At 37.8% G+C, this 71,508-nt stretch overlaps 6 protein-coding genes and 1 pseudogene across 8 annotated transcripts; 2 read left to right on the top strand and 5 right to left on the bottom strand.

Annotated features, from left to right (window-relative positions):
* Positions 1-26,811: 26,811 nt before the first annotated feature.
* Positions 26,812-33,677, top strand: LOC112190017 (homeobox-leucine zipper protein HDG2). Of its 3 annotated transcripts, none has more exons than XM_024329430.2 (13): positions 26,812-27,218; positions 27,396-27,940; positions 28,467-28,702; positions 28,808-28,925; positions 29,091-29,279; positions 29,569-30,027; positions 30,811-30,912; positions 31,002-31,208; positions 31,304-31,478; positions 31,619-31,890; positions 32,631-32,720; positions 32,820-33,224; positions 33,310-33,677. In XM_024329430.2, exons 2-12 carry the CDS (start codon positions 27,836-27,838, stop codon positions 33,180-33,182), a joined length of 2,316 nt encoding a protein of 771 aa, XP_024185198.1. In that variant the 5' UTR covers positions 26,812-27,218; positions 27,396-27,835; the 3' UTR covers positions 33,183-33,224; positions 33,310-33,677. The 3 variants fall into 3 exon arrangements, with proteins under 3 accessions (XP_024185198.1, XP_024185197.1, XP_024185199.1); XM_024329429.2 differs by having other exon boundaries at positions 32,631-32,726; XM_024329431.2 differs by having other exon boundaries at positions 28,402-28,702; positions 32,631-32,726.
* A 1,382-nt stretch (positions 33,678-35,059) lies between these two features.
* LOC112188481 (sigma intracellular receptor 2) lies at positions 35,060-36,543 on the bottom strand. The gene is made up of 2 exons (XM_024327603.2): positions 36,062-36,543; positions 35,060-35,409 (listed from the first exon to the last, which is right to left on the bottom strand). Exons 1-2 carry the CDS (start codon positions 36,539-36,541, stop codon positions 35,230-35,232), a joined length of 660 nt encoding a protein of 219 aa, XP_024183371.2. The 5' UTR covers positions 36,542-36,543; the 3' UTR covers positions 35,060-35,229.
* A 529-nt stretch (positions 36,544-37,072) lies between these two features.
* On the bottom strand, positions 37,073-38,191 carry LOC112185019 (annotated as a pseudogene).
* Positions 38,192-56,558: 18,367 nt separating this feature from the next.
* LOC112185017 (dirigent protein 1) lies at positions 56,559-57,101 on the bottom strand. Its single transcript, XM_024323232.1, has one exon. The coding sequence runs from the start codon at positions 57,099-57,101 to the stop codon at positions 56,559-56,561; it is 543 nt and encodes a 180-aa protein (XP_024179000.1).
* Positions 57,102-58,855: 1,754 nt separating this feature from the next.
* On the bottom strand, positions 58,856-61,058 carry LOC112185016 (sigma intracellular receptor 2). Its single transcript, XM_024323231.2, has 2 exons — positions 60,635-61,058; positions 58,856-59,299 (listed from the first exon to the last, which is right to left on the bottom strand). Exons 1-2 carry the CDS (start codon positions 60,956-60,958, stop codon positions 59,111-59,113), a joined length of 513 nt encoding a protein of 170 aa, XP_024178999.1. The 5' UTR covers positions 60,959-61,058; the 3' UTR covers positions 58,856-59,110.
* An 850-nt stretch (positions 61,059-61,908) lies between these two features.
* LOC112187852 lies at positions 61,909-63,619 on the top strand. The gene is made up of 3 exons (XM_024326804.2): positions 61,909-62,090; positions 63,034-63,113; positions 63,386-63,619. Exons 1-3 carry the CDS (start codon positions 61,977-61,979, stop codon positions 63,453-63,455), a joined length of 264 nt encoding a protein of 87 aa, XP_024182572.1. The 5' UTR covers positions 61,909-61,976; the 3' UTR covers positions 63,456-63,619.
* A 217-nt stretch (positions 63,620-63,836) lies between these two features.
* Positions 63,837-66,139, bottom strand: LOC112187851 (septum-promoting GTP-binding protein 1). Its single transcript, XM_024326803.2, has 6 exons — positions 65,649-66,139; positions 65,434-65,554; positions 65,154-65,250; positions 65,003-65,042; positions 64,787-64,870; positions 63,837-64,238 (listed from the first exon to the last, which is right to left on the bottom strand). Exons 1-6 carry the CDS (start codon positions 65,952-65,954, stop codon positions 64,074-64,076), a joined length of 813 nt encoding a protein of 270 aa, XP_024182571.1. The 5' UTR covers positions 65,955-66,139; the 3' UTR covers positions 63,837-64,073.
* Between the last annotated feature and the right edge of the window lie 5,369 nt (positions 66,140-71,508).

Genomic DNA, 71,508 nt, shown 5'->3' with positions numbered 1-71,508 from the left:
TCATTATTCAAGGGATCCCAGTGTTCCATGTTGTTTCTAAAAGATCCAGCTTCTACAAAGCGCTCAAAGCTGTGGGGGGTGGGGGTGGGCTCTTCCAAAGTTGGCTGCGTATTTCAAGATGCTGAGTTCTTGGTTTGGTTTCCTATTGAAGTAGTCAAAAGCAACTGATAGCTAGGTATGGCTAGGAGTTATAGTTTTTGTTACACAAAACTGTCTTTGGACCACCCATTTCAGAATTTTTTTTTTTTTTTTTTTTTTTTTTTTGAAAAGCGAGAGAGGGACTAACTCCTCGTCCCCTCTCGAAAGTTTATTAAAGTAAAAAGGAGAATACAAACTAGCTGGAGGACAAGACCAAAGCCAGCCATGGAACAATACACAAAGTTACTAACCAACAACAATGACCATCAAAAAATTTCATCCCATGCAACAAAGAGAAAGAAAGCAAAGGAAGCAGTAAAACAAGGACATCAGAGCAAACTCCAGAAAAAGGAAAACAAGGACTGAACAAATAGTCAACAAGCAAATCTATAGGCCGGCCATGAGACAAAGTCTCGACCAAAGGCAGAAGACAAGAACTGGGGTAACGAATCCCATCTGTGAGTACCTTCATGTGATGCACCATAGTTAGCTAGCACATCGGCCACAACATTCCCTTCCCGAAAGATGTGAGTGACACGTAACTGCAATTGTCTTGCTAGAACCATACCGTTTAGCCACTCAATGCGCAGCCTCCAAGGGACAAGAGATGGGGATGCAAAATATCTGACCACTACCGCTGAGTCCGTCTCAATCCACAAATGGCGCCAATTGCGTGACCTAGCCACCCCAATTGCTTCCAGGAAAGCAAGAACCTCAGCATCAAGGGCACTAGGAACTCTTACCCTAGAAGCAAAAGCATGGACAAAAGCACCTTCAGCATCACGAGCTATACCACCATACCCCGCATTGTCCGCATCCCGGAAAGAGCCATCAGTGTTAACCTTGACCCAAGGGGGAGTGGGAGGCGTCCAGGTCACTTTTATGAAACGAGGAGCGGTTGCTCTCAAAGATGAAAGTGATAAGATATTAAAAATAGGATAAGTTGAGGTTGGGGGAGAATGGACAAAAGCCATACCTGCAGACTCTTTCAATGACAATAAGAAAAAGCGCATGAATCTGATGAGGTTGAAAGTGCCACCCTCATGTCTCAACCAATTCCTTTCTGACCAAAAGCACCAAAGAAGATTGCAAAGAGTGATGCGCCAAAGCAATTTCACTGAGGGAGAGAGAGAAGAGATGAAGGATGATGAAAGGAGTTGATGTATAGAGTGTCGTTGCATGGAAGGGAACTTGAACATGCTAAAACACCACCTCCAAATCTCCCTCGAAACGATGCAGCTCCAAAAAAGATGCTCCCATGATTCCCCAGCCGAGCCACAAAAGCTGCATTTAGATGGAAGGGCCACACCCCTCCTTTGTAGCCGCTCATCAGTAAGAATCCTCCTGTGAAGAATCTTCCAGGTGCAAATGCTCTTCCGTGGTTGTATTGCCTTATGCCAAATCAGCGAACCCCAATGTAACTTGGGAAGCGGATGGGACAGGGTGCCATACGCATCCTTAGCCATTGGAACACCCGATGAAGTATCGGACCAAACAACCTGGTCCCTCATAGGCTCGAAAGGAAGGGTATAAGAGGTGAGTGCAGCTGCAACATCAGGAAAGGCCTGGAGGAAAATATCTGGCAAATCCCATCTTCCATGAACAATGAAGTCACTGATCTTATTGTCAAGTTGCCCCAAAGTTTGGGAATCAAAATGAAAAGCCTCACCTAATATGTCCCCCATCCAATTATCTTTCCACAACCTAATCGAATTGCCATCTCCAATTATCCAACGAAGCTTGGAGAGTAGAACTCGCCAAACTCTTTTTAGACCTAGCCAAACTGAGGATTTTTTATAGTAAGAACAAGGTTGAAACCCATTCGAAAGAAAACGAGCATGAAGAAACTTCGCAGAAGGTGAAACGTTAGAAACAACCTCCCACCCACGTTTAAGAAGCAAGGCTTGGTTTAACACAAAAAGGTTCTTTAGGTTCAACCCACCCCTATCCTTACGTTGACATACTTGATCCCAAGAAACCAAAGCTCCTCCATCTTTCAATGGGTCCCCATTCCAAAAGAAGTTACAAATCCACCTTTGAACCACTTTGAGGAGAGAACGGGGCCAGGCATAGATATGAAAGCTATAGATGAGTAAGCTTTGAATTACAGAGTCAATAAGTTGTAATCTAGCCGCTTGAGATAACAACTTACCCTTCCAGGAGCTGAGTTTACAACGGACCTTATCCGCTATCGGTCGTAGAAAGGCATTAGTAGGACAGCCTTGAAAGATGGGGACTCCAAGATAGCTGAAAGGAAGAGTGCCTAACTGTATGCCCAATGATTGAATAATGATACTCTGTCTTGGACGAGCTGAGGCCCCTAAGAACAACAATGACTTGTTTTTATTCACAACCTGGCCAGAATTAACTGCATATTCCTCTATAAACTCGGTAATGGCCTTAAGGCCAAGGGGGCTAGCCTGCATAAAAACCATTATGTCATCTGCAAATAGCACATGTGAAGGAGGATTGCAAGCACCAGGAGTAGCAATACAATCAATCTCTCTTTGAGAAACAAGGAAGGACAAACCCCTGCTTAACACCTCTTCCGCAAGGCAAAAAAGGATTGGTGATAAAGGATCACCTTGGCGCACTCCTCTTGAGCAAGTGAAAAACCCACAAGACTGGCCATTGACTAGGATGGATAGATGTGCTGACTGAAGAATGCAATGAACCCACCTCACAAATACCGAGTCAAACCCAAAGGTACTAAGAACTCTTAATAGAAAATGCCAATCAATTGTGTCAAATGCCTTTGCTATATCAAATTTAATGGCAATATTCCCATACTTACACCGATGGTCAAGGAGATTCATGCATTCAGAGGTAAGGATAATAGGGTCCGCAATTGATCTTCCCTTGATGAAAGCACTCTGATTCTTGGAGACAATCCTTGAAGCAATTGGACGTAAACGATCAGCAATAATTTTGGTAATGATTTTGAAAGAGAAATTTGCCAGAGCAATCGGACGATAGTCACTAATGTCTTCTGCTTCAAGAACTTTCGAAACCAAAATTATAAGGTTGGAGTTAAAATGGGGAAGAATGAACCCAGTTGCAAAGAAGCTTCTAACAGCATCAATCACATCCTTGGAAATTATATCCCAACAGAATTTAAAGAAGCCACCTCCAAACCCATCAGGGCCAGGGGAGCTACTACCATCCATACACTGAACTGCTAACATAATCTCCTCATCTGTAGGGATTGCAGTAAGAATCTCATTGTCCGCTGCAGTAACTAGATGAGGAATGGTTCTTTCGACAAGGCCCGTATCAGTGATGCTCCGGTCTCTAGTAAACATATTTGTATAGTGTTGAACAATATAACTGGCAATGGAATCATGATCTTGCAAAATGGCATTCCCATCAAAAAGAGAGGTGATGGATTTATTTGAGCGACGAATCCTTACCAAGTTATGCAGAAATGCAGTATTACGATCACCATCCTTGAGCCACCTCACCCGAGATTTATCTCGGAGCATGGTGTGCTGCAAAGAAAGCTCCGCTTGAAAGAGTGCCTGTGCATCATCTTCGCGGCTGAACCTTTCATCAGAGGGACCCAGATTACAAATTTCAGATTGGACACCATCCAGAGCCTGCCTGGCAGCCTCCACCCTTGCATTAATGTTACCAAAATGCACTTTATTCCAGCATTTAAGCATTATCTTCAAGGCCCGTAGCTTAGAGCTTAAGATAAACATCGGGCAACCATGGAATTGTAGCGTGGTCCAAAACTCCCGGATTAACTGGAGGAAGTTCGGGTGAAGCAACCACATATTCTGAAACCTAAAAGGAGAATGACAAGGGATAGCAAATCTTTGGAAGGAGAGCGAAATTGGACAGTGATCAGATGTGGACTTTGTTAATGTGCAACACTCCATAACTTGCCAAGCTTCCAACCACTCCAGATTCCCCAAAGCTCTATCCAACTTCACATCAATACGACGGTTAGACCAAGTGTAGGCAAGACCCTTGGTCGGAATATCAATTAAGCCACAAACAGTACACATCTGCTGGAAGTCCATGCAAGAAGTTAAGTTAGGAGGACCACCACCCCGCTTCTCATGCGCACCAAGAATGCAGTTAAAATCCCCAAAAACCACCCAAGGGCGACCATAAAGGTGGGAAGTATTAATCATAGAAAGATCCTGCCAAAGCATTCTTCTCCCAACAATAGTAGTCTTAGCATAGACCGCAGTCATCACACAAAGTAAACCATCCAGTGAACAAGAAAAGGTGATCTGTTGGTCAGTGGAAGATAATACAATAGGTTGGAGTGCTTCTTGACCCAAAACCCACAAATTTGGTGCTTGAAGTCCACGGTTATTAGTTGTTATAGGAACAAGGCCAAGAGATCTCCAAAAAGACCGGTTGATACTATCCAGCAGAATAAACGGTTCAGAAATACAAACAAAAAGAGGACGATGAATACGTACCATATCCAAGAGAGCCCGCTGAGTGTCATCATTAGCGATTCCCCGGGCATTCCAGTATAGGAGCTTCATTAAAAAAGCTTATGTTTTGCTCCCTTAAGCATGAGAGCACGCCCTGCGACAGACTTTCTACCTTGCACTGACTTTCTACCTTGCGCTCTAGCAGTAGGTTTATCAAGCTTCCTAAGTTGTTTTTTAGTTTTTTTTGACACTACTGGTGTGAACTCACCCTCCTCTATAATGTTGGAAGTTTCACCAATTAAAAGAGAGGTTGGGTCAGCCGCATAACAAGAAGGCTCTAAGCATGTTTTACCAACCTCACAATCCCCCGGAGGGGTGACACCACCATTAGAAGTCATGCCTACTTCAGAGCCAGTTGGCTCCAATCTCTGAAACCCTGGAGGAACACTATCAAAAGATGAGGCCTGATCTGAAATTTGTTGACAACCCTGGTCCGAATTCACCTTGTTGGCCTGCATCACTTGCTCGTGTGGAACAAGGTCAACCGGAGCAACCACACTCTCCAGAACTGTCTGCCTTCCCACTGTGCCATTCTCAATCTTCTGTCCATTTCAGAATGAAGGCAAGGGAAGTCACAACGTTGTACAATCGTGATTCTTACTAAAAGTTTGTTCAGTAGTCAAATTAGTTATTAAACCTTCAACGTGAAGACCCTAAATATAGCCCAGCTCTCTGTTGAATCAAGTCTTTTTCTTCATTGTCGAAAAAAAACAAAAACTTGGAAGAATCCCTATAAGTGGATCAGCAAATAAGCAAATGACTTCCACAAGTCTGCATGTATAACATTTATTCACCATATTCCTTTCAAATTTGACAAGTAACAATTTTATTTCCTCTTTCCCCCGGTTAGGCCCAAAACCTCTCGAATTAAGGCCATCGAGAACACCCCGTACTAAGTGGATTCCCGATTGGGTTTTGGGTCTTTCACCCTAGGGAGGCACAATCCCTACTTAATTATCCGTTCGATTTCACGAGCCCCAATCGGGTTTAGGGTCTTTCACTCAAGGGAACTCGATCCCTCCTTAATTATATCCCGGGCCTAACCGGATTCAACTCATTAAACAATTAACTTGCTGCCTTTCATTCATTTCACATTCTGTCATCTTTGATTTCCTTTCAATAAAGTCACCATGACTTGAAGAAAACATAGATAGACCATGTTAGTTAATTAATTGTGTAAGTGAAAAGAAGTTGGCTAATACATGTTAGTTGATCATGTATGCAAACACAGAAGTCCCAACAAGGGTATATGGATAGAATTTAAGAATCAAAATGAAAAGAAAAAAAGGAGGTACTCGGGATCTTTCCCTAAGTCCGCTCTCCTTCTTGGTTCGCTGGCACATGATGTCTCAGTGTCACCATACCATTGATTTGGTGGCTTGACGATGGATCCAGCTAGGGTTGTGACATGATTCCCCGTTTCTGCTCCTTTCTTGTCCTTGCAACCCCCGGTAGTCATCAATCGAAGATAGTGGTAAGATCGAAATATCGAACTAGGTATCGATCTTGTAGATTGTGCTTTTGTTTCAGTTTCAATAAATGGAAGGCTTTGAGTTAGACTAAATTGTTTTTTTTAATTAAATTGACTCTTTCGATTAATCCGGGTTTGGGTTGTTACAAATATCATTTGTGTTTAACGCTAAAGTAAGGGATGTTCCTTAAATCATATTAATGTATGAATATATAGATAGGTGGTAGGAAATGGGCACATAAATCAGATTAAATTTTTAACATATGATGCCCAGCAGATTAATGATAATTTGTGTTAAGAGTATAAGTCAAATGATGATAGTCAAAGTCAACAATCAACAGAAAAAAGGTCAACAGTATAGTATAAATAGGATTAATATTATCAGTGTTAGTAGGTTAGCAGTTAACCTTTGTAACAAAAACAAGAGAAATATCAGAAGCTTTCTTTGTTTTCTTGCTTCTTCGTCTTCTACCTTTCACCATCTTCATCAAAAACTTAACAAAATGAACATATACATGCATAGTACTCAATATTCAATCTTCCGAAGTTATTAATAATCAATAAGTTGTACCTGAATTTATTATGAGAGATTATTCAGAGTTTCCAATTTATTATCATACCAGTTCCTTATGGTACGCAACACTAATGAAGCAAATATTTTTTGACAAGACCCTTTGAGACAAAAGTCGGAGATCGATGAACAAAGCTAGGGGCCCAATATATTAACCCTTCAATTTATTAGGCTGATCCAACAAGAAAATCTGGTTTGGTCTCTACTTCTCAATTAATAGTTTCTCTGCAGCTTCAATTCTACAAATGAAATAGGTATTTAAGTTTGACCTAGCTGATCACCACTTAATTAATTAGGCGGCTTTACCATTTATTAAAGGTAGCTGTGTACCAAGATCCTAGAAGACAGCAATAAAAGAGAGAAGAAAGCTTCAACTGCGCTGATGGACTGCTATAGAATAGTAATGGCTGACTTATTAGACTCTGGAAAAAGAAGCCTAAAGACTATGGTAGACTCACTAGACTGGTAGAAGCTTTCTTCTTTGACCTTATCAATATTCTGTGCATAAGAAAGGTTCTTCCAGTGGAGCTAGCTAAGGGCAAGTCCACCCGTTGAGGTTGGCTGGTCAAGACTATTCACTGCTTTTTACCTTTCATTTCCACATTTTTTCTTAACCAGTCAGATATTGTTCACAAAAAGTCACTATGGGTCACTTTCTGGGTCAATTTCTTGACATGCCAACTGATATTTGGTGACTTTTGTTAGCAATATCTGACTGGTCAAGAAAAATGGTGGAAATGAAAGGCAAAAAACAATGAATAGTTTTGACTAACCAACTTCAACAGGTGAACTTTCTCTCACTAGATTACCATATACCGGCCGATATTCAAGAACGGTGAACATAAAAAAAAGCCAGCTTGTCTTTGCCCCCACTCTCGGTACATGAAAGCTACAGGGGAGGACACCAGTATTGCAATTCTGCAAGGACCATTATGTATGGCCCTGATGATATCAGCAGCTAGATAACTAACATGGCCTATGAGCAATAATAATGGACGTGGTTTTCTGGCAGCGGCATTTGCTCTACGTGTGACTGGATAAATGGGGCATCATGATAGGCACAACACGAAGTTTGTGAATCAGGATTCGTATTTGCTTCATAATTGCAACGTGCTTTTGTGTTGTTACCATGCGCAGTTCTCCATGGTGAACTTGGAAATGAACTTTAGCCGTGACGTCCCATTTAGTTTTTTTTTTTTGGTATTACGTCCCATTTAGTTTGCGGATTAAAAGCTTGCGAAAGTGTAATCCTGTGTTTGGCAAAGGAAAACTATATTGCAAAACGATGCCTACAATATTTGAACGGAGAGGATTCCATGTACCGTCGGGTCATTTTTTTTGAGTTTCAATTCTTAACGGCGCTAGTGTGGATGTTAGTGTCACATGAACGGCTGGATTAAATGAATGGTTGAGATTGCATATTAACTGTCGGTTCACTTGCACCGTCGGTGCGCTGAATAGTTCTCGTATAAATCATTCGATGCATTTTGGATTTGTTTTTCACTTTTACTTGGGGTGTTGGTTTTTTTTCTTTCGAGAAAGACCCTAATTTCCACACAAAAGAAATCTGCTGTAATGATACGATGACTTGATTTGCTACTGGCTAGTTATTCAGTAAGAGATTGTTATTCGATCTTTTCTTCTTTCCGAAGAGATTCTAATTGCTAATTGCTTCTTCTTTTTTTTGTTTTAATAAGAGAAGAAATTCTAATAATCCAAGAGATTACAACAATGAGATAATTCTATAAAATCTCAACTGCTCAAACTAGAGAATATGATCTACTCATACCCTAATGTAGAACCGGCGGTTACAGATACCATGAGCCGATAGTAGGGCTGGACTCGGGTCGGTTCTGCAATTTCAAGGACTGAACCCGGAACCGAAACCGACAACTAATTATCGGTTCGGGTTTGCTGTTTTTTTGTATCAAGAACCGATATAGAACCGAACCGACCATGCTTGGGTCGGTTCCTCGGTTTTTCGGTTCCAAACTCAGATCGGTTCCAAACTCGGTTCCTCTGTTTTTCCATATAGAAACACTACTTTTAAGCCGTTTCTAGTTTCCAGTTTTCAGTTTTCCTGATTTCCATACATACATTCAAATGATTCAATATTTCACAATCTATTCACTCATTCAAACTCAAAACAGTATCAACAATCTACATATTCAACAATCAACATCAACATAGCAAATTATCAATTTTCTGCAAACTTCCAAACTGTCAAAGCATGAAAGTGATGAAAGCATTAAACTATCAAACAATCAAAACTCTCAAACTGTCAAACACAAACACTCAAGCACTTTCCAGCAATACAACTACAAACTCAAAGTCTGCAAACTGCAGAACTGCAATAATACACATTCCCAACAATACAACTACAAACTCACAACTCAAAGTCTGCAATAATACACATTTCCAGCAATACAACTACAAACTCAAAGTTTCACATGCATAAACTGCAAACTCAAAGTCTCACATGCAGCAAATAAAAATAAACAATAAACTGTCCAATTTGAACAATGCAGTTGCATCAATTTGCAGAAAACTAATATACTGAAAGTCTGAAACTGAGCAATTCAAAGTCTCAAACTGAAACAAATAACCTAAAATTGAAATAGTCCACGAATATTTCATCCAAGTGCACAACTGCAAACATATTTCCAGCAAAGCTTCCTCTTCCTCAATGCAACAGCTTCCTCTTCCTCAATGCAATAAGGAGTGTTACATTGAAACGGCGTAAATTGAAATTGCTTCCATCTCAAAACAACCAAAACCAGAAGTTTCGCTTTGCCAAAAATGTGCTATAGTACTAACCTGTGCAATTTTGGATGCAGTAGTAACCTCAATACATAGTTTCCCTGCAGATTAATCGATCAGGTGAGATATTAAAAATAGCTTATAAATAAGTTTGTGTTCAACAAAAGATAATTTGATTCAATAATTGCATGAGTATCCAATAATTCGAAACAGCAGCCTTATGCATACCAGTCCTAATAAATGAAACTATGAAAGCAAAGATGAAGCTACACTAGCACCACACACACATAGAGAATAAACTGAGTCCAATACAAATTCAAGAGATTTGAAGAAACCCACAACAGAAAAGTAAAAGTAAAAAGATTCCTCCTTTAATTCCAAAGTCCAGATTTTTCAAATGAATTCAATTCAAGCTTCAAGAAGAAGTATTGCATATTCGATTATTACCTCAGGCCAGCGCAAGCAATGATGCAATAGTAAAGGAAAGTAAAACACTCTGAATGAACAACAGTTTATTATTTAACAATAATCCAAGCAGTTCTGAATGCAGAAATGGAATACTAAAACATGCAGATTGATCAATCAACAATATTCATGGATTTTGGAGCTTACCAGTTTCAATCGAAGTGCTCACGAGAAGAAATCGCAGGCTGAAATCGCTGAACTACACTCAGTCACTCACTGCAAGATAGGATTCAAACGAAGAGGAAAAAGTAGTCAGATTTCACGGATCTATTATAAACGAAGAGGAAATTGCAGAGCAATGAGAGTAGAATGAGAAAAATGAAAGCTTACACAAATCGAAGCAGACTGAGAGAGTGAGACTTTGAGGGAGGTCGTCTCGCTCGTCTGGATTTTGATCTTCTATTACTCATATTCTCTTCTCCCAATCGAGACGAGGACGGGCAACAGGACTACACGCATATGGGAGGCTGGAGACTTGTTTAGTGCGGCCGATCCTTATCCATAGTTTTATTGGATCAGCAAAACCTATCGGATACCAGACCCTGCTCAACAATCCAAGCCTGAGGTATTAACACTCTGTGTGTTTCTATAATTCGGAGTTTCTGTTTCAGGGAAGAGTCGAAGAGAGTTTGAGGGATGGAGACTGAGAGAGTGAGAGTTTGAGGGAAGAGTCGAAGAGATAACATTTTAGGGTTTTGATCGAATGGATAGGAGATTATGAAATAAGATGGAAGGCTCTTATCGCATTTGGAAGGCTAAGTGTGTACCTAATCACATAAGAAAGGGTCTATTTTACATAAATAAGCTCACCACTAATGTCCACTTATACACTAACATCTGTATTTCGGTTCCAAGGAGGTTTTAAAAACAAGGATCGGAACCGAACCGAGAATATGTCTTCAGGGACCGAACCGAAAAAAATGTGTATACATATGTCGTAGAACCGAACCGAACAGAGACTTTTGGTGCGGTTCCTTTGGTTTTATGGTTCCAAATCCTAGCCCTAGCCGATAGTGACTGAACTCTAACCACAAGAATCGCTCTTTCTTCCAGACTACAGACGGTCAACTTTTCCCAAGAGTCCCGATACATCATGACAGCCAACCTCAAGAAGAAACTAACTCTATTCCACACCATATACCTAAACCGCCAGTATACATGCAGGGGCATCTCCCCATGCCAATTACATTGACAACAAGAAAACATCGAAGTTAAAACAACTAGCCCTTGAAGATGACACCATAAGAATGACACAACCACTAGATCTGACCACCAAAGCTCTCGCTCAAAAGAGAAGAGACCTATTAAACCTAACAAAAAATCAAAAATTACAAAATCTAATAAAACAAAGTAATAGCCTATGATGAACCACTTCCATCTTTCGCAATGTTGACGACAAACCGTCGATAAACCACCATGAGTCTAGCCATACGAGCTCACCCCACCAAAGACACCCAAGCCGGCAATGTAGTCTTTCATGCTTCTGACTGTTGCCGCTTGGATCGAGTCCCAACACTAGATCCCTATGCACTAAAAAACACCGAAAAACAATAAGGAGGCCACCATGTCCCACCACCACAAACTTTGGATCTCATGCCACCACTATCCTCCTTCGTTAAACCCATCACCGACCCGCCGTTCAAATCCATCCCAACTTAAGTCGAAGCCAATATGGCCTCCAGTCAATTTGAGAATCTAGTTCAACCACTCGATCCTCCACCTAGCCATCCACCACCAAAATGAAACCAACGCCATATGATCCATGGCCTACCGCAACCACAATCAGGCCTTTGGCCACCATCCTCTAGCTGATAGCCGAGCACCCATCACCAATGCTTGCACGCACCACTACCTGAGATAAATGAAAAGTTCTACACAACCTAGACCACCCAAAACTAGAGATAAGGAAGAATCCTAAAGCCCCAAGAACCCATTTGGCAACACCTGCCACTCGTCAACAAGGCAAGAAGCCACCGTCAATGCGAGAGTGACGTATTAAGAGCAACTCCAACAACTTCCCCATATTTTGATTTTTCTCTATTTTAGGGAAAAATAAGCCTATCTTTTGCTTCAACATATTCCCTATAACTATTCCCATTTTAGGGATAGTGAGGAAAGAGAAAATAAAATTCCCTAAATTTACAGCAATCTCTAAAATTTGAAGGAAGAATTATGAAGATTTTAGATATTACTGTAAAATAGGGAATCTATTAGAATGGCAGAAGAAAAAATTGCTTAAAACTTTGACTTTTGCTTCCCTATAATACAAAAATTATAAATTAGTTGTTGGAGTAGCTCTAAGCAATTATCTCTCTTACTTAATCAGTAACTTCTTTAATTCATACCTTGCACGAATAATACATTAAAGTTATATTTATGCAATAGAATAATGCTAAAACTCGTAGTCATGATAGAAAAGCTTGAAACTGAAGTAACAACGGCGAAAACGAAACCCTAACCAGAGGAAGGAGACGAAGAGCAGAGAGAGAAATGAGATAGTATTAATCTCTTGGTAATTTTTACAATTGGTTTCTCAACTCACATATAGAGTTGGATTACAACTCTTATACTAACTCTTATCTCTAACAAACTCTACAAATGATTGACACGTGTACATTATCTCTCTAATAAAAGAAGCACATATTTAGATTATATTCTTCACCTTAACAAATGTCGTTTTTCTTTGGAACATACATTAAAATTTGTTGTTATCTTAGATAAAATAGATAATCAGAATTCTATTTGGGTTACCAAGGCACTACAAGAATTGTTTTGATGTGGGCAGATAATAAATGAATATTATTATCATATTATGGATTAGAAATGCATTCCCTAATTAAATAAGGAGAAGACCCACAAGGAATTGATCACAAGATATGCCGCTAAAGAGGAGAATTAAAAGAAGTTCAGACTTAGCAAAGGTTGGTATAATTGCATTGTATACAGATAAGGACTGTGGTGTAAATGACACCTCGTATGGTTTTGTATTGGTAGGTGGTAATTGGGTGTAATTGCATCAAATATTTAAATGCATGGCACCATAAGCATTTGATATGATACCAAGGAATTCTGTCATTTGCAATTGTTTATTAATGTTCACACGCTCAACATCAGACTAATAATTTTATGGTCACTCATGTTTTAATTATAATTTAGGATTATTCTTTTTTTAGTAATATTCACACGCTCAAGTGCTCGACATGTGATATGTGGACTCAAGCCGCAGCCTCTCTCTCTCTCTCTCTCTCTCTCTCTCTCTCTCTCTCTCTCTCTCTCTCTCTCTCTCATATAGGGTTAAGGTTTTTTTCAATTGCGTAGCATCCTCTTTCACGTTAATGACAGCGATCGATGCAATGGCAGCCCACTTGACATCCTCCTTAGCCTTAGCTGATGGAAAGAAACCAGTGGTTCTGCGCCCGTCTAGAGGGTTGAGACAACCCGAAGCTTTCATGGTTGGCAAGTTATTCATGGCGAGGGAGTATTCTCGTCGATCTTTCATGGTTGGCAAGTTACTCAGTCTGCATGGAGGACTCTCGTCGATCTTTCCTGGGAATGTTCCAGGTTGAAGAAGTCGGAGAAGATGACAGGGTCCTGTTCTCATTCATGGATCCAAGTAATGTGGATAGGGTTTGGAAAGGTGGACCATGGGGATATAACAGAGCTCCGATAGCCCTTGCACCGTACGACGGTGTCAACTCGAGAGCGAAAGTACCACTGAAGAATTCATCATACTAGATAACGCTGCAAGGAGTACCGCCGACATTCAGATTAGAGCGCATCATGCCCTTATCGGAATCACAGTAGGCGAGTTCAAAGAGATCAATCGTCCGACGTTTAGGAACCAGGTCATGCGCATTCGAGTTGATATTGACTATGTGAAACCCTTGCTATTTCGTCATCGTTTCTGGGTGGAGAACAAAGTCTAGTTCATAGTTCAGTTCAGGTATGATAAGATCTTTGGCCGGTGTGGCACATGTGGTTTGGTTACTCACGTCAACCTTCCCTACTCCAAGCCGAAACTGATTGAAAACAATGATGCATTGGTAGGGGTGGTGGCGCAACCCATGGCGTTGATAGTGCTATGGGGACAGGCAAAACCAAACCCTAATATTAACAGGGTGGTGGTGAACAACCAAACCCTAGTCTTCAAGGCCCAGGTACCAAATAGCATACCAGAAGTTTTTCTTCCTCAATCTGTAGTGAATATGTGCCATTATCGAAGACAAGTACAAATAAGGGAATTGGATGAACCAAGGCACAATGAAAACCCAATCATAGGACAATGAGGACTTAGAGAAAATGATGAGGTAACAATCTCTCCAAAAAAAACTACATTTGAGTCTTGTTATTGGAAAAAAAATATATCTTAATGCAATGACCATGTGATTGATGGAGGGACCTTCCACCAACACTGAACAACCCAAGAGGAAGAGAGGGCGCCCAATTGGTAGTGTGAACAAGCTGCCATATGGAACAGTAGGAAAAGGAAAGAATGCAAAGAAAGATGGGGAACCAGATAAGGCAAAGTGCAAGAAGACCAACCTGATGCCGAGGTTGTTGGCTACTGATGAGCTTGAGGCAAGTACTAGCTCTGACCCTAAGGGGAAAGAGAAGGTACTTGCTTAAAGTCTCAAAAATTCAGACATTCTGAACTTCAAACCTTCTTAAGTGAGAGTGATTTCTATATGCTTCTCTATGATGTTTCTAGTTGATATGTGTATCATAATTGAGTGCTAGTAAATTAGACTAGGTGATTGATTTGCCTTAGAAAGCAGGATTATTCTTCCTTAGTTTGTTGGCTTGCTGTTTCAGCGAGCGACCATTTAGACTACAATGAGGGTAGGTGTGATTTAGATAGGTTATCCAGACTATTTCTTGGATTTTCTTATGTAAGTTTTGATAAAGTAATCTAGGGTTCACATCCAAAACCAATTGGCAATGGATGGAGTGGCCCAAACCCTTATAAACTTATAGGCAATGTCTCATTTTCCCCATGTGGGATGTATATATTCTCAACACGCCCCCGCACGTGTGGAAAATTTTCAAGCCATGCACGTGGACAATTTTTGGGTGACGTGGAGCCCGTGTGCCCGTTAGGCATGCACACATGGGTAACCGGCTCTAATACCATGATAAAGCAATCTGAGGTTCACATCCAAAACCAATTGGCAATGGATGGAGTGGCCCAAACCTTTATAAACTCATAGGCAATGTCCCATTTTTCCCATGTGGGATGACTATATTATCAACACGCCCCCGCACGTGTGGCAAATTTTTAAGCCATACACGTGGACAACTTTGGGTGACGTGGAGCTCGTGTAGCCGTTAGGCATACATATGTGGGAATGTGGGATAACCTCACTCTGATACCATGATAAAGTAATATGGGGTTCACATCCAAAACCATTTGGCAATGGATGAAGTAGCCCAAACCCTTATAAACCCATAGGCAAGGTCATATTTTTCTCATGTGGGATGTATATATTCTCAACAAGTTTCTATTAGACTCTGACCTGTTTTCATGGCTTTGATTTTTAATAATATCAAATCCTATTAAAAAAAAAAACAAGTGATCTGTGATTTTGTGGTCATTCATGTTTAAATTTATTATCAAGGGTTGAGATTAAAAAATTGAATTTAAAGTATTTTAATCTCAATCTTTAAAATTAAATCTAAGAGTGAGTGATCATAAAATTTATAGTCACCTGGTAACCGTACAATCATCACTGGATTCTTTTTATTCATATGATTTGTCCTATATATAATTACATATTTTTCCAAAATCACACCTTTTTTACATTGAATTGTTATTTCAAATTATAAAAAAAAAAAAAAAAAAGCAGTGAACACTTCAAAATTACAAGTAACAAGAATTCGAGTGTAGACCCCAAAAATCGTTTCTAAGAAAAATGGGTTAATAGATTCCGCATAATTTTGTTTTTAGTAACATTGATTACTGAACATCATCCAACTTTATACGACAATTATAAGGACACCGTGTGTGGGTACTAGTCGTCATAGAGAAGTTGATAGTAGAGTTTGTAGCTAGTAGACAAAAATAATTGTGACTTGGCCGGCCACATCCTAATTAAATTCTAAAAGTGACATTTTTTATGATATATGTATATATGTATATACATATATATGAAATGGAATGATGGCTATGTACATTCTCAATCAAGCCATGCGCTAGTATGAATTCATGACGAAGAAGAGATCAATAATTGCGTTAAAAACATGTGGACACTATTGTTTATCAATGACAGCAACTTTATTAATTCAATATCAACGTCGTTGAATTCATTTCATTAATCATCGTCAAGATAATTTATTTTGAAAAAAAAATAAAAAATCATCGTCAAGATAACTAATACTATTAGTTAAGAGATTAAGCTTTTCTTAGGCGAAACTGAAGAAATATACCAACATTATCTTGAAATATTAAAAAAATCTGTTAATAATAAAATAGATAGAGAAAATATAGTCAGATTACAAAAAAAAAAATGGTGAAAGTGGGAAACATATAAGTACGTGAAAAAAAAACCTACTTTTCTGAAAAAGTGCCCACTACCATAAAAAACTACCAACTCTATGTTAAAAAAAACTAGAAACTGCTCACACCCTCTGGGTGTGGAAAAGTGGGTGGTTATCAGTTTAAAAATGAGTAGTTAATATATATTTTTATTGTTTTAGTGTTTTGACGATTATGTCCTGTAGAATGAAAATTGTGCTTTGTTTTTTAATATTTTAAGGGTATTTTAGTACATTTTTAGAGTTTTGGCTAACAAAGCCTGTTCTATTAATATTAGTATAGATATGTAGGGTCTGGATCAAGGGACATTTTTTTTTCCACAAATTTTGACACACCTTGTGAGCCTTTAGATTTTAAAATATTCAATGGTACAGATTTATTGTTTGAATGATGTCAACATACAACAAGGTGACGTGGCAAATGACATGAGATTACATATTTCTAATCTAAAATTAAACTTTTCTTCATTAAAAGAAAAAACAAAATTAAAATTTGAAGAATCAAAATCAACAAAAACTAAAAAGAAATAAAAAAAGGAAGAAGAATAAGGAGTACTATTCTTATCAATATTGTACACGATCAAAAGAAGAAAAAAAAAACAGAAGATCATGCCATTGAATCTCTTGATGCTCTTTAAAATTACCCATGCCAGATCATATTCTTTCCACGATGCACCTTCAAAATTGCCCAACTTTCCATCACCATGAAGCTTGAGTGACAGCTCTTTGCCATCATAACTTGGGTTTTGATTTTTAGGTCAATATATACTTACTTTGAATTGGCAGGGCACAATAGAATACCTTGCTTGTTGATCTTTCCAACACGAACATAGACAAGTGGTATGTAGAAGCACATCGCTAGTTCCAATTCTTGCAGTCTCAAAATGATGTTCATAAAAAACTATTCTCCTATTTCGATCAATGTTCAAAAAACCTAGCCCAACAAATTCACCAAGCCATGCAGCAATCACGTTAGTCTAATTGCTACATACAATTTCAAATACATGCATTAATTTCTATAATTCAATTATCTTGGACCATGGTTTATAACATATACCTGAATTAACTAAGCTAGCAACCAACCCTCTACGACATCATTCGAGGCATTCATCTTCAACAAAGGCTTCAACCTCTTTTCGGCGCGACATTCAAGGTTGGTGATGGAAAGCTGACAATTTTGAAGGTGCATCGGGGAAAGAATATGACATGGGCAATTTTGAAGGTGTGTCAAGACCTTCAATGGCGTGATCTTCTGCTATTCTTCGTTTTTTATTTCTTTTAAGTTTTTGTTGATTTTGATTCTTCAAATGTAATTTAATTTATTCTTTTAATGAAGAAATGTTTAATTTTAGATTAGAAATATGTAAAGCCATGTCATTTGTCACATCACCTTATAATTCAAACAATGAATTTGAACCATTGAATATTTTAAAATCTAATGGCTCACAAGGTGTGTCAAAATTTGTGTAAAAAGAAGTGTCTCTTGATCCGGACCCAAATATGTATTAACTCTCACAAACATAGTATGTGAGGATGTCTAGTTTATATTATTATTTGATAAATAATTTCACGGAATACATCAATTACTAATAGAATTCCATCTATATATGGATTCAAAACTTTTTCTTTGTGGCTGAGATATACAATTCATACCCGATTTTTTCTGCTTTCCTATCTACTTTTACCATGATCTCTTTGAGCATTTGAGTATTTAACAAAGCACATTCAATATTTTCCTGGGCATACCTATTTTAGATCAAGCAATACAGATCATTTCCGTGTGAATTTCCTTTTCTTTCGGTTTCAATGGTCATGGAGATAAACGAAGTTCGGGTACAACTAGTTTTGTAAATTTTAATTGGAAAGTTGTTTTAGCATTAAAACAAGCTTACACTTCGTTATCATGCATGCCACATTTCCTTTATCTATATCAATTCATTACATACCTAGAGTTCTTGTTGTTTAATACCTAAAGAGTAATTCGGAATGAGATGGAATATTGAAAGAGATCGATGTTTTAGCTATTATACCATCTATGGCTACCTTTCAACTAACCCACCACATGCACCCTAATATTTCAGAAGGGGGACAGACCTATGAAAGAAAAGAGAATAAGGCAAAAGAAAAATTGATTAATCTGAAGGGGACAGATTCAATAAACTAGGGCAAGTAGACCTGGCCTTAAATTTAAATTCCTAATTTGAGAAGGGAATCAAATATTGTTCTACGTGAACCATAGGATTAGAAGGTTAATTTCATATATACTTTAATGTAAGATGTCACTATCCCCATGAAAAGATGGGATGAAACATGACGTTGACTGGTTCAATTGGTCAACAACCCTAATCGACTTTGTCCGCAATCTCTGTCTAATCTATACTACAGCTAGTACTGGATATAATGAGGAGTACGTAATCGAGGACGAAACAGCTAGAAGATCGATTATAGGAGACATGTGGGATGGAAGGTTGCATTTAGTTTATTATGTTTTTCTCATAAAGTTTTTATTAGAAAGTGTATATTAATTAAGCAAAAAGGTAAGGTGTTGCAACTTGAAAAATTTTCTACTGACCCCCAAGTGTACCATTCATATACGGGGGAGGATTCATCGATGAATAACAATTTTCTTCCCTGTGAATATACATATCTGACAAACAAAAACAAACTAAATTCGTCGAACGCGCGCTTGGGCAGCTTATTATACCAATTACCAAAAGAAAAACAAGAATGCAAACATAGCTTTGGTACCGTACATGTTTTTCCAAATTCCAATGATTTCGTCTGTACAAATTAAAGGTTTTGACCTGCAATTGTGGCAAGGATGAACTGATGAAGTATGAACACACTAAACATTGGGACCCACCTAACCGTCCCAGTCCCCAGTATGGTTAGTTGATGGGACTGGCCTCTACGCAAGCAGGGTTTCTAATTTTGTTTCGAATGGAACGCAGCGATTGACTTTGCTCGGTGCCAACTTCAAAGCCTTTGCTTATACCTGGTAAGAAAACAAAGAAAAAATTACCAGGACTGTGTTAGCATGAGTTGTTAGGAAAATGCAAGGACCACAAAATATGGAAAAGGAACCACAGAACATGGAACCACAAAACATGGAAAATTCAAATTACCAGAACTGGACATTGAAGAAGGAGCTGGATGGCTTAGCTAGCTAGCTAGCTAGACAGACAGATCATATGATGGATACGTCATACGTGTGGGAGATGCATGCTTGGTAAATAATGTGAAATCCATGGGGTATGCGAGGTAGGCATGAATGCAGTAAATGGTTTTGCCTTGCAGCTCCTGCGTGGCTCAGTTTCATTTATTTCGGGACGGAGAAGATTGCAGCAGAGAGAGAGAGAGAGAGAGAGAGAGAGAGAGAGAGAGAGTGAAGACTGAAGATTTACAGTGCCACAAACCTTCACTTGGAAGCAGGTCCTAGGAGCCTCACAGGTCACACGCTTGCAAACAAACCCTAGATAATTCATCATGAGGCGCATGAGAGAGGAATTAAAATTAGAAAATATCTACCTACAGCCTGCATTCCTATATATATATATATATATATATATATATATATAAGGGAAGATCGATCAACAGATAACATTCTTACAAGTATTTGAGAATTTTTACTATTTTACACTAGTATATTACATAATTCAATGATTTTAACCGTTAATCTTTTATGTTCTTATGCAAGAATTGTGTCTACAAAAAATCAACCAAATCCATGATAATTTGGTCACCCAAAAGTTTGTAAACAAATGTAATCCGTTGGATAAAATCAAAATGAATATTGTGCTAATCAAATGGTTAAATATTTTTTGATTTTGCTAATTTTTTGTAGGATTTATGTGTATAGGTAACTAGAGAATGAATAATGTGATTATTAAGATACATGCTAAAAATAAAAACATACTCACTTTAAGAGTTTAAGGACGTAATCTCTTGATCCTCCCTTTTATATATATATATATATATATATATATTTTTTTTTTTTTCTCAAAGAAAATGCTGTTAGATTAATGACTAATGAGGATCCTTATCATTAACTTCTATAAGAACTAAAGCACTCTAAACTTTTTGATTAAAAATTTGTTTTTGTTAAGCGTTTTTGTTGCTTACTTCAAAAATCATGGACCGAAATTTCATTGGTATGATGAGTTTAAATCCCATTAACATCAGGGATATGTGGGCTGGGAATAGGAATTTATATAAAAAAATAGAAATGTTTTGTTTGCGTAGCACTATCATTATAAGTTACTAGAAAATGTCTGCACACCCAGTAGACAGAGCTAGGGTTTGGAAGGGAGGACTATAGGGGTTTAACCTAGCCCCGATTGCTTTGGTGGACTATGATGAGGTGAGTCCAGTGATGGTAGTGCCATTGCAGAAGTCGTCATATTGGATGACTCTAGGGTCATCATGGGCCGAATTAGGGCTGGCCCTACCCTAAATTTTAGAGCTTAGGGTCGGGCCGAGCCTAGTCAAAGTCAACAAAATTTAGGGCCGGGTAAGGTCTGGCCGAGGCTTAAATATGTTAATCTTTACCCGCCTGAAAGGCCCGAGCCAGTAGGGTTAAAAGGGCCGGGTCGGGCCGGCCTTCTGAATAGGGCTGAAATGGACAAAGAATGGCCTTAGTTTGTTTAACAAATAGAAATACATTTTTTTTCTCTCAAAATGTGGCTCAATGATTATTAGGGGTGGACATTTTGTATTGAAAATGTGGTTACCGACCCGAACTGCACCGAAAAAAAGGTTCAGTAACCGCACCAAACTAAAACAATGTTGTTTTATGATCACACCGCGCCGAACTGTATAAAAGCGGTTCGGTTGCGGTTTTGGGTCATAAACCGCCCTATTTAAACCGACCCACACCCCAATTTATTTTAATTATATTTTATTTATTTATTATTTCTCTATTGATGGAAATGTTGGTTTTCAATATATAAGAAATCCATTTTTGATTAGGTTTTCAGTTTGTAATAAGTTGTATGTTTGCTTGATCATTGATACACACACACACACAGAGATCCTATCCAAAGCGAAGCTCCGCTTTGAAAATTAACGTGTGAAGTTCGAGTTTTTAGTCACTTTTCGGTCGCGTATCCACATCTTGACCGTTCAATTTTTAGGTACTAATGTATAGATCGTCTCTACAAATTTTTAGCCAAAATGATGATCGTTAAGGCATTGATAACTGCCTTAAAGCTAGTACGGTTCAGGTTGACAGATTCAGTCCGTCCATCAATTTAGCAAGTTAGATACCTTAACGATCATCAATTTAGCTGAAAACTCGAACTTCACACGTTAATTTCAAAGCTTATATATATATATATATATATATATATATATATAAGTTGCTATGGTCTTTCTGCAAGTTGCTTGATATTTGGGTGACATTTGCCTATTTGTGTGGACTCTAAATGCATTCAAAATTTATTTATGCCTTATTGAAATTGTTAGGTAAAAATAAGCCTGATTTTGGCAATCTCTTTCTAGTTGAAATTAATAAATCACTCCAAACTGAAACCGACATGCACCGCACCGAAAAATGGTGTAACTGAAATAATCGGTTCAACGCTTTTGTAATGCGGTTGCGGTTTGATATATAGGCCAACAAAAAAAAACGGTTTGGTTCGGTTCGGTTTGAGACCGCGCCCACCCCTAATGATTATATAGGTAATAAAGATTCATTATTTTTGTTAATCATACATACAAACATACATACATACATACATACATACATATTGGAAGTCACTTATAACATTTATAAATATTAGTTAAGGTGGTTATATTCAAATAACTATGTCACTAAATCTCCCAAAATTAATTGTTATTTAACAATAGAAATAAAAATTAAAGAAAATTACGCTTAGAAAATCAATTACAAATAAAGAGATAAGTTGTATGTTATAGAAAAAAGATAAATAAATTTAAAAAATAGAAAAAATAGAAAATTATTAGGGCTTAATTGGGCGGACTTAAAGGATTAGGCCGAAGGGCCAAGCTGGCCTGCCCTAATGCAAAGACTCGGTGGGTCTTTGGCCCTACGGGCCAGGTGGGTTTAGGGTCAAAGGCCCAAATGATGACCCCTATATGACTCTACTTGGTGTCCCTCCGGCCTTTAGATCCGAGTGGATCATGCGCCTCATTGGCAACACGATCGGTGAGTTCATGGAATACAATCGATAGGAGTTCAGGACAAGGGTGTTGCGCCTCAAGGTCGAGATAAATTATGTTGCGCCGCTGCTGCTCAAGCGTCTTTTCTGGATGGAGGACAATGTTCAATTTCTGTTTACGTTTAATTACGACAAGCTTTTGGACGATGTGATAGTTGTGGCCTTGTTATCCATGTCAAATTGCCTTATTCCAGGTTGGAATTGGTGGAGGAGGATGATGCACCAATAAGTGCAGTGGAGCCGCCTTCTGCCTTGGTGGTGTTGCGTGGAGGGCAAGGGTAAGAGACGAGCACTACTTCCGCTAGGGTTTTGAATCCTGGTCAAACCCTAGTCTTTCAAGCCCAAATCCCTGGTACTATTCTGGAGGCCTTTCTGCTGCAATATGTGGTGGCTATGCGCCGGACTTAACGGCAAGTGCAAATTAGAGACCTTGAAGAGCCACACCAGGATGCATCACCAATCACTGGGCTTCACCGTCATAGAAAAGGTGATGAGGTAACCATTTCTCCCAAGAAATTGTGACTTAGCTTAGTTGTTGGTAAAAAAAATTAGATGCAATGACTATGGGATTCATTGAGGCACCTGTTGGTGCTACTGACCATCCGAAAAGGAAGAGGTCGTCCTGTAGGAAGCCTCAACAAGTTGCCATATGGTACAGCAGGGAAGAGTAAAACTGTCAAGAATGATGATGATCAGAATAAGAAGACCACTAGGAAAAACAAGAAGACCAACCTGTTGCTGAGGTTGTTAGCTACTGAAGATGGTGCTGACTCTAACTCTAAGGGGAAGAAGTTGGCTCTATTTTAATTCCTTTGCCAATAGACATTTTAGATGCAAGTCTCTGTTAGGTAGGGTTCAATCTCTTGATTATCTAAGATGTTTCTAGTTGATCTTTGTATCACAATTGCGTGTCTGCAAATTAGTCTAGATGAATGATTTTTTCTTAGAAAGCGAGGTTTGTCTCGCTTAGTTAGGCTTGCTTTCAGCGAGCATCCCTTAGAATTTAATGAGTTTAGTTTTGACTTCTGGTTTTTTCCCCGACCAGTTTGCTCATGTAAGTGCCGTTAGACTCTGACCTCTTTTCATGGCCTGATCCTTAATGAAATTAAAAAAAAAAAACATTCTATATTCAGGAAATATTTTATACGTCACATGTCTGCTACAAAACGAATACTTGTTAGTAGACAAATCAAATTATAATGTAAAAGGTATGAGAAAATAATTCGGAAACATGTGGTACCTTTGACCCATCAATACTTGATGACCCATAAAATTATGTGCCCAAACTATCCTTGTATTGTACAGTGAAACAAAACAGAAAATTAATGCCCCAGAAGTCCAACATTCATATCTTCTGATTAATAGAGTGAACGTGTCATGTGATACAACCACCAAATCGTATATCTTATTTTCGAGGTGATGTCAATTTATCTTTCATAATTATTATATCATAAGAAGTGAATGTCAATTCAATTACATTATAATAAAGAAACTAATATTGATTCCGTTATCGCTCTATATTCATGTCATTGTTGTTATAAAGATAATGTGTGGAGTACACTTTTTATATGGAAGGTGATAATTGAAAATTTCATGCTCGATCGACTACACTGTTATCAGAGAATTACAATTCTTATACAAATTAAGTACAAATTATTCTTATTGATCTCATATTGAGTTGTCTATTACTGTTTTAACCTAAATTATTAATTAGCTTAACTATATGATTTTGCTGGCGCTAAAGATTGAATTTTACAAAGACATTGCATTTTGCTGTCATTGATTCACATGATATCAAACATACTTGGCTGTCTTGTGTACGTAATCTTAATTTCATCTTCTCCAAATTAATACATGCATTATACATCGGAACACTTGGAGGTTATCTTCCTTTGTATCTACTACTTAATTACTTCCTTAGCCATAATTCACAACGATATTGTAGATGCACAAACCAAATTAAATTCATACTAAATTCATCATTAAAGGTGAACATTTTTTGGTTCACTTAATTAAGGAAATATCTCTTAGTTGTAACTCAATTTCCTACAGAAAGCTCCTTAAATAAGTTTTTGTAATCATTGCGTGGCCTCATGTCGTATTTATTATTATTATTATTATTATTATTATTATTAGGGTTATTATTATTATTATTATTATTATTATTATTATTATTATTATTATTAGGGTTATTATTATTATTATTATTATTATTATTATTATTATTATTATTATTATTATTATTATTATTATTATTATTATTAGGACATTTTAATCATTCATTTTAGACTTCGAAAATCTCAAACCGGGGTCGGTGTCAGATCTCAAATTTGGTACCCAAATAAACAAAAAGAATCCAACTTTGGTTAAAAATCTAAATTGTCTTAGAAAAAATTTGTTTGACTATAGATAAAAATGGCTCAATTTCTTCAGACTAAAACACAGTTCATTCAAATGTTTGATGTATTAATGATACTCCAAATGAATTTCAACATAATATTCATATATTGAAGCCCATGATCATTTAACCTATTTGCATAAGTACGTTTTCCGTTATTAATGGATGGTTCTAAGGTTGAATTAAAAGAGGGACGAATTCTTGTGTAAAAATTTGAAATAAAGAAACATATAAACATTGGGTCTTTAGGCAATAAGGCTTCGTTATAGTTGTTTGATTCAGGTTGTGTAGGTTTGTATTTTTTTTCTTTTGTTTTGTTCTTTTATTTATCTTGTTTGTTTGACATTTTATTCTCTAGTCCTATATTTGTCCCTTGAATGTGACCCATTCTTGGATGGTGTAGGGTTAGGGAACTTTTTCATTGCATTCCCTTTAGGTTTTTTGTTTTTGGTTAGGAGATTTCTGGCTGCTTTGTGCAGTATGTATTGTGCTTGAATTTGTACTATGAGTGGTTTTTTAAAACCCTCTAGCTTACTGTAGTGACGTCATAACATATTGGAACCTGATTTCATTCCTCTAAAAAAAAAATGTTTTTATAAACATTCTTTCAAAGCTATAATTTTTCATTATTATTATTATTATTATTATTATTTGTACATTTTAATAATTCATTTTAGACTTCGAAAATCTCAAACCAGGGTCGGTGTTAGATCTCTCTAGCTAACGCCCATGTTCGCATAACGCATTAAGTTTTTAATTTGGTGCTAAGGAGACTACTCGTTTGTGACCAAGAGAACCCTAATGGGAGTTTTATATCAATGTTATTTTATTAATTACAAAGTGAACGGTAAGGTAATGATAACAATTTCATGCGATTAATTACGTTTACATCACCTCATCAACCTAATCTAAGTATAATAACTCAACGAATTTTGTAATATATGCATGTGTATGATTATATGATGACCGTTCATTGATGTAGTTCGATTGTGGTGGAATTCACGTTTATCATCGATTGACAATTATCTACCCATATATGTGTGCGATTGACAATATCAAAATTCGTATGCCAATATACGGGCTCTACATAGAAGAGTGATCATATCTCATATATATGTTATAATGCACATGCATGAACCTCTTAATATCAATTTAATGTGGTTGATCTTTATTTCTGATTTCGCTATTTTTTTTTTAATCGAGATCACATAATTTCTTAAAGACTTTCTAAGCTCAGAGACTAGTCCATGCCGAGAGATCATCTCATAACGCTTCCTCCCCCCTGACCACCAAGAATAAATTGAGATTTAACTCTAATCAGCATCGGCGGGATTCAAACCCGAGTGTGGGGGTTCCACACCTGGAGGCTCTTACCAATCCAACCACCTGTGGTGGTTGATTTCGCTACTTCAATCCAATCTTAAATATAATAACCGAATAGGTTTCATTTATGCATGTACTCGCTCATACATGCATGCATGGGTATCTCTATCCATCGCCAAGTGAAAATTTTCTATTATTACATTGCGTGCATGTGTATCAAGCCGCTCTTTAAACACTGCACTTTTTTCATAACATCGACTAATTTGCAAGACCTATAGTATGATCTAAATCAAATTGTCTTCCCGATCCGAATTACAATCCTGAATCCCTTTTTACTAATAGAAAGTTAAATTGAAATGTGAACTCGTAGAACGTGGGTGGTAAAAGATTCATAAACTACAGCAAGAGATTGGAAGAAAAAGAAAACATAGAGTTTGGTAGCCGTCATCCATTGCACCATACACTCTCCTAAGGGAAGAATTAAACCCCCATAAGAATGCTATCTTTTTCTCACTCCCTCCCTCCCTCTCTCTCATAGCAATTACACCTCTTAGTCTCTCTCTCCCACCATTAAATGCAATTGCACCCTCTCAATACGCTCTGCAATTACTCCTCGCTGCCATACTTTTCTCCCTCTGCCCCCTCTTTCTTCCTTCCTTTGAATCCATCCTCTGCTCTTTTGCCTTTTTCTTCTTCTTCATCATCCGTTTCTCTTTTTTTTTTTTTCAACTTCAACTTCAACTTCAAACCTATATATTATTCCTTACTATAAAACCTTAACATACCAAAGCCGTACACCGGAAGACCACTTCTGTGGCACCAAACAGTGGTTTCCCGGCAGCAAATCACTCCAAAATCGATCAGATCTGTAGCGCGTTTCCTGTCCAGGGCTTTTCAAGAACTCCAACGAAGAAGATCATAGATACTGGTATTTCATAATTTTTATTATTTCTTCAACTTGATTTTTACTTGTACTTTCATGTCTAATGGGTCGATTCCAAAATAAGTTTCCGTTTTCCTTTTTGCTGTCCTTAAGGCTTCTTTAATCTTTTTCATTTATTTGCAATATTATTTTTTCTAACAGATCTTTTCTTGTTCATTTTAGGTTACTGCGGCTTACAAGGATATACTTGGGTGTAAGAAAACAACGAGATATTCGTTGGCGTTATGTATCTTTGTCCATTTGGTTTGGATTGAATTTTCGTCTGTCAAGAAAACTGTATCCTAAATTGTCATCGACTCAACCCTATATATTTGCTCCTTGGACACTCTCTACCTCACTGAGTACAAAACCAGATAGGTTTTATAAGAGAGAGTGAGAGATCCTCTGGCCTTTTCAACGACAAAACCATTTTGTCATCTCTCTGTCTCTTCTTAACCAGTGAAAATTTCACATTTTCTCTGTTTCAAAACCACTGTCAGAGAATTAAATCTAGCTCAAAGCCTCAAACCCTTCATATCTAGCTAGCCCTATACAAAAGAACCCCCAAAAAATGCACAGTGCCTTTCAGAGAGTACTACTCTAGGGTTTCTGGGTGTTGAATTATGCCGGCCGGTATTATGATTCCAGCGAGAAATATGCCTTCGATGATGGGAAGCAATGGGAATCTTGGTGGGTATGGATCATCTTCAGGACTTACTCTTGGTCAGGTCAGTACTATGCTGTTAGATCTATTCTTTTCGCAATTATTTGGTTACTTATCTGAAACAAGCTTTTTGGTTGAAAAAATTAATGGGTACGTTTGATCCATTATTTTCCTGATTTCTTTCCTCCTTCTAAATTAATTAATTTTTTCTTAAAATTTTATATTTTGACCCCAGTACTTAAAAAAATTAAAAATTCAATCACGTTGATGGGTTTGACCTTAGGTAGACCAAAATTTTCCTTTTGAAGCAAAATCAGTCTCGATATAAGAAAAAAGTTGCATAGATGCTTTCCACACACCACAGAGCCACAGAGGGCACAAAGACAGAGATCTCAGAAAATTCAACGGGTCTTTTTTTTTCTTTTTCAAACAGTATTTTAATATAATGGAAAGATAGTACTACTCTCCCTGAACCAATTTTTGAGTGCCCATTTTCTGTTTTGTTTTTCGTTTCTGTTTGTTTAGATTTCAAAACAATAAAAATCCTTGCTTGCGGAAAATCTTTAAGAGTAGCTATGGATTTGTTCCAGCCAAACATGATGGAAGGTGGAGGTCATTTCGGAAACCCACTGGACATGATGGCCACTCAGAACACATCAGAAAGCGAGCTGAATGCACGTCTCGGTGATGATTTCGACAGTGCTACAAAATCTGGCAGCGAGAACCTGGAAGGAGGTGGCTCCGGCGACGATGGACAAGACCCTCGCCCCAACAAGAAGAAGAGATATCACCGCCACACCCAGCACCAGATCCAAGAAATGGAAGCGTAATTATTTTAACTCCGCTCTTTTTTAATACTTGATTAACAAGTTCATTATCATTGTCTGAGAATATTAATTACCTCTGAATATTTACTTGTTTTTATTTTCAGTTTCTTCAAGGAGTGTCCACACCCTGATGACAAGCAAAGGAAGGAATTGAGTCGAGAGTTAGGTTTGGAACCATTACAAGTTAAATTTTGGTTCCAAAACAAGCGCACCCAGATGAAGGTATACAAATTTATTTCATTTCCGTAGCATATTACTATTTCATTCATTAATGTGGGATTACTGCTCAACACTAGTCACATTTTAATTTCTGATGTGAAAATGTTTTATTATTTTCCCACTCAATTTTATTGTTTAATATTATACGTTCGTAACGTTGTCTTGCAGACGCAGCATGAGAGGCATGAGAACACGAGCCTTCGTAATGATAATGAAAAGCTTCGAGCTGATAACATGAGATATCGAGAGGCACTGAGCAATGCATCATGTCCTAATTGCGGAGGCCCAACGGCTATTGGAGAGATGTCCTTCGATGAGCATCATTTGAGACTTGAAAATGCTCGATTAAGAGAAGAGGTACGTCAGTTTGGAAATTTGTTAACAAAAAAAATATCGACCAATTCTCATTGCATTACACGGGTTCTTCTGTCTAACGCCTCAGTAAGGAAGGACGTTGAACCAAATTGAAACCAAATTGAAAATTAGAGAAATTGAAATTTGAATTTTAACCACATTCTTTAAATAGGGGATAATATACCTATTTTGTATTTACAAAATCATATTATGCATGCATATTGATTTAATGATCGATCAGCTTATAAATCTCCATTTCCTAATCAATTAATTACTTTTCAATTCTTTCCAGATTGATAGAATATCAGCAATTGCTGCTAAATATGTCGGCAAGCCAGTGGGGAACTACCCTCTTATATCTTCACCAGTTCCTCCTAACCGCAGTCCACTTGATCTTGGAGTGGGAAACATGGGGACCAGTCCTCACCACAGCTTCTTATTAAACTCAGACATGTATGCTCCAGGAGACATTATGCGGTCAATCGGTGCACCTAGTGAGGCAGATAAGCCCATGATTATTGAGCTTGCAGTTGCAGCTATGGAGGAGCTAATCCGAATGGCTCAAATTGGTGAACCTTTGTGGTTGAATAGCATTGATGGATCAACTACTGTGCTAAATGAGGATGAGTACATTCGAACATTTCCTCGTGGAATTGTGCCAAAACAATCTGGATTCAAATGTGAAGCTTCGCGGGAGAGTGCTGTTGTCATTATGAACCACAATAACCTTGTTGAGATTCTCATGGATGTGGTAAGTTTAGTAATTCAATTGAACTACCTATATATATTTGGATGGTATTCTTTTTTTTGGGATGATATTCTTATGCATGGTTGCAAGTTATGTTGTCAAATTTTGATTTATCCACATGTTAGAAACAATATTATAGATATATTAGGAGCACGATTGATGTTTTCGAATCGATCTATGTATTGTTTCAACACGTGTTATATTCTTTAATACATGTACTATTACTTGGTTTAGATCAATGCATGTGGTCTATCAACATTAGAACTTATTGTAGTAATACATGTAACATTCTTGGATCGATATATGTGTCAATATCATATCGATTAAACATGTGTCAATATCATATCGATTAAACACGTGTTCTACTATTTAGCACATGCTTTATAGTTAGATTTAGATTGGTCCACATCTTAAAAAAGTATGAGATTTTTTTGAACACTTGTCATATTCTTTAGTACAATTATATTGTTAGATTTAGATCGATTCCATGTGTCTAAAAAGTAAGAATCTATTGTTTAAACATGTCAAACTCTAATGTAATTGTTCTATAGTAATATTGGGATAGATCCACATATTCAAACATGGTTAAGATATAATCTTTTGAACATGGTGTAAAGTATCACATGTTTTTATCAAGAACTCTCCGTTTTAATCATGTTTATAGTATGACAATGTAACATTGTATAGTGAAACGTTTTGAATATGTACATATAATTTAATGCCTCAGCAAAGAAGTACATGGGAACCCTAATAGTAACTTGTTTTTATTTTTTGTTTACTATTCAGAATCAATGGTCAACTGTATTTTCGGGGATTGTATCAAGAGCTATGACTCTGGATGTGCTATCAACTGGAGTAGCAGGAAACTACAATGGAGCCTTGCAAGTGGTATGCATAGTGTTTAAATATTTGTATACATTATACTATTCAAGATAAGTCTCCTTAATCATGAATGAACATGTATTGTAATTTGGCAGATGACAGCCGAATTTCAAGTACCATCTCCATTGGTTCCAACTCGTGAGAGTTATTTTGTGAGGTACTGTAAGCAGCATGTCGATGGCACTTGGGCAGTGGTTGATGTCTCCTTGGACAATCAACGTGGCTATACTTCTGCTCTGAAATCATGCCAAAGAAGACCTTCTGGTTGTCTCATCCAAGAAATGCCAAATGGATACTCAAAGGTAGTTCAATTAGATTAAACACTCGGTACATCAGTATATGTATGCCAATTTGCATCAAATTTGATTTCATTTTGAAACTCTGGTGCCTGCATTAGGTTACATGGATTGAGCATGTAGAAGTGGATGAAAGAGGTGTTCACAATCTGTACAAGCAGCTGGTCAACTCTGGCAATGCATTCGGGGCAAAAAGATGGGTTGCGACCTTGGACCGCCAATGTGAGCGTCTCGCCAGTGCCTTGGCGACAAACATCCCTACCGGTGATGTTGGTGGTATGTAGTTGATCACACTTTACTAATTAGTATAGTGATGCGCGTGAGTATTTAGAGACTAGATTTAACAACCCTAGATTTAATTTGGTTAAATTGTTTATTTAATCAATATTATATATTTTAAATGCATGGTTGATTAGTGATAACAACTCAAGAAGGGAGGAAGAGCATGTTGAAGCTGGCCGAGAGAATGGTTATAAGTTTCTGTGCTGGAGTGAGTGCATCTACCACTCATACATGGACGACGCTCTCTGGAACAGGGGCTGATGATGTTCGTGTGATGACCCGAAAGAGTGTGGATGATCCAGGAAGGCCTCCGGGCATTGTGCTCAGCGCTGCAACCTCATTCTGGCTTCCTGTTCCCCCCAAAAGGGTCTTTGAGTTCCTTCGTGATGAGAACTCACGAAATGAGGTGCGTTAATTACATTTCAATAATGTTGGAATTACTAAATTTGTTTACCGCGTTTTTGAAATACGAATGTTCATACATTTTGGATATGTTTGGCAATTGTTTGGTTGATTCATGCATCTGTTATGTATAATTGAATTTGAACAAATCTAATACATGAACCTTTTCAACAACTTTCTTTAATTGGAGAATTATTTTCCATTCTAGAAAAGATTATGGTTATGTAGTTGATATAGAAAACTAAATCTGGGAAACGTTATTTTGGATTGCCAAACACCAGGTAGCTAGATTCATCATTTGATATGTATCATTAACCAAATCTAATACATGAACCTTTTCAATAACCTTCTTTAATCGGAAGATTACATTCCAAATTGGCCAGAAAAGAGAAGATTATTTTCCACTCTAGATAAGGTTAGGTATTTGATATAGACAACTAATCTGGAAAATGTTATTGGCATTTAAAATTGGCCTTGTAGCCTGATATGGTTAGTATTCTGGTATTCAAAGATAGTTTTACCATTAGAGAAAAAGCATATATAGGAACCATGCACATTTCAAGTAATTGTCCAGAAAGGAAGAAAATTTCACATCTCACCTAATATGGGAATTGTCTGGGTGGAAAATTCAAGACCCAAGATATAGAAACCCATCTGCATAATGCTGAAAGAAGACTATAAAGCGTAGTATTCCACGACTAAGTTCAATTAACGGATTCTGTCTCGTAATTGTGTTTGATGCAGTGGGATATCCTCTCCAATGGTGGCGTCGTGCAAGAAATGGCGCACATAGCCAACGGACGTGACACTGGGAACTGCGTGTCACTACTTCGAGTAAATGTACCTTCATATCTTCCTTCTTATTATTGATGTTATTTGGATAAAATACTTTTAACCTTACTTACCCTAACGTATTTAATTTTTATTTTGCAGAGTGCCAATTCTAGTCAGAGCAACATGCTCATACTGCAGGAGAGCTGCACTGACTCAACGGCATCGTATGTAATCTATGCCCCGGTGGACATAGTTGCTATGAATGTCGTTCTGAATGGCAGTGACCCTGACTATGTTGCCCTGCTGCCATCTGGGTTTGCTATACTCCCAGATGGAACTAGCGGGAGCAACAACGGGGAAGGTGAATCTGGAGGGTCCTTGTTGACTGTTGCCTTCCAGATCCTGGTGGATTCAGTTCCCACCGCAAAGCTGTCCCTGGGGTCTGTTGCAACAGTCAACAACCTCATAGCTTGCACAGTCGAGCGGATCAAGGCCTCATTGTCCTTGGACAATGAAGCCTGATCAGCTCTTCTTGCCGCCTCAACACAGTTTTTGTTTTCGTAGGTAATTTCGGATCTTACTTTGATATGCTAATATTTGTCTATTTTATTTGAAGTGTTACTGATCATTGTTTGTATTTTGTCCGCAGTATTTTAGGGAGCAGGAGGGAAGAGAAAGGAAAGAAGCAACGATGGTGGTGAGGAATTCAGCTTATACTAGAAGAGGGGAGAAGTCAAGAGCGCACCCTACATGATCATTTTCAGATGAGGGATTAGAGGGGTTCGGGAATTGACTTCCTCGATCTAAGTGAAGACAAAAATTAAGCTACTAAACCTTATTTATTTTTGAGTTGCAATTTTCTTTCTTTTCCTCTTCTTTAACTTTGTAATCTGGATTACACTTTTGCCTCAATTAAGTGGGGTTTAAGCTCTTTTGAAATGGATATTCCTTCTATCATGTTATGTCTTTCTTCAAAAGAAAAGGTAATGAAAAATTGGTTTTACCTGGGTTTTTGTTTGTCTTGGTATGTGATCAACTTCTCTGGTTTGGTCCCAATTACATATGGATTCCATAAGATGAACAATAAATACCATAGATGCTTGCTGCTGGGTGTTGAGCAGATGATGTCAGAGCATGATGTGAATTCTGAGCAATATGGTTACATTTAATGTATCAACTACAACCTGCTATCAAAGTAATGCCATTTCTGCATTCAATTGCAAGCTTGCAAGTCAAAGAAAAATACATTCATGACCAATTAATTTACCCAAGGAAAAATAAAGACACAGTATAAGGTTTTCATGATGCTGAGGCTGGTGGTGGTTGTAAGCCAATAAATGACATGGTTGAATTACCACTCATCAAAGAGGGAGGGATGTTTGAAATTCAGAGTACTTATACAAAAGAAGGAAAATGATTGAAGGTCATAAATTCTCATCACAAAGATGGAAAATGCTTAAAAGTAGTTGATCTTCAAATCTGTGAGATATATTATAAGTTTACATATTGGGTCACCAGGTCACCTACTATTCACTACTTTTTAGTGTTTATTTTAACTCTCTAGGTCACGGGCACAGTTTCCAATAAAACTGGGTCACCAAGTCAGCTTGCAGGTCACTAGGGTGACCCAGGGTGACACGGCGACCTAGGGCATGAAATATACTGTCCAGAGAGTGAAAATACACATAAAAAGCAGTGAACAGTAGGTAACCTGGCTGGTGACCCACGGGTGGACTTGCTCTTCCGGCTACAAAATGAAATGAATGAGAATGAAATCAAAGGGGAACAATAATGAGTAATACCTAATAGGTATATGAACATGACAACAAAAGCTGGCATCATATGGGAAGGATCTATCAGATCTTATTTTAACATTCCTTAATGAGAATTTGACAGCAAAAAAAAAAAAAACCACTACTGCACTACTACAGCAATATCAGTGTTTTCCCATCCTGGTGTTCTAATTTTTTTTTTCCCTCCTTTTCTCTTTGGGCTTATCTCCTCATTGATTAGTAACAAGAATATTAAAACACGTCCCTAGAAGGGCATGGATACTTCATCTCTCCAAAGCTGATTCCATGCCTTGTCTACAAGCTATTTTGTAAATTATAATTGCTGGCAAAGGTGACTATGATAAATGCAGATCTGATGAGGAGCTCAATATGAGTCATGTAAATTAACATATTAGAAAAGAGATCTGATTTGTAAAATCTTACCTGTCCTAAATTTCAAATCTTTAAGGAGTATATGGTTATCAGAGAAGGGATGTTTCATGTTAATAGAATGGAGATGAAAGCAGTTTATCAGAGTATTCATATACAATCTCTAAGGAGTTGAGCATCAAAGCAGAGGACATCTAACATGGAAAGAAAGGAATTGGTCAGATTCTGGATTATATGGAACTACCAACGAATCCATTTGTATAAATCTTTCATTCATTCATAAGTTTATTCTCATCAAAAGATTCAGGTCACAAACACAACGAGCATTTCAATCACAAAAAATGACAAACACAAAACTCTCAAAATGACGATAGAATGACAAAGTCTGAGTCAGTGAGTTGTGTATCTCAAGCCTTCTTTTTCCTGCCCAACATAGGTCTCTTGCCGATCATTGAACTACTCGTCCTGGAAGGTGTCAGCAGCCCACGCAGTATGGCCAAAACACCCAACCCCAGGAAAGGGAAGTACATAAACAACAGCTTATCAGAAGCCTTGCCAGACTGAATCAGTTCTGATAATATAGTCACCTGAAATTCACAAAAGCAAAGCATATCAAACAAAAGAAAGTTGCAGAGATAGACAATCCAATGTGAGACAGAAATCAATATTTCAGACTTTGGAAATATAAAACCTCCACCCCTCACAACCCAATAATAAAATTTTCATCATCATAAGTAAACATTAAGGACAAGTCGGTGGCTTAAACACATTTCTTAACCAGCAACGTGTTCTGTTTCTAATTCAATGCATACTTAAAATGAGGATTCGAACATAATCTGACATATGCTGGAAGTTCTTAGCCAATCTTGGCTAACTGCATCATCAGAGGTTCAGACTGAGCTGACAACTTTTACACCATTTTGTTGTTACAATTTAACTGATGCTAACAGTGGGTAAAATAAGCAAAAAAAAGTTTACAAAATTCTCTTAACTGGCTAGTCTATTTCAAGTTTCAACCAATCTATAATTCTCAGGCCACAGTCTCTCACTGTATGAGTTTAAATGAGTTACAAGCATCACCAATGTGTAATCTTTACATCATTTTCCTGAATCTGAACAGCTCCAAAATACTCAAACACTACAAAAAGTTACTAACTTGATCTAGAACAGAACTTAAAACTCAATAAAACAAGGAATTGGATACAAGTAAAAGTAAAAAAAGAAAGTTGGAAACTTTACCATGGAGGTGAAAACAGAGACGCCATAGATCAAGCAGGTGGTGCTAAACCAAGACTTGGAGGCCAAAATTCCGTACAGGTTGGCAAGAGCAAGAGGCCACTGAAACAGCAGCTCAAGCCAGACGATCCCAACGATGAAATGAGGCTTCTGGGTCATGAGATAGTCGCCGTACTCACGCGCGTACCAGTTCTTGAGCTCAACTAAGACGCTCGGGAAGAGGCTCTCAGGCAGACACGTCTGCGCGTCGATTAACGGCGCCGCCACCGCGATTACGACGAAGAAGACGAAGAGGACGGCGTCCACAAGCTTTAACAGAGCACCCATTTGGAGGGTATGAAGGTAATTGCGCTTTTTGTATGGGCGTCTGTGTTTCTCTTGGGGGGTTCTGTGAAACTGTGTGCGGGAGGAAGGAGATGATATGCGTCTTGGAAGTCGAGTTTCGCAATTTCGACGACTATCGTTTGGCTTGATGCTTTTCATATATATATATATATATACGCCTGGTCGTTTTTCGTGACATGGAGGCCTCAGGCCTGTGCTTTTGGTTTTAGGTGTGAGCAACCAACTAACCAATTGAGGGGTAGTTTTTCTTTTTTTAGTCTGAAACCAAAAGGAGTATTGTTGTGCTCAGATTTGGTTGGATAATACTCGGGTTTTTTTGTTTTTTGTTTTGTCAAGAGAATGTGAGCGTCCATTAGTAGTAAAATGTAAGTAACATAACACAAATAACTCACTCAAATATTAGGCCACGATAAGATTGAGTAATTCTTAAATAATTGTAAGAGGTTCAAGATCAAATATCAACTTTGAGATTTCTATTATATGAGATTTCAATGGCCAACTAATGTCCCTTCCTGCTGGCTTCCTTGAGTTCTTAATTGCCTTCAACAAGATAAACATACAAATGAGATCCAACTAAAGTACTTTACAAACGTGAAATGATAGCTGGTCGAGATTCGAGATCTAAATCCTTTTCTTTTTTGTGGCATTATTGGCTGTTGAAGTAGAGGTTCATGGCGGCAGCTGCCCACGCAGCATGGCCAACACAGTAAACCCCAAAAAAGGGTAGCACAATAGTAACAGCTTGTTCGATGTCTTTTGCCAGAACCTATCATCTCTGTTAACATGGTGACCTGCAATTTTCACCAAATCAGAGATATAGAATATAAACAGAATTAGAAACTATGGGATGATTGTATTTGATTGCATATCTTTGGTTGTTGTAATTTTTCTTTTTATTATTAGACAACAACTATTCGTTCCTTGAGTCATTATCAAAGATCCCATAATCACTGAGAAAAGATTACTCTTGGGAGATTTGTATATAAAGCTGCAAACCGCTACACTAAATAATTTAAGATATAACACCACCCTAATTTGAAGAATCAGTTACGACTTATATATGAAGAGATAAATCAAGCAAATTCTTTACCATGGTGGTGAACAGGGGCGGAGCCACATATAGGCCAACTTGGGCACTTGCCTAGACTGAGTTTTTCTTGTTTACCTTGATTTATATATGTTGGCTGAAGGAAGCTACCTAAAACATAGCAGAAAAGGGCAAAACCAGATGAATCTTGCCTTACCTAGGCTGGATTTTTCTTGTTTGCCTTGAATCTTGCCTTACCTAAGAAACTTTTCTAGATCCGCCACTGGTGGTGAAGTAAGTGGCGCCATGGACCAAGCAAGTGGTGTTGTACCAAGACTTTCCAGCCAACATGCCATACAAGTTAGCAAGGGCAAGAGGCCACTGAGTTCAACCAAGACAAGACCAACGATGAAATGAGGCTTCTCCACAAAGCAATAGTCATCGAACTCGCCGACGTACCTTGTACTCCACCATCCACTCCGGAAAGAGGCTTGGAGGCAGAAGTAGCTGCGAGTTGACCATCGGAAACATCGCCATTATGATGAAGTATAAAATGATTATGGCGTCAATTATCATCAGAAAAGCACCCATTTCTTAGGCTCGATCAGAATCGGGTGCTTAATTTGCCAACACTTGCTGCTCTTCTGCCTTGCTGAGTTGCGGTGATGGCAAAATGGGACTTCACTACAACAAAATTGCTTATTCATAGCACTTAATGATAGCGTTTTTTATGCAAGTGCTATAGATTGTATATACCTCATTCTTTGATAGCGTTTCTAAAATTTTAAACGCTGTGAAAAAAATTGAGCGGGAGCAAGCGGGTAATGAAAAACATAGGCGGGCTTAATTTTAGGTAGGTGACACTTTAAATGTAAAGCAATGACTAGGACCCTAAAAACCTCTTCTCTTTCGGTGGCCGCTCTCTCTCTTCTCTCTCGGTAGCCGCTCTCTCTCTTCATCCCCACCGAGCTTCTTTCACTCTCGATTGCAGAAACTCTCCTCTTCTCTCTTCGTTTCTTCATAAGGTATGAAACATGAAAGGAACTCATCAATCCTCTCTCTTCATCCCCACGGAGCTTTGAAATCTCTTTACTTTGAAAATTTCTTTTGATTTTAATTTAAGAATGATATCTGGTTATTGGTTTAATTTTTCGTTTTTCTGTTTCAAAACCAGGAGAGCTTTGTAAAGGATTAAATTTCGCTTTGAAGGTAACAATTAATTAAGCATATACTCGCTTCTGTTTTCTGCAAGTAACTGTCTCTCTCTCTCTCTCTCTCTCTCTCAGGGAAGACATTATTGTTCACTACTATTCTCACTTGTTAATTGCTTACATTGCCAATAGACCAATATATTTCATTCTCTTGTACCACCTTTCTCCTTGTATTGATTTTTTTTTTTGGGTAATTGCAGGTTTATATTTTTTATTTGGTTCTTCGAGCTCTAGACACTGTGGGTACGTATCTATTTTCTTGGGTCTTATGCTTTCTAAATGCTTTACTGTTGATTGTGTCTGAAAGATTCAATTTGGCTTGTTTGAGCCTAAGATTCAATTAGCCTTGGGCATGTGGTGTTGTTTGTTGGGCAAAATGTCAGCATAGAGTTTACTGAAATTTCAAATTAATTGGACTTGATTAGACACTAGGTGAAAATGATTTTTAGCTTTATGAACATTATTTGGTCCATTAGCTTAATAAGGTCATTCTCTCAGGTTGGATTTTTGTCTCTGTTTTCCCCATTCTGTTTAGTTTTGCTGGTCATATTGTTCTTGATGCATGTACAGAATCATTGTATATGAAAACTGAGTCTGTTTGATCTCTGTATTATATCTTGTGTGTTGAGTTGTATCTTTGTTTGCAATCATGGTGTTTCAGATGAATTGTTAAGTCCTTCAAATACAGGTTCTTTTGTAGAGCATCGTCCCAGACTTATACTCAGGTTAATAATCCAAGGTATGTTTTTGCCTTCTGCAGCTGCATTTTTCAATTCTATTCTTATGTATAATCATATGATATATTCTCAAAAAAATTAAATAAAAAGGTGATAAATATATATATATATATATATATATGTATGTATGCATGTGAATGCTAGTAGGTCAGATTATTCTATGCATCATATGTCAAATTAAACTTTTTTCTTCTTTAGTAATCTTAATTCCTTCTATAAAGAATGTGAACTTAACATAAAAGTTGATTATCTACGAGTGATTATTTAGCTTATTTGTCTTGCATTAATTTAAAGTTTCTATCTTTCATGGCTGCTACCCTTTCATTGATTTAAAGTTCTCATCTTTCAGAATTTTTCTTATAAAATAGAGTAGTTGTGCTTGCCATGAGCTTTATAGTGGAGCTCCCAAGCTAGATGTCACTCCGACGTTTTTAATGATGGATTCCTCTTCTGGTAACCACAAAACTGAAAAGGGAGGAACCTTGACTTCAAGTTTTCCTGCTAATGGGGATATGTTTGGACGAGTTGTAAATGGTACTGGTGAGACTGAAGGTAAGGATAGCTGGCCGAATCCACTTTTGACTACATTGTGAATCAATCTAAAACCTTGCTCATATTTCTGTAACGTACTTTGCAGGCAAGCGGCTAGCGTTTTTAGTGGAGTGGTTAAATAGTTTACTTCCTGATTTAGGTTTACCAGAAACTGCTTCATATGAGGACTTGAGATCAGTATTGATTGATGGTACCATTTTATGTAGGCTATTGAACAAGCTTAGACCTTGTTCTGTTGACGAGGTTGATTTCCTAGTCTCCCCTACAAGTTATTTACCAGTTGGATTGAATGTCTGGTATATTTGTGAGATTTAATTTCCTTGTTCATATGTTCCCTCTTACTCATTTTCTGGTTTATATTATTGTGCAGGGATCTATGAAGACTGTTATAGATTGTCTTTTAACACTTAGAACACGACTTGGGTCAAGTGTTGCAGCAGAAGGTTTTTCTCTATTTAGTCCAACTGGTAACTATGACAGCCCTCAAAGGGATTTATCTTCCCGTGGATTTAGTTCTCCGTTAACTGTAGAAGAGAGGCAGAAGGTCTTTGTATGAGTCAAAATATCAACGTGCATTGTGTAGTCCTGTTATGTCAGGTACAGTTATTCTCTTGCACTCACCAGATCCATCACGCATGGTAACTGGCTGATAATGATTATGGATAAAAGAAGATAGTAGTAAATACCATTCAAACTGTTTTCCTATACCAAATTTTGTTTTTGCTGGTATAGCCTTTATTTGGTTCAGTTGACAAATTTTTAGATTTTGTTTTCTTCAAACAGTTGATCTTTGACGCAACTTTACCTTCCACAGAGCCATCAGCAGAACTAATGCATCATGTTGGACATAAGTTCCATGAGTTATTTCAGATAAGACAAGGATGCTACGCGGATCTTCCTGCTGCAAAGATCTCAGAAATGATGAAATCTAACAGTTTAGATGTATGTTGTCGATGTACCTGGAAACAAAATCAGGTTCTTTTTTGTGTTCTCATCAAATTAAGTTGTTATTCTTTGAAAATCTGGTAATATGTTTTATATATGTATTGGTCATACCATTTCTAATCATGCTGCTACTTGTGATCGATTAGCAAACTTTTCAACTTATCTAATCATGATTTTGTTTTCTGTTTTGTAGCAGTCTATTGTTGAAGATGATGAGCTCCCTCAATTCAATACTAATGCAGTAAATTAGTTATTATATATGTTTTTCTACTTTGTTAAATTTCAGTAAGTAGTCCATATTGGATCCAAAGACACAACTTGTTGGTTGGACTAGTTTTTGAATTTCTTGTATGGTACAAATTAATTATGTATCATTTTGAACCATTAAATGAATTATTATTTTTATGGCTATCATTATTTGAAACTATTTTCAGTTTGACACAAATGTTTAGATGACATTATTGAAATGCTATAATAAGTGTATAGAGACAATGACAAACTGCTATTAAAAGAAGAATGATAGCATTCCTTAAATGTTAAGGTAGTTATCTAAAAGCAATTATATATATGACAACAACAGTTTATAAATGCTATGAATAATAAGTTAATAGCATTTCAAAAATGCTATGGAAAGTATTTTTATAGCAATTCAGAAATGTTATGAAAAACTAATCTGTAGCGTTTTGTAAATGCTATGCTTACAGACGTATAGATAGCGTTTTTGGAAAACGCTATCTAAAGCAACAAACCTACCATAGCGGTGGCTGTCATAGCGTTTTCTATAACGCTATGACATGATACTATAGCGTTTTTTGGCCGCTATAGATGACTGTTTGTGGTGTAGTGCTTGGAGATGATAGCTATAGCTAGTCAAGGCTCTCTGCTCGATCCGAACCTTGTTGAAAATTAAGCCAGTCGTGTAAAGTCTGCGGTTCAGTATTTTCATGTTTTATATATCTCACTACTTGTTCAATCATCCATGTTAGTCATCTTCACAGCAATTCTTTTTATATCATGCACGTTGATCTTTTAGATGGGTTATTGGTATATATAAATATATACACACACACACACATACAGATCATATCCAAAGCGGAGCTCCGCTTTGAAATTAATGTGTGAAGTTCGAGTTTTGGGTCATTTTTCGGTCGCATATCTACATGTTGACCATTCAATATTTAGGTACTAATGTATAGATCGTCTCTGCAAATTTTCTGCCAAATTGATGATCGTTAAGGTATCTAACTTGCTTAAACCAATGGACAGACTGAATTTATCAATCTGAACCGTACTAGCTTTAAGGAAGTTATCAATGCCTTAACGATTATCATTTTGGCTGAAAATTTGCAGAGACGATCTATATACTAGTACCTAAAAACTGAACGGTCGAGATGTGGATATGCAACCAAAAGTGACCCAAAACTCGAAATTCACACATTGATTTTCAAAGCGGAGCTCCGCTCTGCATAGGATCTGTGTGTGTGTATTGAGCAACAGAGGCAGAATCATCATACTCATGTAGGTAAAATGTAACACCACGTTGTTGGTGACGAAAAATTCCGTAGAGGATTTTGACTCACCAATGAATATGGACCGGAGCGGGAACTGACCAGGAACGATTAAGAAGCTTCTTTAGAGGCTTGACTTGAAGTTCAACCGTCGGGTCGAGGAGGAGGGGGGTACATGCAAAAAAACCTTCGAGGCCTAAATCAGTACGTTTCTTAGTCGAGTAGAGTAAAACAGGTTGGAATGAGATACTTTAACTTAACGTTGGGCGGCCTTTATATAGACAGGGACATACTTGAGGGACAAGCCGTCATTAGTCCCGCTTTTATGGTTACATTAACTTACTCATTTATGATGATAATCATTGCTGCATTAACTCATTTATGATGATAATTATTGCTGCATTAACGACGGTTAATCATAACTCAGTTACGACAGTCATTCATTGCGCATTCATAACCATAATCATTGCGCGTAGTTATTATCGTGGTTAATACCGTAATAATCACAACATTCATGACTGAAATTTATCTCCCTAGTAATTGCGAAGTTAATCGCCTTAATTACGGGCGCAGCAAAAGTTGACTACTTCCACAATGCCCCCAAATTTTCTTTTTAGACGTTCGTTCTAAGAGAAAATTTCCCAAAAGTCTAAATTTATTCTCTGGACACCTGAGTTTCACCTTTGCACACCCATTCTTTAAAATTTCACCTTGAGCGTATATGTGCTCCTATAAGAAAATCCCCATTCCTTGTTCAAAGTCTACATCTCATCTTATGAACGACGACGACGTCGACGCGCCCAAACCATGACTCAGATCTACCTCTGTCTTGCAGCCAGTCTAGTGTCGGGTCTTCGTGTCCTGGACTTGTTTGCTCGTGGCAACTCTAGCGGCGCGTCGTGCCCCCAGTGCTTTGCCTGCAGAGCCGGAGCCTAGCTTTTGGTCAAGTCTGCAAGCGATGCCCCCAGCGTAGGCCTCATCATGGGCCGGGCTAGGGCCAGCCCTACCCTAAAATTTAGGACTTAGGGTAAGGCCGGGCCGGGCTTTGACTAAGTCAATAGAACTTAGGGCTGGGCTGAGGCCTCAAAATGCAAACCCTTACTCGCCCTTAAGGCCCATTATGCAAGGGCCAAAAGGGCCATGCCTGGCTAGCCTTTCCGAATAGGGTCGGGCCGGGCTTTTGTCTAACTCACATAAAACCAAATTTTGCTAATTATAAAATTTAAAAAAAAAAAAAACATCACTGAATACTTTGATAATTTCAAAACCTGAGCTAATACAAATAATTACAAATCCCACATAAACTCAAGTCTCAAAATCACATTCTCAGTTCCTCAGTCTCACTGATTAATTGCAATGAGGCACTAAGGCTACAAAAACTGATTTGATACAAGAACTGATCAAGTCCTCATCAATTCCCAAAAACGTTGTAATAAATACAAAAATTGTATCAATTCCCAAAAAGTTGCAAAGGTTTGTTACTTGCACAATCAAGTCTTCACCAAACAGAGAACTTGCACAAAAAAATATAAATAATTTAGAAACTGGACATATATTTCAGTTCACACAAACAAAACATACCAACTAGACACATATATATACATATTCAGTGATTTAACAGACTGAAAATTTTTCCCATTGCTTTATATAAACTCTTTAAAGTGTCAATTACTCAAATAATCAATACATAACATCAACAAACTGAATGGGAATGAGAGATTACCTCACCAAGTGGGTTTATAGAATTATTCATCAAGAACAGTTGGAACCCAGCTCGTGTCAAGGAAGAACCATGAGATTTCGAGAGACAGAGAAAGATTCGAACCCATCTCGCGTCAATAAGAACATTCAAACCCAACTCGCGTCAAGGAAGAACTGTGAGATTTCGAGAGACAGAAAGAGATTTGAACCCAGCTTGCGTCAATAAGAACATTCAAACCCAGCTCGCGTCAAGGAATAACTGTGAGATTTCGAGAGCCAAAGGAGATTCAAACCTAGCTCGCATCAACAAGAAAGGTCGGATCCTGAGAATTATACTTAGGCCCTCACCTCGCCTCGCAAGCTCCTCGATTTTCGATCCGTTGCAAGCTCCTCACAGTCAACATCACATCCTCAGATCACCTCGCTTCTACTCCACCTCGATCTTCGATCCGACTCATCGCAAGCTCGCCTCGCATCTACGGGATACTGGGATAGCATCTGGCCGTCTGCCGTAGATGGTGGCTGAGAGAGGCGGTCTGGACTCTGATGAAGGAACAACAGGTTTGAGAGAGAGGAGGCCTATGTTTGAGAGAGACTCAATAGTGGGAATGTGGGATAAAGTCTCTAGGTTTTTATTTTGCCCTATTGCTACTTGAGTTGGACTTGGACAATTGGGCTTCATACCTTCAACCTTTGGGCCTTAAACACACTTCTGAGACCAATTTTTGTAATATGACAGATTGAAGATCCAAATACTTCATCAAAACTCCCATAGTTTTTTACACATGTAATATATATTGTAATAGAAAACAACAAAAATATAATATTAAATTTAGGGCCGGGCTTTTAGGGTCGGGTCGGGCCGTAGGGTAGGGTCGGGCTTCATTTGTATGACCCTACCCTATTTTAAAAAGGGTCGAGCTGGGCTTATGGCCATATGATGAGGCCTACCCCAGCGAGCTGCCTCTTTCCTAAGTCGTGCCCCCAGCAAAACTCTCTCTGTTCTCCCTGTGTTTTTTTTTTGGCTTGTGATGCTGTCACCGAGTACTGCCAACGCATGATACTAAATTTTCCTGGGATAGACGAGTCTCTCATACCATACTATGTGGGCTTCGACGCGCCCCCCCCCCCCCCAACGTTGAAGCTTCTCATCCTCGAATGTTTTATTTTTCATTTGTTTTCAGCATTACGTCCATATAAAAATGTTGCGTGGCAGGCGACCACTTTAGTTTCTTTCAATTTCCAGCTTTGAATGTTCTCGTTGATGATTAAATAATAAGAGTTTCTAATCTAAGTAAAATAACATTATGGCCTGACCCTCTTGATCACTTAACTCCCTGAACATTCCGCGACATCGGCCTCAACGTCGGTGACGTCTTCTTCACAATGGCCGTGACATTGGGGTCGGTGTCAATGACGTCTTCCTCAATGATCACAACTTCTGTGTCGGTGTCGGTGTCGATGACGTCTTCCTCAATGACAGCGACGTCGGTGACGCTGACGCCTCTGTCAATTACTTCAATGCCAGCCTTGATGTCGGCGACGTCTTTCTTAATGACCGCTACGTCGGCGGCTTCCTTCTCAATGACTTCGACGCCGGCCTCGATGTCAGCGACGTCTTTCTCAATGACTTCGACGCCAGCCTCGACATTGGCGACGTCTTTCTAAATGACTTCGACACCAGCCTCAACGTTAGCAACATCTTTCTCAATGACTTCGACGCCAGCCTCGACGTCGGCGACATCTTTCTCAATGATTTCACGTCAGTGTCATACTTCTTAATGACTTCGACGCTAGCCTCGACGTCGGTGTTGTCCTTCTCAATAACTACGACGCCAGCCTCGACATGGATGATGTCTATCTCAATAACCTCAACGCTAACCTCAAAGTCGGTGTCAACCTCGACGGTGGTGCCAACCTCGATTTCGGCATATGCATCTTTCTTAATAACCTCGGCCCCAATCTAGACTTCAGTGTCAATCTCGACGTTGGTGATGTCTTTTTCAATAACCTCGATGCCAACCTCGACGTCGGTGACGTCTTTCTCAATAACCTCATTGCTAACCTTGACGTCGGCCTAGATGATGATGATGGCAGACTCAATAACGGTCATCGACGTTTCTATGGCTTCGATGTATATTTCATTCCCCTACTTACCCCCTTGTGTTTCTTTTCTGTGCTCACAGATACTTAGAAAGAAAAACAAAACAAAAGAAGAATACAGTGGACAATTCGAAATTGAGAGCCAATATCCGGGGCATAGAGCCATTTAAACAAAAACTATGTATTGGAGGATTTGAAACCAAACTGTATAAGAGTGTTTTCCTCCTCACATTGCTCCTTATTGTCTTCTGAGAGTGAGATTGCCCCCAATCCTTGTAGGGGTCGGATTCATTACCGATTGCATAACCTCCACGTCCTATAAGGATAAAATCAATCACCTCGTCCCACCCTCGCTTGTAGCGAGGGTGAGGTCAATCATCGCACCCCCACCTGGGGCAAAGGCGAGGCGAGGCAGTCCATCCCACCCTTGCCTGGAGCGAGGGTGTGGTCCATCATCCTACCCCTACATGCAGTGAAGGTGAGGCACATCATCCCACCCGAAGCATTAAGGTAACTGCCCTACTCGAGTAACCAGCTCCTATGAATCAAAAGTAACTGTCTTACTCAAGGAATAGGGCTGTCAATGGGTCGTGTGGGGTTGAGTTTGTGCCGGATCAAGGTATTTTTAGTGTCGCAAGATACAAACTCAAACCCAACACATTTAATAATCGTGTCAAAAATTTAAACCCAAACCCGACCTATTTATTAAACGGGTTACCCGTTTCCAACCCGCTGAACCCATTTAATAAATAGGTCGTATCGTGTTAGACAAAATGACTTATTTAAGGGTGTGAGGGCAAGTTTGTGTTTTGGATTTCCAGCAGCAATAGCCCTCTTGATAGAGCGAAGACCAGGCCCAAAATAGGTCAAAGGCGTGGCCCAGGAACATTTTTGTTATGACTAGCTGGATGGTAACAACAGCGAATAGAATTGATTTTAGAAAACATAGCTTATAAATGGATATGGTGTGGGAGCAGTGACATGGTTTTGGGTTATGGGATAAGGCTATTTGGGTATTGATGGCAAGGTTTTTTTAGAGATGAAGCTTGATCTCTTGCTTGAAGTTTCTGGGTCGTTCTGGCTTTCTTTCCAGTAGTAATGAACCAGCTTTTTATAGTGAAGGTGAGAGGAGAAGATTGGTGCCATGGACCGAGGGTTCTGAGGGAGCATTCCCAATTTTGGGGAGATAGTTCATATGCTTTCAAGCTTGGTTTTATCTGTTGATATTACCGATTCGCATGGCACAAAGAACAAAGTAAATGAAAGCAAGTGCAAAAAGGTCTTACAGAAAGAGAGCAAAAAGCTCATACGTACAGAATTAGTGCTTGGAAGCTTCCAAACCTAGACTCCAATGAGGCCATGAGAGTAGCAAAGCTTGCAAAGCTACTTTTTTATGTAAATTTCTGGATGTATATTGCTAGGAAAGTACTATTAAATGTACTTCTTTTGTGGATAAAAGATTACCTTTGCACAGTTCATTTTGGTGCATGATGTGGGTATTGATCAGTTACTGTTAATTTGGTCATTTTTTATTCCGCTTCCAGCATATATAATGCGTTGAATCATTCTTCTAATACAACAATAACCACACAAAACTATCATATGTACACAATATTTACAATAGCCTCAAAATTAAAACTGTCGTCTGAATGCAAAACAGATCACGCATACTATGAAAAAAACTATTGTGTGAATAGCAGTCACACAACGGTTATAAAAAAAAAACAACTTCTGAATCACAATCTCACAACGGGTTTTTAAGTTACCCGTTGTCTGAGTAACGTTCACACAATAGTTAATGTTGTCGACATGGATGTCGAGTTCTTTAGACAACAGTTCTCTAAATCATGTTTTATCAGACGGCAGTGAGATATACGACAGTCAGCTCCGTATCAAACTACAGTTTTTAGCAGTCGTCTGGTTCAATTTTTTTACTAGTGAATCTAGACATCTATACTCAAAGGAGAACTGCCATCACCCTCATAATGGAGAAAATATTTCAAACAGTACCTGAACTAAGACCGACTCCTAACTTCAGTACCCGACTATGCAAAACTATCACTTTGGTATCCCAAGTTTGAAGCTCGACCCAAGAATGGTACACGCCGTCCATCACAGCGTTAAGTCTTTGCTACGTGGCAAACCATGAGGACCCTCAAAATATGCCACGTGATTAGCTTGTTAACGCCGTGATGGACGGCGTGTACCATTCTTGGGTCAGACTTCAAACTTGAGGTACCAAAGTGATAGTTTTGCATAGTCGGGTACTGAAGTTAAGAATGAGTCATAGTTCGGGTACTGTTTGTAACATTTTCTCCGCATAATATATCTATTTGTTACATTGAGACTGTCGTCTTACATAATATATGTGCATTTAATTATCTAAACTGATTTAGAGACTTTAGAGCATTTTTAGCAGACTCTCTATCTTGCTCCTTAGCTAGTTTGGAGAGCATGTTTAGCTTTTCATATATTTTAGCCTCCAGACCAAATATTTCAAAAAGTCTATCAAAGTTTCCTCTTCAAAAAAAAAAAAAGTTCTATCAAAGTTCTTCTCTCTACGCACGAAGAAGTTTGTCTTTCATCTTCTCTCTTTCTTAATTTTTTGTCTTTTCTCTAATCTTTTTTTATATCAACCTTTTTTGATACCCAACATGTTCATTGTAGTTGTTGAATGTGATTTTTTTTTTTTTTCAATTATGATACTTCGAACCCTAATAGCAATAAAAATGATTTATGAAATCCTAAAACTCAAATATTGTGGTCTAACCCTAAGACCTTGAACCATACTAAATTTTATCTTATTAATTAATTATTCTCATTAATTTGAATTTATATTATGGTTCAAAAAAAGGTTGAACAATTGAATTTCAATTGATTGATTATAGATCAAGATTGCTACAATATATGTTAATCGGCAAAAACAAAATTGCTACAACATATGTTAATCGGCAAAAACAAAATTGATGAGAATAATTAACCATAAACATCAAGTGATCTATATTGTATATTTATGTTGTTGAGAGATTAGGAATGAGAACAAACTCGCTAGACAAACTAACAATCATTTATTTGAGTCAATTTCTATTAGAAGATACTGGAGCATTGAAGAGACAACAAATTATTATTTTGTTTTGTGTTTGGGCTACATTTGTTTTTTTGTTTTTTTTTTGTTTTTTATATTTTGTACATCCTAGGAAATCTGAAGAAGTCATTCATAATAAAGTATATAGATTTTCATGAATCAATAAAATTCATGAATCAATAAAAGTCTATTGCTAAAATCAATAGTTTTAAGAAATCCATAACAGTCTATAAACTTTTTAAAGAGTCTGTGGACTTTTCAAAAAGTCTATCATTTAAAAAAAGTCTGCACAAATCCAAATACAAGTCCAATCTAAATCCCTAATTCTTGCCAAATCCCTGCTAGTGACCTATGACCCAAATGTTTGTTTTAGAAATCAGACTTCATGTTGATATTAGAGAAATGATTTACGTATCAGATTTAACGACCACACGTGATCCATGTTCATCACACATCATGGATAAATCTCCTCAATGTAATGTATGGGTATTTCATAAAAACATATAAGTGATCAATAATCAGTTTGTAATTAAGGAAAAGTAAAATTAATTTTACCATTGTGGTGAAGAAAGACGCGCTATAGACCAAGCAAGTGGTGTTGTACCACGACCTTCCAGCCAACATCCCATACAAGTTAGCAAGGGCAAGAGGTCACTGGAATACAAGTTCAACCACCCAAGATGAGACCAATAAAGAAATCTGAGGTTCACATCCAAAACCAATTGGCAATGGATGAAGTGGTCCAAACTCTTATAAACCCATAGGCAATGTCCCATGTTTCCCATGTGGGATGTATATATATTCTCAACACGCCCCCGCATGTGTGGAGAATTTTTAATCCATACACGTGGACAAGTTATATTGGGTGATTGTGAGCACGTGTGGCCATCGCTGAAACCAAACACGTGGGTAACCCGCTTTGATACCATGATAAAATAATATGGGGTTCACATCCAAAACCAATTGGCAATGGATGGAGTGGCCCAAACCCTTATAAACCCATAGGCAAGGTCCCATTTTTCCCATGTGGGATGTATATATATTCTCAACACGCCCCCGCATGTGTGGAGAATTTTTAATCCATACACGTGGACAAGTTATATTGGGTGATTGTGAGCACGTGTGGCCATCGCTGAAACCAAACACGTGGGTAACCCGCTTTGATACCATGATAAAATAATATGGGGTTCACATCCAAAACCAATTGGCAATGGATGGAGTGGCCCAAACCCTTATAAACCCATAGGCAAGGTCCCATTTTTCCCATGTGGGATGTATATATATTCTCAACATAGCAATAGTCGTTGAACCCGCCGACGTACCAGTTCTTGTACTCCACCATCCACTCCGGAAAGAGGCTCAGAGGTAGAACTAGCTGCGCATCCACCATAGGGGAAGTCGCCATCATGATGAAGAGAAAAAAGAGTATGGCGTTGTTTACACCCGGTTTATCAACCTCCATTTCGTCAAGTCATAGCCATTGGAGGGAGGCTCATGATAATTATTAATAATCTTCTAATTATCAACATCTTTATCTGAAGATGTTAGAGGAAGTATGTTAGAAGTGCCTTTCATATTTTGTAGCCCCACGCAACAATCTAGGAGTTTGGATTAGCATTGGCTAGGGTGGTATATACATATCCAAACAAAGAGAGAGATATGAAAGATAAAGGACATTGGCTTCATGGGTTAGTTAGGACTCTTCAGCAAAGACGTGGTGCAGTACTAATTAACTAATTGATCAATGTTGATTAATCATGTATGCATGATAATTGACATGCCACTTGTCACATGAGAACCACACTCCTATTTGTTGAAGTATTCTAATGCATCAATTAAACTGGGACGTTAATTGGATTGAAGTAAAGGCAGTTGCATGGAAGAAGGACCCAACCACTTCAGCCTCTATATAAAGAAGCAGTCGACAAATCAAGAAATACACACATCTCCAGTCAAAACTCCATCATGGGTTTCCTTTTATTTTTCTTAGCTCTAGATTAGTTTCATTGTCTTTTCAATTCTTTAGTTGTTGGCTCTACTAGTTCAAGTCATTTCCCTTCATTTTTCTTGTAATCTAGTATCGATATTTCAATTGTTTCCTTTGCTACTTTTTGGTAATAGTTGATAGTTTTACCTTTAAGCCGTTTATCTTTTTGCTCGTTACGTTATTGCTCTTTCAATTCTTGCAAGTTACTTTATTGTTCTTTACTTTCCTGCTCTTAGTCTAGAGTTTACTTCTTCGCTCTTCTATTACCGTACTCTACGTTCTTTGCACTAGGAGTAGTTTTAAAGTAATTATTTGGTTACTAATCATCATTCGCCTCATCCATTGAACAACCTGAAAGTCCTTGTCTCCAAGGCATCGAACCCTTAGCCGAGATTGTTCCTTCCTCAGCTTTCAATCGCTCAACGAAGTCAAGAAATCGTACTACATCTACTACATCTACATTTGCACGCTTGGCCTTTTGGCCGTGTACTGGCACGTGTTAGCCAAATAGCCACCCTTAAGTATAAGGGGTACAAGTAATAGTATAGAGATTTAAGAAAGGTTGTCGAACCCACGAGGATTGGATTCCTTTCACTAGCTAGGGTGTTAACCTAAGGAGAGCTAGAATATGCAAATGTACAATCACAAACCTAAATTCACAAGGAACTCTAGGCTCATGGTGAGTATGTGCATTGTGGTGATAGTGAATTTGTTTGTTGGATAGAGTAGTGAACCAAATTAAATTAAATGCTCAAATGTAAACTAAATTACTCTAAACTAAACTAGTAATATAATGGATGAAGTTAGGGGTTAGATTGTCTACTACTAACCTCCCTTGCAAGTATTGAAGTTCAAATACAAGTGATGCTATTCTAATGTCTCAATTACCCTCTTTGCATCCGGATAAGACTACAAAGGCTTAAACTCCTTTTATTTTATCAATTTCCACCGGATAAGTGCGAAACTAACTACCCAAGAACAAGTTATATTACCGGATAAGTATCAATTCCTTGCTCCTAGATGCATAAAGATTTGAGTTTAGATAATCAAGCAAGCAAACCAATCCTAGATCTAGGTGATTTTAACTCACTACCCTCACATGCACATAGAGGATGCTATCATGCTATTAATGTTCAAGGTTAACTACTCCCTAAACATTTTTCCATGAGATGACAAACACAACGCATTCAAAATAGTTAAGTTTGAATGAATGCATTCACTTCTTGAATTAGCATATGAAGATGAAAATCACAAATAACAACAAATGTCAATTAAAACATCAATTCATACAAGTTTGGCTACGGCTTTCAACCCTAGCCCCAACAAAGTAACTACTCACTCATAATCATACAAATTGGCATCAAATCTATAAAGTAAATCAAGGTAAATTAAAGAGTTAAGGGAAGAAAGAACTAGTTGAAGCTTGACAAATCAATGGGTAGCTTCTCCTTCATTTTTCTCCTTCAATGCTCCTTGAATCCTCCTTGATAGTGGAATGGATGGATAATGAACTTTTTGATGGTGATGATGAATGAAATGGTGATGAAGATATGATGCTTCTTTGGCTAACTTTGAGTGGTGGTGATGAAGTTTATGGTGGTGGAAGATGGTAGTTGTGGTGGTGATGATGGAGTAGATTGGCTATTGTGGGTTTGGATTTTGGGAGGTGGAGATGGAGGTTTTTGTGAAGGAGATGAAGAGAGAAATCAGATGTAATGGGATGAAGGAATTGGTTCTTGAGAGTGAGAGAAGAATGTGTTTAAATAGGGAAGAAAAAGAAAATGAAATGATGAGAGAAAGAAAAATAATGAAAGTGGAGTATGGGAGTGGTTTGTAAAATAAGTAAAAGTTGGGGTAATGATGAAATGAAAGCAAAGCATGAAGGTGCAGAAACATGGAAGGGGATCTATTAAAGAGAATGGAGTAGAAAAATATATCAAAGGAAAAAGAGAAAAGCATCTAGTTTTTTTTCATGTGGGTGGGAATATGTTGAGCTGTTTTTCAGGTCACTTTCTGCCCCTTTATTCCTTCAATTATTTCTCTACCAAAAGTTCAGATTTTGCTCGTGACTTCTTCATAACAAATGTTCCTTTATGAGTGTAGATCATCTTGCTAGAATTTCAGAGCTTTTAGAATAGTGGTTGGGCCGGAAATGCTACTGGACTCCTTACAGGTCCAGTTTTCCAGTTTTGCTTCTGCAGAAAATTGGACTAATTGTTTGAAGGCCTTCCACTTCTATCTGGCTCTTGCACTCTTCATAAGAAATGTTTCTTAGGATGTTTAGAATTGATCTGCAGAGTTTTAGCTCATTTGAAGTTCATTTGTTCAGGCGGCCGCTCCTTCTTCCTTGTCTAGCACACTTTCTCCTAGCCGGAGTAAGAAAATGTTCTAAGGTTGACTTTTTAGTGCATTTCCATTCTTCTCCATCATTTCCAAGCATGATAAGGAAAACATAATAAATATATATAAATAAACACAAAGGTTAAGCAAAAGTATAAGATTAGGGAAATAATGAAATTGGATTAGTCAACATTAAATTTGGACTTTAGAACAAGTAATTTCCATGTTTTAGGGGACAAATATGTATATGAATTATGATCCAACAGCACGCCCTGCAATCTACTTACCAAGAAGGACATTTGTTCCTTGATCCCTCGGCTATCTAAGCCGAAGTGATTTTTCAGAGGCAACAGGCATCAATTAGCATCAGAAAAGCACCCATTTCTTAGGCTCAATCAGAATCGGGTGCTTAATTTGCTCGAGTTGACTTCTTGCTCTTGTGCTTCACTGTGATGGCAAACTAGGACTCGGAAGATTATAGCTATATAGTCAAGGCTCTATGATCGATCCAATCCTTGGAAATTAAGCCAGTTGTGTAAAGTGTGCGGTTGATTTATATTTTGTAACATGGTGTCATTCACATCCATGTTTACAACAATTTCTTTTTATACAGTGGTGTTCACCTGGTCGGTTGCTGACCAAATAATTTATGCTCAATAACTTTTAGATTTACATCAAAAAGTGGAAAACAAAACGCCTCAACTTAATAATAATTTTTTGTCATTGAATTTACATCCAATGATGGTTGAACATTATTTTCTTGGTCAATAACTGACCAGGTAAACATTTTCGTCTTTTTATATTATACATGTTTGTCTTCTAGATAAGTAGATATACATTGAAGTGTTGAACAATGGCAGAAAACAAGTTTAATGTGTAGGTAAAATGTAACTTCTTCCGGGTTAAACAGTTAAAGTTTCTGTCTCCCATTTTCAAGTAATCTTCTCATCATTTAGTCATTTACTAAATTTTCCTCATCTCATTTCCATCAATCAATTTATTTAGTTACTCATTTCCTTTTTGGAAATCACCCCATTTAAACTTTTAAAGCATATAAGAGTTTTTTTTTCTTTTTTTTCAACAATGACACATTGTAATCATTTCAACTATATTGCATGTACGTCTATACATGGAAATTATTCTATGCACCGTTGGTGTAAGTGACCCAACCTTTATAAAATAATCTCAACCCTTGATATTTATTACCAACTTTATTTTTAATAAACAAAAAGTGTATTTAATGCAATCTAACTATTCATTTATGTTGGTGCAAGTGCACGACGCTGCTCTGAATAATCTCTCTGTCTATTCATTTATGGATGAACACATTTTTGAGTTTTTCTTTAAGATAATTAATGGCATGGAGACTGTTGGTTAGCTAGAGCACATGACATTTATCAAACTCTCAAAGTAATTAATAAGAATGGTTACAGATTTGGAACTCTATCGCTTCATCTAATTCATACATGTAAAAGAATTATTCAAACAAAGAAAAAAATTGATCTTCTGAGTACTAGATCATTTTCTTCGGAACGCGCGCCAATCCTTTTTGTTTTTGCTTTGTCATTGTTTGAAGTAGTTGATGGTGGCATCAACCCAAGAAGTATGGTCAGGACAGCGCACCCCAAAGTGTAGTACAATGTTAAGACCTTACCAGATGCCTTGTCTGATCCAATGAGTCCCGCTAATGCAGTCACCTGCAATTTTCACCATGCCACAAAATGTAATGATACACGTTATTGTTTGTTTAAAGAACTGACGATCAATCACTATGCAAATTAAAGCAAATCATGTACGTTGTGGTAAAAAGAGAGACGATTTTTCTCTTTTTTATATGTAATTAATTAGTTAATTAACATCGCAATATGACTGACCTAGAAATGTCTTCATATAATATAAAACTAATTGATGAATCATGAACTGTACGTAAAGAGCTTATGCATATCACAGATCAACTGTAGAGAGCTTATTCATAAGGTAATTCCGGCATATGTTCACTTGGGGCAGTTTCAATCTGATGCATGTTCTAGATTTTCCACTGAATGCATATCCAATTAGGTACCCGGCCCATATGGATCGAAGTTTTGATAATGTTCTAGCAGCTTAAAATTAAAATCTAATATCACCTCCAATTAATGAAATAATCAGTCAATGCATGGAAAAGCTATAAATTAAATTTTACCATGGGGGTGAAGAAAGAGGCACCATAACCAAGCAAGTGGTACCGTACCAATTCTTGGAAGCCAACATCCCGTACAAGATGGCAAGGGCGAGAGGCCACTGGAACACAAGCTCAACCAAAACCAGACCAATAAAGAAATCAGGCTTCTCGACATAAAAGTAGTCATCGAACTCGCGCATGTACCAGTTCTTCTGCTCCACCATCCACTCCGGGAAGAAGCTCAGAGGCAGAACAAACTGCGCGTGCACCATAGGCGAAACTGCCATTATGATGAAGAACAAACAGTGTAGCGTCAACTACCTTAGCTATAGCACCCATTTTGGAGGCTCACAATTGGATTTGCTGTTCTTTCTGTCTCACAGGAATGGAAAATTTCGGATGTACGTTGGAGATAATAGCTAGTTAGCTACCCATCTTGGAAAGTTCGTTGGGCAAGTCTACGATCGATTATTAATATTTTATGCACATAAGCAGTTGGCCTCCAATTGTTTAAATCATTCATGCATAGACAAATACAAAAAAAAAAAAAAGTATCCATTACGATTTACGAACATGCACTATGCACGTTTACAGATATTTTATACTGTACATGTTTTCAAACACTCAATTTAGAGCAGTACTTACACAGGAAATCAAGAACAGCTGCTCCATATAGGGGCACTTTGTTCATTTATTTAGCCATTTATATAGAAGTATAGTATAAGAACCCAATCCAAAATCAATTGATGGATCAAAAATTGAAAATGGTCGAGGTTTCCAAATCCATCATAAAGATGGTCATTTGGGAAGTGAAAACTTGATGATGAATAGTAAAAATGAGGCGCTATATGTTTGAAGCATAGCAATTCCCCTAGCGCCCTTAAACGTTCCGGTACCTCCTACGATCGAAAGCACGCTAGCTCCCCTGGAAGCCCTGTTGAATGTTCCTTGTGCCTGTAAGGTGCTGCCATTGTACTCGCTTCTTGTGAACATAGTAGAAGAGCAAATATAGTTGTACTCTCCGTCTTTTGATGATGCCACTTCCAAGCCCCGGACTTGGCCAACTTTTCGTGAGTATGGGCTTGGGTCTTCAACAAACGGGTTATGACAGACGAGAATTGTTCCCCAGTTGGTCGGGGACCAAAGCTTTCCGGCAATACCTGTACCAGGTACCACTGTGGCATTGGGACCAGACTGGATTTCCATGATGTAGTACTTCATCTCAAATTCTTTTTCAGACCCAGACTGCTCAACAGGTGCTAAAAATACAGTCACGGATAGAACGAGCAGAAACACTGGAGAAAGATGAGGGGTCAGCTTTGGTATAAAATTTAAAGCCATTTGGGAAACCAAGAGGTTATTAAGGCTAGGTTAACTGAGTTAATTAATGCTTTGTGATTTTTCAAGTTGGGTGTGGTTCTTATTTATAGTATGAACGAAGGGTGCATCCATAATGCGTATAACAGTATAAATGGAGAGTAGTTTAGGCATCGAAATCTATGACAACTTTCTTACAAGAAAACAAAAAAGGATAAAAAAAAAAGTAGTGCAAGTAGCGAACACCGGAAGCAAGAGTTTAAAAGCAGGTAGCTAGCTTAGACAGGAAGCAAGAGTGTTGGTAGAAATTCACAACATTAATTTTGATAGTGAGATATCAAAATGTGTCATTCTCTGTGTTTCTGGACTAAATTTGGTTGGGTGTTGTCTGTTTAGAACCATCATCGGCGCCTCTCAAGGTCTCTCGAGCATGTCGGATCGTGCAGCTTGGTGCTCCTCCTCCTGCGGCAGTGCATCAACTGTTTCAGCGTTATCTTCTTTGTTGACTTTGGGCTTGGGTGCTAATGGGTTTGGGCCTGTAGAGTCTATAGTTGTTTTGTGTAGTTTGGGCTGGTTAACATTTATTGGGTCTTTGTTGTACTTGTCCCTTTTAATGTTTAGCAATTATGGTTTGTTTGCCAAAAAAAAAATCAAAATGTGTTACTTGGCTTCACACATTTTACAGTCATTTTAGAAAATAAAATTTCTGCAAATAATTTGTTTTCCTATTTATCTTAAAAGTTTGACAACTGTGGCTAATTCAAACACACACACACACATATATATGACTAAATTCAGTTTAACACTTTTAACTTTGGGTCCAACTTCATGTAAAACCCTTGTTGTTGTAAACTTGTAATTTAATTTGTAACACATCTGCAATACTAATTGTGTCCAATGCTTGGTATCGTGTTCAACTTGGATGTTAAATGTTAACATGGCATTGCACAACAGGTTAGTTTCACTTGGCTGGGCCCATCTGAAGGGTGAAATTTCCTTGTTATCCCTAAGTCTTATTTCACTCCATTAGTTGACCCATTTACCTCTTATTTCCTCATGTCATTGTTGAGAATGTGAAAAAATATAACTCCCGCAATGGAAAAATATAACTTTGTTTATGAGTTTATAAGAGTTTAAGCCACTCAATCCATTGTTAATTGGTTTTGGATGTGAACCCCATGTTACTTTATCATGGTATCAGAGTGGGTTACCCACGTATTTGGTTTCAGCGATAGCCAAACGTGCTCACCGTCACCTAATATAAATCGCCACACGTGTATGTCTTGAGAAATCGCCACACGTGTGGTGGCGTGCTGAGAATGTGTATACATATAACTCCTATATTGGAAAAACATAACTTTGCTTATGGGTTTATAAGAGTTTGGGTTACTCTATCCATTGTTAATTGATTTTGAATGTGAATCTCATATTACTTTATTAATCATATCTTAACTGTCTATTTCAATTGTGAGGCCAAGATTTACTTGGTGTTTTTGTCTTTCTTTTCTAGACCACACTGCAGCTTATTTGATTAGCTGCTGTTTTCTTCCATCTCTCTCTCTCTCTCTCTCTCTCTCTCTCTCTTCTCTTGAGTGCGACTGACCAAGCAATGGTGCTACAGAGATCAAACTCTGTATTAGATCGACTGGGCAAGTTGGTAAAGAATTTGACACTGTCATTCTAGTGCAAACTTTGTAACTTAGATATTTTGGTTTTGGTGTGGATTTTCAATATAGGGACAATAACAGTGTCACGGACCACAGACCAAACAGAGCATGCATGATAACATCTCTAATAATTAATGATATGGACTACATAGTCTTTTTGTTGGCGACATATACCAGGCTTACCGGCCTACAAATTAAATGGATTATGTTGCCTCTAGATGCCACAATTAAAACTGAATTCTTAACTAGACAAGAGGCAAATGGCAATCACCATGGATGAAATACAAATGCTCTCTGGATGATTACAAACTTTGGGTTACTTTTTTTTGGGGAGTCAAAATAACTTTGGGTTACTTGAGTCGCAATTCAAACTCTCTTCTTCCTACCGGAGGCAGGTCTCTTGCCAATGGTTGCAGAAGAGAACTTGGTCGATGATGAGTTGGGAAGCAATCCACGAAGTATCGCTACAACACCCACACTCAAGAACGAATAGTACACCGTCAATAACTTTTCCGGAGCCCTTCCTGATCTTGTGAGTTCTGCAAATATAGGCACCTGCAAATGCATGTGATCTATCAAAATGTTTGAATAAGAAACATAAAAGGATAATTAGTGATTCTTGCTGAAAGAAAAATTACACCAACGCACCAACCACCGAAATTATTCTCTACCTTATTCTACTATTGATTTCGGGGGACATCCAAACGAACATGAACTTAATTGAAAAAAAAAAAAAAAAAGTCGTTGATGTCCCAAATAATTTTACTATAAATATGTCACTAAATCATACTCACACGCTGAATAAGATGATTTAGTGTGAAACGAATGAGGTGACAATAGTCATTTGAGTATTTTGATGAATTTTGCCATCGTCACCTTGGTAGTAGTGTTACATGCATATTTCTGATGTAGTAGGAATTGATTCCAAACTTCTTCCCAATAGAAAGAAAAATGACGAAGATCATAATTTTCATCTAAATTATGGAGTATAACACATGATTTATTTGGTCAAAATTGTATATTCTTATTTTCTCACTAAATTTTTTCCACCCACTCATGATTTTAAAGCAATTCTCAAACTGATGGAAGTCAAAATTCTCGACCTGATTTTTTGTTAATGATTTTCTAAAGTTGGAAAATGAGAAATTTATAAAAGAAAACATTGGGTTGAGATTTTGGAGATCATTTATTTAGATAATCTTCTACAAATCATGTTTTACCAATAGTGAGATTATGGTATCGGAGAAAAAAAAAATTTAAAAATGGTGTTTATAAGGTTTGACATGCATGGTTCAACATGCCATGAGTGTTGTCATGACACCTTTAAGGTATCAAACAATGTTTTTGTGAAATTTTTCCGAATCATAATGTCACCTAGTAATGCATATTTTTAGAATATGCTTCACTTGACAGATTATAAAAATCTTGAACGATTATTTTGTAAATGGTTTTCAAAATTAGAAAACTGAGAAAATAGTAAAAAAAAAAAATGAGGAATACAAAGTAGGAACCAGGACCTAAACCTAATTGAAAACAAAGACTGGAAGGACCAATCTTTGATCTTTCATAAAGAGAAGGGAGAATTCCACAAATGGTCACTCAACTATGACTCATTCGACACTTTGGTCACTGAAGTTTCAAATATATCACTTTGGTCACTCAACTATTACACTGCCAATCACTTAAGTCATCCAAAAAGTATTTTTTTTATAATTTTTTTTAATGAAAAAAATTAACAAAGTGACTTAAGTGATTGTAGTTAAGTGACAAAATGATATATTTGAAACTTCAGTGACTTAAGTGTCGAATGAATCATAGTTAAGTGATCATTTGTAAAATTTTCTCTAAAGAGAAATTATAAATGTAACGTTGACAGTGAAGAACTGTTACCATGCCAGTGAATAGAGAAATGCCATAACTCAAGCACGTGGTGTTGAACCAATGCTTCCCAGCTAAAATGCCATAAAGATTCACAAGCACCAGAGGCCATTGAAAAAGAAGCTCAACCCATATGATCCCGACGTAGAAATCCGGCGTCTCAGTCATGAGGTAGTCACCAACTTCTCCTGCGTACCAGCTCCGGAGTTCGACGAGAAAATCTGGGTATAGGGTGATAGGGAGACATGCTTGCCCTTCAATCAATGGGGTTTCAAAAGCGATCGCGAGGAGCAAGAGGAAGAGCAAAGCATCAATGAGCTTAACAAGAGACCCCATTTTTGTTGCTTAATTTGGAGCTTTTACTAATTTGCGAGAGGAATGGAAAATCGCTAGCTAGAGGGAATTGGTAGCAAAAAGAGGATCTTGAAAGTTTGGATCGTTTAAAATTCAACATGAGGTGCAATTTTTACGGAATGATTTGACTCGCTCACACAAATCTCATCCCTTTGCAAAAATTGATGATGGATATATCATTTCATAAAAACCATTGGCTAAATAAAGTAAATATTTCCTTTCTTCCCCATTTTAATAAGAGGAGGAAGATTCAAAATTGGAACATAAGGTAACAGGATAAATATTCTTTAACTTGCTAGTAGAGCTATGAAATGATATTTTTAATAACAAATTCTATATTTTTAATAAGTTTAGTTTCGTATCATAATTTTACAATTTGAACGATATACTAGCTACTGTTGTAGTGAAGCACATATATTTAGTTTTTGTAAACTTTTTTTTTAATAGGAGTTTGGAACCCAGCTTCATTTATTATATTATTATTTGGAACGGGTGAGGACATAAAACCTGAACTCCGTACTACAGAAAAACAATTACAATAATTCTCTTACAATAAATTCTAAATAACAGCAGGAATCCCGTTTAACCAAACATCATCTAAACCATCAATATTGGCAAGGTGCGCAAGCCCGTGCTCCACCATTTACTTCATGGTAGACATGTCTAATTCTACATGACTGAAAAGCAGAAATATAAGCATGCAAAATTCGACTTACCTCCGAAAACTTCTCCTCCTCACAATGGTAGTGAAATATCAATTTTTGTAGACTCTGATGCAAAGAATTTTCGTCCCTAGGAAAAACGATGGTAGCGAAATTCAGGGTCCCCATGGCACAGAATAAAAATAAATCGATCGGAGTATAAATGTAATTCTTCCAAGAACTGTCCCTTGAGCAAGACGTCGTCGTTTTGGTCAGTGTCATATACTATATACAAGATTGTGATTTTGCAGTCCCAATTTCAGCAAAGTCGGAAGCTTGAAGGAGGAAGTGAATATTCGATGAGCGAGAGTCGACCAGTGCCGAGAAGAGAGAGCCCATGGGGCACGCCGGAGGGAGACCATCGTCAACCCAAGGCCCATCGCTGCAATGACCGAGCTGAGGACGTCATCCAAGTAAGAACACACAAAACCCTCTCGTCTCTTCATCGCTCGTATCATATTTCCAATTGACACGTTTGATGCCGCAATGTTAGTTTTGGTGATCAAATTCTTCAGCTTTGTTGCGTTAGGGTATAGATTCGATATTGGGTTGGAGTTATTTTTGGTTCTTTCTTGACGTGATTGAGACCATGATTGCTTTGTGTATGTGGGTTTTGAGTTTCAGTTGGTGGGTTTATGGGAAAGTGAATGCAAGTGAGTTTTTTTAAGCTGAAATGTACTTCAGCGGCTTTGTTCGAATAGATTTAGTTGTATGGTTGGGAGTTTTGGAGTATGGGAAAGTGAATGCAAGTGATTTTTAGCTGAAATGTACTTCACCTGATTGCGTTTTATTGTTATGAACCAGATTTCATGTATCAAACACTCAACGGTGGTGTACATAGTGCCTTGTGATTATATTTCACGTTCATGGCTCATATTCATTGAAGTTTTAGTCAAAACAATTTTTCCGCGATTGTCTGTCAGTTCACAAATTTCAGTATTGAATGAATTTGTTCATTGATCAAACTTTGTATCAACATTTAGTAAATTGTAAAATGTATGTCCTCTATGGAATTACTCTAAAGTTGTTGAATATGGAGCAGTTAACAAGTAAATAGTACATCAGGGACGAGGGGAAGGGAATTTCAGGTGTTGGTTTTGTCAAAGTGAGGAGAAAGCTCACAAGCAAAGGGTTTTATCTTTAATGTGAAGCTCCGATGAAGTCATTTAGTTTCAAGCTTGATTTTGGTGATCTTAATGGGGGTGTTGATTCGAAGGAATTTACACTCTGTTTGACTTAGTTATTGCCAAACTCAAGTTAATACTGCTTGGACTAATTGATTTGAAATGTTAGAAATCAACAATAGTAGTGTTCTCTCCTAATCTTATCAATTAATCTTGTCTGTGTATTATGTAGGCTTGTTTTGAGGGAAACCCCTTTAAGACAGTCCCAGGGCCATTCAAGCTCTTCTATCAGTGCATGCGATCTAAACCTGGGTATGATATCAACCTTCGAATGTACTGTTATGAGATCATTTTTTCTTTTCAAGCTTTCAAGTGAGTTTATAACTATGTTCTGCTATAAACATTAACAATAGTTAGTGTGTCTTGTTTTGATGATGCTCCTTAGAGCTGGTCATGTATTCAGTCATTGGCTGAGCCATATTAATACCTTTAATAGAGGCTTCACTATCTACCTGTTAGTAATTTATATGCTATTTTATCATTCAACACATTGTGATATCTGAAGCGTTTGTGCTTTTCTGCAGGGAGGAACCAACAGAGCCATATACATATTTGCAGCTGGATCCTCCAACAAGGGAGGTGAAACTTGAGTGAAGACATCTTTGCTTGAAAAATAATCTCGTGTTTAATATTTTTTTTTTTTGTCTCAAAAATTCCAAACTTGTGTTACATTTGGCTAAATAATATGATTGGATTGTGCTCAAGATCACAGCTTCTTTGCTTTAATACATACTGTTGAACTCAACAGCTTTTTTGAATTCTGTCCGCACCATCTACTACACAATTCAACTCTAATGTCTTTGTTCTTATGTGTACCGTAATTGCTTTTTTCTGCTCCGGAAGCAAATCTCCATTGAAGCCATTCAATAGCTTTGCCAGCTATTCTATTAGGATCTTCATGCTCCTTTTATGAAATGTAGATGCATAATCAACTTGCTATACTTTGATGTGCATGATGATGAGATATGAACTGCATTGTAAGGCAAACCAATGTTTTTGTTGTTGTTTGATTTCTTGTTTTTGAACTCTCTACAATTGACTTTATTTGTATATGGAGATGTGGGCTTTACGCCTCTGCCTTTCTCCAAAATCATCAAAAGGAAACAACCCAAACTGTCATCGAACTGAAGAACTATGACAATCCAGTAACCCATCTACCGCTTACAATTTCTGTGGTTAGAGAGAACATGCTATCTACAAAAAGTACGAGGACTAGAAATCAATAATGGGCTCTCCAATGGTCAGATTCCGCTCGACGGTCCACGGTAAGTCAAAGAGCTTGGCTGTGATGAATTTGAAGATCTTGTTCACATTTATGTTGTAGGTTGCACTGGAAAAGAAAAGTGTTGCGTTGAATGCCTTTGCATAAGCTCTTGCCTGCAGTCACAATAGACATAGTTTCATATCAATTTTCTCATTTTCCCAAGAACCAAACATAGACTTAGTCCATTGTTCATCACAAGTGGGTGGCTGGTATGAATTCTTGATCAATTAGTAGTTGGTGAATCAATTCATTTGAAGGGTCCTTGTCCCTTCCATGGTTTGCTTAAGTTCTGTATTAAAGGAATGTTCTTGATGTAGTTAGTTGGTGCATGTTGAAATTGAATGACGTGTTCTATTGAGCATTGGCCTACATGCCTCCAATTTTTCTTGCTAGTTCTTGAAGATTACCTACTTCAAGCTTTGCCGACAAGATTAGCCCCTAATAATTGGCATTCTTTGACTAAGCACATTTTCTTTAACCAACAAAACAACTATGTTTATTATAAAATATTAAACTGATTCGCACATCAATTTGTAAATCATGAATTTTAAAGATTTTTCTTTTGTTTTTTTCCTACAAGTATCTGGGATTAGAATAAAGATCAAATAATTTTGAAGAATAATATATGATTTGTTTATTAAATGTCATTGTTATTTCTTACCTGACTCGCGATTGCCCATTGCAAATCTAATGGGAGCTGGATGAAGTCATCGAACTTTGTTCCTATCAATATTGGGATTGCCGTCTGCAAAAACAACCATGCAAAGACAAGAATTTCTATCTCAAACATGGAATAATAAAACCGATTTTAAATTTCAAAAAAAAATTGATTCACCTTGTTTTTTAGTAAAAGAAAATACAGTGCATAGAAAATTACCTGATTCCATTTTCTGGCTCGGTGATACCATGTTGGAATACTGCAATCACAGAAATCAAAATTCCATGGATTTGTAATTAAAAGTTCCTATTTAATCAACGTGATCATGAATACTAATCAAAACAGCATGAACAATGAAAGTAAAACACACCTATTTAACGTACAACGACTTGTCAAGTCGAACATGAACAAAATTGCTACGGAATCCATGCAAGCAACCTGCATATTGTCCTGGGATTTCTTATCACCTGCAACAAAATAAAGCATAGAAACATTATCCAAAGTTTGATTGTATTGTAAGATGAAGAAACTCGATAGAATGTATATAGGACAGACGAGAGGCCCTATATCGAATGACCACGATACACAGGGCCCTCGCCTGACATGTGTTTGATTAACCACACTTCCGGTGAATGGTAGTAGAGAATTACCTCCAACTTCCCAAATACTATACGAAATCCGAGCATCTCTGATGATTAGAGTTTTATCCATGAAATTCAACCCTGTAGTCTGTGGCTCTCCTTCTTTCTCATCATCTCCCACGTACTTTACCTTCAATGATCAACAAATTTCAATCAAACTTCATTATTACTTACAACACAAGAATATAAGATGAAATGTATTCTGATGGTACATGAAAGATTACCAAAAAGCTCGTCTTTCCGATTTGGCTATCCCCTAACAGACTAATCTTCAATGAGACCAAGTTGGAGTCTACGCTTTCCCGACCACTCGTAGCAGCCGACGACTTCTGACGCCGGACGGCCTTGACAGCAGTGTCAGGGCTGGCGATAGAGCCGGAAGGAGGAGTCATAACCGAAATCGGCAGCATCCGGTAGTGAACCGGCTTTCCTAAACAGCAAGTAATAATCCTATCCATGACGTGTCGAATGCAACGGCGGAGAACCAAAACGCGACGGTGAACTCTTCGCCGGAGGGTGTACTGGACCATATCTTTCTTGAAGCGCGAAGAGGAAAGAAAGTAGTCAATCTTTGTTTTCTAAATAATGGATGATGATCATGGCATGGGGAGATGGCCTCAACAACAAGGCTTACTGAGCGGCTCTTGGTGTTTTTTGGCCATGGAAAATGAAAGCGAGCTTCTCAAGCTTCTCATATTTTCATTACTTGGTGGTATTTTTAGCATTTTTCTTTGTTTGATTCCTAATCCTTTTTTTTTTTTTTTTGTATTTTTCAGTTACAACTACCTGTTGCTATCAATATGACTGATTTAACGGGACAGTTGACCGGTAACAATGTGGACGAACTCCTAAAATCCAAATAGAGTCATAATTGCCGTCTGAGATTAGCTATCAATCTTGGCTTTCTATCTTGGACGTCCATTTGGATTGAGAAGCAAGGTTGACACAAAACAAAGATGATCTAGAACTCACCGTTTTCGCTGTTGTTTTTAGTGGATTAGGTTTGGCCTATTTTTCCTTAAAAAGTAAATGAAGAGATAGATATAAATCCGCAATGAGATAGGGTTAGTGCGAAATGAGTTTGTAATCTGTTTTTGTTCAGGTGCTAGACATTTGGAAACGCGGGTTTCAATTTATAACATGTAAAATTCAGGATAACTTGATCATTTCACCAGGTGAGATATGAGATATTTTGAAAATTTTAAAATATAAGAAGGTTCTAAGTCATATAAGTAAAACCGAGACCCAGAGACGGAACTAGAATTGAAAAACCATATGGGCTGCAAATTGAAGTTAATTTTACATGAAAACTGCTATTAAAATTTAAACCGAAGTTTTTTAATTTAGAGCCATTTTCTTAATTGAAGTTAGATAAAAATTAGAAACTGAAAAATGGAGACAGAGACTAATTAAAATAAGAGGATGGGAGGAGATTTTTGACAGTATAAAGGCTACACTCTATATAAAACATGTACTTAAAATACTTTTTCCACAAACATGAGGTGGGCTGCAGCTCAACCCAGCCCCCCTCTAGTTCCGTGTCTGCCGAGACCTATTTGGTTTAATAATATATATGTCTACAATTTAACAATGAAATACATTAACCGTACGTGATCTGTTTCGAGGGATTAAGTTGAATAAATCAGTCACACCCATGATCTCAACAGGCCATCTGATTTAAAAGGTCAATCATTTCTAATGCCTATGAAAAACAACTGAAAAAGAAAAAAAGGTATCTCATTTCTAAAATCGTCAAAATTTCTTCAAATTGTACGAGTTTTCTGTCCGATTATACCAAAAAGCTTTGGCTTCAATAGGAAGTCACTTTCTGGTTTCTTTCCTTGCAAATTAAGTCCATCTAAACCAGAAACTTGGTGTACCAATCAATCCATGTGAGTGTAATGGACAGAAACAGAATACAATAATTTTCGAGTCCGCGAAGATATGAACAAGACTTTGGATTGTTATATTATAGAATATAAATAATATGGTTGAGACTTTATAGACCAACTTGAATTTAAGTTAAAGAGGCATTCAAGTCCTCAACTCAGCAACAGCTAGCTTGTTAATCAATTGGTTTCTAATGGGAATATTAAGGACTGCACGTATGATATCGTATTATCGTGGACGTGTCAAACAGTAGTACTCGATCTTCCCACGTCGTCAATCAATCGAATTAATATCAATATTATTGATCTCACCTAACAAATTTGATTGAGGACTTATAGTTAATTAAGCTTTTTAGTGTCTTAAAGCAGTGTGGTTGGCTGGGTTGTGAACTTGTGATTGTGAATATCTAATTACCTATGTATAAAAATATATATATATATATATATATATCTAATTACCTATAGCTAGCATATATAATGAAATTTTGATTTGGTATTTTCTAGTGCAGGTAAGGCTACTAGGGATATACATTACATTAGCTAACAAGAAACCTTTCAACATCAAATGATAAGGGTAGAACTTCAAACTAGATCGATCACTTTCGTGTCCAACGCGTGTTTCAAAAAATTCTAGCAATCTTCATGCTGAAATAAATAAATCAACTGGATATTTTTTATTCGGTTTTCGAGTAATATGTCATTATCAGAGCAAGAAAAATAGAATGAACATTTCCAAAAAGTTAACTTGGAATATAAGTAATTGCTTACCATAGTAAATTAATATTTTGTACGTTTTAACATCGACCTTAGTTTTTAGGAATAAAATTTATCTGGGATCTGCATTTGCTAATGATATTACTTCAAGCACTAATTACTTTATAAAAACTAAAGAGGACATTGCCCGACAAAAATATTGTAGGAAAATATTTATTCAGGGCTTTTAATTTTATGTTCACATCAATTGAACACATGTTAAAAATCATGCTCTACAAATGGTGATCTTATGGTATAGAAAAATTTTAAGAAAAAAATAGTGTTAACAATATTTAACATGTTTCGACATGCTATTGCATTACACTTGTGCCACAATGACACATTTCAACGTGTCAAACCATGCCCTCATTTCTATTCAGATTGTCATGATTATTAATTTAGATTACTAATGATAAAGTATGGTCTTTAAGAATATTAATGGGGTCGTGACCACTTACCCCATTTTAGCCTAAAAATTGCCCACTTACTCCACCAAGAGTTTTTTGACCTCATTTACCCAATCTAACCTATAGTGACAATTTTGCCCCCTATTAAACTCTATCCTCTCAGACTCTCTCTCTGCCGCGCCCCACCTCCGGCTTCGCTCTCTCTCTCTCTCTATCTCTCTGTGCCATGGTTACTCCGGCAGCTTCGGGCCACCACCTCCATCAAGTCTCCACCGCCATCAGAGAAGATAGGAGCACTGCATCCGGATTCGACCTCAACCTCTGAGCGCCGCCGTCACCCGAACCATACTCTCTCTCCCCCAGACTCTCTCTCTCTGCCATGGCTGCTCCGCCGCTCCACCTTCGGATTCGGGCCAACAACTCAATCGATCCGGCGGATTCTGGGCCATCTAGTCTCTGTTTCTCGATCCGGATCTTGGCCGGGTCTTAACTGGGGAACCCACGGCGACGAAGACGTACGGTGGTTGAGGTTGAGGTCGGTGGTCCGGTCCCATCAACCTTGTTTCGCCAACTCTTCCCATCTTGACGAAGACGATGACGATCCGACCAATCCTGCACCGGCCTCACACTCGGTGAACCCCGTGAATGAGGAAGGAATTGCAATGTAACTGTGGGGTTTGTTTGATGGTCTACTGGGGGGCAGTAGACACATTATTGGCCCCCAGTAGACTTTGATATGAGGGACAGGGATCACTATAGTGTGGTGTTTTGATAAGTTAGCTGTTGTTTTCTGTGTATTAAAGTCAAATTATCTGTGAATCCTACAAAAATGTGCATTTTTGGTGGTCTATTGGGAGGCAGTAGAAACATTGGACTTTGTATTGGGGGGCAATAATATGATTACTGGGGGGCAGTAATATGATTATAAATTGATCTATTGTTCCTGTAGTGTATTCATTTTGGTTTTGGGAGTTCATACAATTCACTGGACGGCAATAATATGATTTTTGGGAGGCAATAATATGATTACTGGGGGGCAGTAATATGATTACTGGGGGGCAATAATAGCCGGATTCCGGATTCCAGTCATCTGTCGCCGGATTTCGGTTACCAGTTTCCTGAATCCGGTCACCGGTCGCCGGAATCCGGTCACCGTTCGCTGGAGTCCGGTCGCCGGAGACCGCGCCGGCCACTGGTCACCGGAGCACAGCAAGGTGGAAGATGACTTCTCTCTCTAAGTGAGAAAGAAGGAGAGGGCAAAAAAGTCTCAAAAAAAAAGAAAAAATAATTAATTGGGTAAAGGGGAAATAATCCCTTAGAGTGTTTTGGGTAAATGGGGTTAAAAAACAGTTGGTGGAGCAAGTGGGCAATTTTTAGCCTAAAATCGGGTAAATGATCATTTTCCCTTAAGAATAATTCAACAAACATCTCGTAAATTCTATTTAATTTTTCTGACCTAGCTCTGCTAGTGTTGATACCCAAAAAAATCAATATTCATGCCCAATAGTTGTTCAAGGCCCAAATACAAATATAAATGGGCAAAACTACAAATTATGGGCTTTAATAGCTTAAAGCCCATTACGCTAAGAAAGAACTCTCGATCTTGTAGTTCACTTCCGATTCTGCCTTATTAACTGTCATGCCGCGCACGTGGACCCAAGCCACAATCATGCTTTTGGGGCTTACAAGATTGGGTGTGGTGTGGAAGGTTACAGAAGTACATGAGGCCCGTTCTTGATTTTCGGTTGTCGGCGGTTTTGGACTTGGGACCAAAATCCAAGCCCGACAATCTAAATCTTTACATGGGCATGCAAAGATGAGATAATCCAAACCCATAAGCTAAAACACAATTGTCTACTCAATAGCCTTTACAACAACACAAATGTCAATAATTTCTTTTACCTACAGTCAATCTCATGCTTCCTTTAGTTCAAGAGCAATACACAAACAACATCATACTCTTTTTTGGTTATTAGCACTTTGGCCATTTTAGTACGAAGCCATGGCTGATCCATTAGTTATTTCTCATATATTCATTCATATCTCACCATTTTACGTCCAATTGTGTGATCCAACAACAACATAATTATTTATTTTCTTGAGCTGCACAAACACGCAACACCAAGATTATGAGAATCATCAATCTTTCCATTCTTGCTTTGGAAAGGACCTCAACCTTAAAAGACCTTAAGTTTCTTCCCTAAACACACACCATATTTCCCTTCACATGGTCTTGGAACTAACATTATTGTGGTGATCTTCATCACTGCAGTAAAGGTCACATCATAGCAGTATAGGGTACGTCCTTTATTGGATTTCTAAACTTAAGGAACAACTCCTGGTCTTGTGGTCTATGCTTAGTTATGTGGTTTTAACCATAGCATAACAGTTTTATCCTTGATCTTATACTTTTACTCCATTTCCCTCTACCCTATAAATTAGGGCTTCTTGTTTCTGCAAAGGGGGGCAGAACCTCCAAGCCATAGGCATCATACAACCTCCAAGCAACAAGCTTCAGAACCTCTAGACAATACATCTTTCAAGCAAGTCTCAAGCAACAAGCCAAGCATTCCTAGCCTCCAATCCAAAACCATTTTCAAGCTCTAAACGACCTTAAACCCACCAACCATCACCAAAATCCATTCTTTCCTCACTGCAGTAGATTACACCGTAGCAAATCTTTAGCACAGCAAATCTCTCATCTTTTGCAACTCATGTGCTTCTAGCTCCCACGCCACATGCCTTCTTGCAAGCCTTTTCATGTACTTTGCTCATCTATCAAACTATCAAAGCTATATGAATTTTCTGCATACATATCACAAGGAGCATGCCACCGCAGCAGGCCAACCATTACTGAGGGGAATAAGGAAAGACGCTACAAAGCTTCTTGAAGCTTTGGACCCAGTACCTGAACTCAGAAGGGGTAAACAGAGGAGATGCAACATAATCAAGCAATCCTAGCAGTCTCTGTACAAATCCACCCCAACAGCTAGGGTTTGCTCGATGACTTCTGTCTTCGATAAAATTCTTCATCA

Source organism: Rosa chinensis, chromosome 2 (assembly GCF_002994745.2).
Source record: "Rosa chinensis cultivar Old Blush chromosome 2, RchiOBHm-V2, whole genome shotgun sequence".
NCBI lineage: Eukaryota > Viridiplantae > Streptophyta > Magnoliopsida > Rosales > Rosaceae > Rosa > Rosa chinensis.
The sequence above is the reverse complement of the archived record's forward strand: the minus strand, read 5'-3'. Positions and strand labels throughout refer to the sequence as shown.

What these genes read in the sequence shown, in the direction of transcription:
- LOC112190017 (XM_024329429.2), top strand. Translation starts at nt 27,836, where the DNA reads ATGCCGGCCGGTATTATGATTCCAGCGAGAAATATGCCTTCGATGATG. An exon ending in CAGATCCAAGAAATGGAAGC is followed by an intron (nt 28,703 to 28,807) that starts GTAATTATTTTA and finishes TTTTATTTTCAG; the next exon opens with TTTCTTCAAGGAGTGTCCAC. An exon ending in CCCTACCGGTGATGTTGGTG is followed by an intron (nt 31,479 to 31,618) that starts GTATGTAGTTGA and finishes ATGGTTGATTAG; the next exon opens with TGATAACAACTCAAGAAGGG.
- LOC112188481 (XM_024327603.2), bottom strand. Translation starts at nt 36,541, where the DNA reads ATGAAAAGCATCAAGCCAAACGATAGTCGTCGAAATTGCGAAACTCGA. An exon ending in TCTCTGTTTTCACCTCCATG is followed by an intron (nt 35,410 to 36,061) that starts GTAAAGTTTCCA and finishes TGTGAATTTCAG; the next exon opens with GTGACTATATTATCAGAACT.
- LOC112187852 (XM_024326804.2), top strand. Translation starts at nt 61,977, where the DNA reads ATGAGCGAGAGTCGACCAGTGCCGAGAAGAGAGAGCCCATGGGGCACG. An exon ending in GAGCTGAGGACGTCATCCAA is followed by an intron (nt 62,091 to 63,033) that starts GTAAGAACACAC and finishes TGTATTATGTAG; the next exon opens with GCTTGTTTTGAGGGAAACCC. An exon ending in TGCATGCGATCTAAACCTGG is followed by an intron (nt 63,114 to 63,385) that starts GTATGATATCAA and finishes GCTTTTCTGCAG; the next exon opens with GGAGGAACCAACAGAGCCAT.
- LOC112185016 (XM_024323231.2), bottom strand. Translation starts at nt 60,958, where the DNA reads ATGGGGTCTCTTGTTAAGCTCATTGATGCTTTGCTCTTCCTCTTGCTC. An exon ending in TTTCTCTATTCACTGGCATG is followed by an intron (nt 59,300 to 60,634) that starts GTAACAGTTCTT and finishes ATGCATTTGCAG; the next exon opens with GTGCCTATATTTGCAGAACT.
- LOC112185017 (XM_024323232.1), bottom strand. Translation starts at nt 57,101, where the DNA reads ATGGCTTTAAATTTTATACCAAAGCTGACCCCTCATCTTTCTCCAGTG.
- LOC112187851 (XM_024326803.2), bottom strand. Translation starts at nt 65,954, where the DNA reads ATGGTCCAGTACACCCTCCGGCGAAGAGTTCACCGTCGCGTTTTGGTT. An exon ending in AGTCGTTGTACGTTAAATAG is followed by an intron (nt 65,043 to 65,153) that starts GTGTGTTTTACT and finishes CTGTGATTGCAG; the next exon opens with TATTCCAACATGGTATCACC. An exon ending in GAGCCAGAAAATGGAATCAG is followed by an intron (nt 64,871 to 65,002) that starts GTAATTTTCTAT and finishes TTGTTTTTGCAG; the next exon opens with ACGGCAATCCCAATATTGAT.